The 72089-nt window shown below is 46.2% G+C and overlaps 1 protein-coding gene across 1 annotated transcript; it reads left to right on the top strand.

Moving 5' to 3' along the window:
* The first annotated feature begins 47457 nt into the window (after window positions 1–47457).
* Window positions 47458–51422, top strand: LOC147863187 (serine/threonine-protein kinase STN8, chloroplastic-like). Its single transcript, XM_087321252.1, has 4 exons — window positions 47458–48120; window positions 49240–49413; window positions 49721–50125; window positions 50898–51422. Exons 1-4 carry the CDS (start codon window positions 47470–47472, stop codon window positions 51243–51245), a joined length of 1578 nt encoding a protein of 525 aa, XP_087177378.1. The 5' UTR covers window positions 47458–47469; the 3' UTR covers window positions 51246–51422.
* The last annotated feature ends 20667 nt before the right edge of the window (window positions 51423–72089 follow it).

Below are 72089 nucleotides of genomic sequence, written 5' to 3'. Positions count from 1 at the left end.
CCGGCCGCTGGACTGCTTTTCGTTGCGTCGTTGTTGTCGTTTGCCGGCTCGTGAACCGTTGAACTCACACGTAATCCAGTATGGTTCGGTCCACCGAAACCGTAGCTTTCCCGGCATCTTACCCATCCGAGTCTAGAATACTAGTACCGGCATACCGATTCCAAACATCTTTTCGTTCCCTTTCCGGTGACAATCCATGAACGCCTTCCTTCGTTGTTGCTCTAGTTCTAGGTGCATGATGCTGGCTAGCCGGTGTTCTTCCAATTCGCACAGTGCGGCTAACTGGATGGCTTCTGATTCCTTCTCATTTAGGCATTCCCAAATCTGTATTCGTAAACTCGGTACCTGGAACTCTACCGGCATCACTGCTTCCAATCCGAATGCTAAGCGAAACAATGTTGTGCGGATACTTGTCTTATATGCCGTTCGGTAGGCCCACAGTGCACTGTGTAGCTTTGTATCCCAATCCGTCCGGTTCTCATTGACAATTTTTCGCAGGATGTTCTGTAGTGTTTTATTTGTTGACTCAGCTAATCCGTTGGCTTGCGGATAATAGGGAGTGCTCCGTTTGTGCATCACCGCATAAAATGTCGTCAAACTTTCCACTACTTGCCCTAAGAAGTGCCCACCTAGGTCACTTATGAGCTCTATCGGACATCCATACCGGCACCAGATGCATTCATATAAAAACTTTGTCGTGGATGCCGCGGTGTTGTCGCGTAGTGCTTTGGCTTCCACCCATTTTGTGCAGTAATCCGTAGCGACGATCACGCACCGGTTGCTGGTTCTCATTGCCGGTGGTTTGAATGGACCGACAAAATCCAACCCCCATTTCTGAAATGGTTCTAACGGTAGCACGGGCTGGTGAGGCATCCTGGCTTGTTCGGTTGGTTGGCCTATTCGCTGACATAGGTCACATTCTTTAGCGTACCGGACTGCATCCTTCAATGTTGTCAGCCACCATAATCCACTGTGCCATATTTTCCTTGCCATAGCGTCTCCAGCATAATGTCCTCCAGCCATGCCGCAGTGTGCTTCATGCAATATTATTTCCTTTTCGTCGTTGCGCACTGCACACCCCCATATGCCATCTGCGCCTTTGTGGTACAGTGTGTCTTGTAATAGACAGAAGTGCCGGCTTTGAACCGCTAAGCGTTTCCTTTCGTCTTTGTTCATCTCCTCCGGAGGTAAGCCGATGCTCAGAAATTAGTGCATGTTGGTGAGCCACTTGTCTTCCTCTGCGACCGTACTATCCGTTGTCGTTTCTGCGGTGACTCTAAACAGGTCTGCATCCGGAAAGTTGTCTGGGATGCCTTCACCGGTTTCGCCAGAGTCTAACCGGCTTAAATAGTCTGTATGTCGGGTCGGTGGAATATCTCGAACTCGAATTCTTGTAATAGTAACGTCCACCGGGCCAGCTTACCGGTGAGTGATGCTTTGGACACCAAGTAGAGGAACGTCGAATGATCTACGTGAAAAGAAAATTTCCTTCCCAACAGATAGTGTCTAAACTTGGTGACATTGTAGATCATACCCAAGGCCTCCCTTTCCGTTGTGGAATAATTACGTTCCGCTTGGGACAGCTTCCGGCTGGCATAATACACTGGTCGGTACCATTTTGGTTCTGTAAGTTGCATCAACGCGCTCCCGATTGCGATGTCGGACGCGTCAACGAACACATGGAACTCTTTAGACCAATCCGGAGGTTGCACCACCGGCGCTTGTGACAACAACACTTTTAGTGCCCGGTAAGCCTGGTCTTCTGTGTTCGTCCATCGGAACGGTGTCTGATGTACTATGCGGCACTATCAAGCTTAGTCAGTAAACCCTACATTTCTCCAGACATAGTCGGAGGTGCTGAAGGTGATCCCCTTCCTAGCTATTAACAGCGAAGTCGTCCAAGAACACCTGTATGAATGCCGGAATGAATTCTCCGAAAATCTCCATGATGATCCGTTGGAAGGTTGCCGGCGCCGTTTTCAGTCCGAACATCATCACTACGGCAACAAAGACTCCCCATTCGGTGACAAAAGCGGTTTTCTCCTAGTCGGCGGGGTGCATCCGGATCTAATTATAGCCGTTGAAACCGTCCAGAAAACTGTACACCTCATGACTGGCAACCGCATCTAAGACTCCATCCGTGAATGGAAGTGGGAAGGCGTTTGTTACCATAGCCGCATTCAATTTACTGTAGACGACGCACACTCTTACCTTACCGTTCTTTTTGGGTACTACGACTATCGGGCTGAGCCATGTGGCTTTCTTTACCGGTCGGATGAAGCCCACTCTTGGCAACTTGTCGATTTCTTCTTTGACTTTTGCTACGTAATTTGGGTTCATCCGGTAACGCCGTTGCGCTACCGATTTGGCGTCTTTACTGAGATGTATCTGGTGTTGATACAATTAAGGATCGAGTCGCCACATGTCCTCGTAGGACCAGGCGAACACATCGTGAAATTCTTTCAGGAGTGTGATCATTGTCGTTTTGTTCTCCGGGGTCATTTCCTTGGCGATGTGCACCAGTCTTGTGTCCTCTGTGGTACCTAGGTTTACCTCTTCTAGTTGGGATGCTTTCACGCGCTGCGATACTTCCATTTCTTTTTCCATTGCTTCCTATGCTTGCCGTAATTCCCAGATTTCTTCTTTATCCAGTTCCTCGTTAGTCCCGTCCGGTTGCAGTATGTATGGTGATGATTCTTCAACTACATCAATCTCGAACAGAGGTATGATCTTCGGATTTTCCTGTAAGTATTGATTGACCTCTTGGTCCGCCAATCCTTCCAGCATGTTGACACATTCCGCATATAGCGGCGTTGATTCCTTGCCGGTACCGGATCGTGGTCGAGTCGGCACTCGTACTTTCGCTTTTCCACGCCTGAACGTAATTATATTCTTCCTCCAGATTTGCTTGATGTGTGTTGTTTTTAACCAAGGGCGTCTCAACAATAGTGGGTAAGCTCCCCGAGCCTGTAGCTTGAGAACAACTACGGAAATGTGAAATGTGTGACCCCCGATGTCACTTCCAGATCACGTATTAATCCGGTCGGCCGTACTGAGCTTGTGTCCACCATCTGAAGCCAAAACGGGCACGGTTCCCAGTATGGATTCCTAGAGTGTTACACGTTCGGAGGCTGATCACGTTCACGCCGGATCCTCCATCGATAATCGTGCCTGGTAGCTTATTTCCTTTCACGATGGTTGTGATTGACGAACTGCTCGTGTCCACCACTGTCGGTCCTTCCTCCGGATTTGAAAAGAATGTCGGAGCCGGTGGTGTGTCAACTGTCGTCCTTCCTGTCTTCAATCCTTCCGTGAAGCGTGGTACCGGTTGCAATAGCCGGCCTAATGGCAACGTTATTTGGCATTCTTGTAACGCCTGCCATGTTGGGTTTTCGGGCTGCCCCGGGCCGGTGAGCTCTTCGGCATTCTCCTTTTGTTGTTTGAGCTCTACCGCATTCCGCTCATTTGCCTTCTTCACCCATTCGGTTGCTTGCTTCTAGATAGCTTCTTGAGTTTCCCACTCCGTGTCTTTGCCTTTTGATCTTGTAGTGACTTGTTGTATGTCCGCGACTTCCGCGTCTACCATGTTCACCGTTGGTCGCTTGTCGTAGCTCTTCGCCGGATATTGATTACTATAGTGGCCTTCTTGCCGGCAATAATAGTAGTACGGCTTTTGGGTGTTGTTGGATTCGGCGTGTGTGCTTGGTGGAGGTCCTGTGGTAAGTGCTTGGTTTTGGTCTGGTTGGCTGCTTGGAGCGCCCTGTTCCGATTCCCATGGATGACCCCCCTTTTGTTGAAATGACGTTTCTTGAAATTCTTTTTGTTTCGGTAACCTTGATGGTGTTGGTCGTCATACTTGCCATTGTCGTCTCGTCAGTGGTTGTAACCAGGGGAGTGATCCCGGTTGTATCTCTCGTACCGTCCATTATAGTCCCGGTATCTATCCTGTCTGTCATACCGGTCATAAGCGTCTCTTCGATTGTTGTACCGGACATCTTGTGCTGGTCGGTAGCGCTCCTCTCGCCACCAGCGTTCTTCTTCTTCCTCCTGGTTTCTCCGTGGTTCAATTTGCCGGACTGGTGGTGCTTGCTGATTTAACAAGTTATACTCACACCGTTCCATTGTGTGACTTCTAGAGTTGCAGAGCAAGCATTGGGAACGCATGGTGCATTCCAGCGCTGAATGTCCGGCATTCAGGCATGTCGTACATTGAATTGCCTGCCGGAAACGGAGGTCCTCTTCCATTGGTAGTGCACACTGAAGTGCGCCCATGGTTAGCCATGAACTTGAGGTTTCCATTTCCAGAACTCGGTCGATCACTTGATCTATGTTGCTGGTGTGGAAATCAATAACGGTGCACACTGTACGTAAGGGTTCCCGGAGGGCTGCTAAGAATATGGCCTTTGTTTCTTCCTCCGATGGTGTCTGGCTTAGCTGAATGTGGATCCGCTGGAACCGGATGACAAACTGTTGAATGTTCTCCGTTGGTTCCTACCGGATACTGTAAAATAAGCCTACCACTTCTCGTTGGTCCATCTCCTTGTGAAAGAAATGCAAGAATTTTGTCTTTAATGTTTCAAACGTGGGGATGCTGCTGGGATCTTGTGTTCGGTGCCATCTGGCGGCCGGTCCCTCCAAGGTCATGCCGAACTCTGCCCTTTTTTAGCGTTCCTCTTTGGCTGCATTTAAGCATTGGGACACATGGTTTGCCTCCCAGGTCTGCCGAAACGCATGGACGTGGGCTTCCGCGTCTGAATCATCCCAGTATCTGGGATATGGGAACGGCATATCGTCGTCTGGTGTCGGTACACGGGCTGGTGGTGTCGGTGGTCTTTCCCCTTCCTCTCTCAACGTCGGAGGTCTCTCCTCCACGACTTCCGGTGTCAGAGGTCTCTCGTCCTCGACTTCTGGTTCTGGTTCCGGAGTGTGCTCGACTTCTGGTGCCAGAGGTTCCAGCGTTGTCAATTCTGGTTCCGGTGTCGGCAAGGTATCCGACTCCTCGTCCTCTGGTCCGTCTGGGGTGTCGTTACTGTTGCGGTAGTTCGTCTGGCGTTGTATTCCCCGTCCGAACCCGATTCAAATGCCGAAAATGCTTCGGATTCACCTTCGCCCGCTGCCAATGCCTGGAGAAGGGATTCCGCATCCCGGAGGCTGCTTAGGTTGCTTCCTTCGTCCGGGTAGTCGTTTTGTGGTAGCCAAAGTGACTCCTTGTCCACTCTCCGGATCACCTTGGAAAATGAGCGATCCGCTCTGATTTCTTCTACCGCTTGTTGGAAAGCCTCACGCTTCCTTAGCCGTTTAGCAAGCCTCCTTGCTCGCTCCTCATTGGTCGCGTCATCCATTCCCGCTGCGGTTTGCTGCGATTGTGCAGGAATCGTGGTCGCCAAAAACTGTGTTAATCCTTAGGGCAGGACAATGGCCTAACACAGGGTGTCTCCGGAAGACACTTCACCAAAGGGGTGTTACGGCGAGATAACTTAAGACACAACGATTAATCCGACTTAATTGGCTACTTAGCAATAAGGCATTCACTTAATACACGCATAAGATATAACAATTAATACAGAACGGTAATCAATACGTGAAGATAAAACAAGAAGCTTATATTATTTCTCCGTTAAAGTTTTACATTGTAATCGGGCCTTTATATAGGTCATTGATGCTACGTACAAAACGGTGCCAACCGGCACCTGCTCGGAACCGGTCCGGATCCGGATTGGCATACCGATTCTGGTCAGTCCGTTCACTACATAATTATAATCTATTCTACTTAATTAAAATAGATTCCAAATAACAATCCCTTTCGCATTCTGGTCTTTAACTCCTTTACCGGCCGGGTAACAAGCTTCAAGACCTGCAAACGAAACAAGTTGTTTTCAGTTTGCCGAAGTTCATCGGCCGGAAGGCCCAAGTATGTGAAGCCTGCCAACTCGGGAAGCAACACCGGCTTCCATTCCCTACCGAACGTAACCGGAGCCGTAACAAGCTCGATCTTATCCATTCTGATGTGTGGGGACCGGCACAGAATGTTAGTCTTGGCGGGAGTCGATATTTCGTCTCCTTCATCGACGACTATACCCAGCACACATGGATCTACCTCATTGAGCGGAAGAGTGAAGTCTTCGAGTGTTTCCGGAGTCTCCAAAGCATGGTGGAACGGGAATCAGAGAGGAAGATCAAATGCCTGCGGTCGGATGGCGGAAAAGAATACTTTTCCGGCCAATTCAATAGTTATCTGCAGCAAAAGGGAATTCGGCGAGAGTTCAGCTGCAGATACACACCGCAACAGAACGGTGTTGCCGAAAGGAAGAACCGGTCCCTTATTGATGCAGCAAGGGAAATGCTGGAGGAGAAGAGCGTGCCCAAATTCTACTGGGCGGAGGCAGTCCGAACAGTTGTCTACATCCAGAACCGGATCGGTGACAAGGTGTCAGCTCACGAGCTGTATTTCGGGCACAAGCCGAATTTGAGACACCTTAAGATCATCGGTAGCATTGCATATGTGCATGTACCGGATGAGAAGCGGAGGAAATTGGATGCAAAATCGGAAAAATGCATCCTAGTCGGCTATGCTCAAGAGCAAAAGGGTTATAAGTGTTATAACCCCCGGACAAAGCAAGTCCAAGTTATTCAAGATGTCGAGTTCGATGAATCGGCATCGTGGTACTCCTTACCGACTCCGACTTCCGAATCTAACCCGATGCCGGAGGATGAGGCTAGTGAGCCTGAACCGGCCCAGGTAGATGATGATGAAGCGTGGACTCAGGATGAGAGTCTGGAATCGTTTCGGTTGAGCGGGCCGAACGAGAGACTGAGTCAATCTGACCAGTCCGATGAGAAACCGGCAAGTAGTGGAGACTCTGCCATGCTCTCCCCGCACAAGGAACAGAGGAGACGGTTCACGCGCAAAGAGAAAGGGAAGAAAAAGATGCCAGAATTCGAAACCGGCAACGATGAGTCGGATCGGTGTACATCCGACTCCGGCAAGGAGAAAGGCAGATCTTCAGCAACGAAGACCGAACTGGCCAAGAAGGGCCTCAAACCGGGTAACGGTGAGTTATGCCGGTTCACCCGCCAAACGGATCCCGTCAAGTGGTACGGATACAATGAGTACATGGCGCATCACTGTGCGTACATGACCAAGGTGGCGGAAGTGCGTGAGTCGGAGAGCTACGCAGAAGCTACAAAGGACGCAAATTGGCGTGCCACTATGGAGGAAGAAATGCGGGCACTTGATGTCAACAAGACATGGGACCTAGTTGACCCTCCCCATCACCGTAAACCAATCGGATGCAAGTGGGTGTACAAGGTAAAGTACAACGCCGACAATTCAATTAACCGGTACAAGGCCCGGTTAGTGGCGAAGGGATACGCGCAAACCCATGGAATCGACTACGACGAGACCTTCGCTCCAGTAGCGAAGATGACGACAGTTCGTGTGGTGTTGGCGGTTGCTGCAGCAAGGGGGTGGCATCTTCACCAGATGGATGTGAAGAATGAGTTTATTCAGGGTGATCTTGAAGAAGAAGTCTTTATGACTCAGCCCCCAGGTTTTCAATCCAAGATGAACAAGTCGGCGGTATGCCAGCTGAAGAAGTCGTTGTACGGCCTAAAGTAAGCCCCTCGAGCTTGGAATACGAAGATCACGCACCGGTTGCGTAAGATGGGGTTTGCGGCCTCCAAGTCCAACTCTTCGTTGTTCATCTAGCAAGGCTCAGTCGGTCCGGTATGTATCATACCGTATGTTGATGATTTAGTTATCACCGGAACGGGTCTTCCAGAAGTCAACCACGTCAAATTCTAGTTGTCGGACGCATTTGAGATGAAGGACCTGGGGGACCTTCATTATTTTCTTGGGATCGAGGTGATCCGAACCCCCGACGACATATTGCTCTCACAACGACATTACGTCTTGCATATGTTGTACAAGTTCGGCATGACAGAATGCTGACCTGTCTCCACACCCTTGGACTGGAACCAGAAGCTTCGTCCCAACTCCGGACCGGCCTGCAACGAGAAACGGTTCCGACAAATTGTCTGAAGCCTTATTTACTTAACTATCACGCAACCCGACATCAGCTATCCGGTCGGAATGATAAGTCAGTTCATGCAGAAGCCGACCGTGGAGCACCTTCAGTGCGCGCAACGGATACTGCGATATGTACGCGGCACAAAGGACCGGGGACTGTTATACCGGCGAGGTATAACCGAAGAGCTAGTTGGTTATACGGATGCCAACTGGGCCGGCGATGCATCGGATCGCAGATCCACTTCCGGTTTTATGTTTTCCCTTGGGGGCACAGTTGTTGCGTGGAGCAGCAAAAAGCAGCCAACAGTGGCTCTGTCAAGCACTGAGGTTGAGTACCGGGGCGCGACCATTGCCACCTACGAAGCCATTTGGCTTCGGAGACTACTGCGAGACTTGCGGATCGAGGTACAGACCCCGGTTCCGATTTATTGTGATAACATCAACAGTATGCAGCTCGCCAAGAACCCTGTGTTCCATGCTCGCACGAAGCACATAGAAGTGCATTATCACTTTGTGCGTGAGCGGGTCCTGAGCGGTGAAGTTGAACTACGGTATGTTCACATGGATCGGCAAGTTGCCGACATCTTCACCAAGCCACTTGGATTGGACAAGTTGCAGCACTTTACCGACATGCTTGGTGTTCAGCATCTCAACGTGCCGCACTTGAGGGGGAGAAGAAGGGGCAAGGACACCGCTGGAACGGGCAAAGGCAAAGAAACTATTGCCGACATTGGTAATGGAAGAACTGGAAGAGGGGGAGACAAGGAGGAAAAAGAAGCCGAGTCGATGAAGAAAGTTGGCACGTCTGAACAAGTCGGAATGGGCGGCAGTGGTGGCAAGGTCAAGGAGGACCGAGCCAACCAGAAAGAAGAAGTGTGCACGCAGGAAGAAAAGTGCATACTATGCGGAGTTAATGATCATCATCACGGCGGCACTGACCGAGATATGGAGTCGAATGAAGAATTTGACTTCGGTGAACCGGTTGAAGAAGCCGAGGATGGAAGCAAGGGCCTTAAACCGAAAGACGAGTCGGAGGATACCGACTCGGACAAGAGCCGGAACGAATCGGAGACAGTCGATTCGGATCAACAGACGGATTCAGATGAACCAAATCAACTAGAGGCCAAGTGTCGGAGTCATAGCAGTGAAGGAGCTGAGAGGGGCCTATTGAGCAGACATGCCTACCGAGAAGGTCGAGGCGCGCAGAACCAAAAGGGTCGCGGCAAACGGGACCGGACTGGATGAGGAGCGCGAGCAAGGCAGAGCGACGCTAGGAGAAGTCGATTGGAAGAACCGACTGCCACAGAGGCTGACACTAGGATCCAACCTCAAGTTGAGCTTGAGGGGGAGTGTTGAGTGGCAAGCTCAACTGGAGCCGGATCGGCTGGATAAGCCTAAGCCGGTGAGCGAGACGGATCGGTAAGCCAGTGAGCAACCGAGCCGGCAAGCAACAGAGCCGGTGAGTTGGGTAGCCGGTTAGCCGGATCCAATCCGTAACCGGAAGCCTAGTATTAGTTTAGACTACTAGGCAGTTATAGTCTCGTAGTAAGTGTCAGATGCTCGTGTGAGCATTGAAGTACGCGGTACTTTTTTCAGTCCCACGAGGACTTGTATAAATAGTGAGCACTACTGAGCATAGTTGTAAGTGGAGAGTGTTTATATTGTTTTGAATATAGCTTTTACGTTCTCCTCTCTCTATCTCTCCCGTGTACTCTGTGTATTCTCCACTTTCTCTATTTTCTAACGCTTCCGCAAGTAATCGTTTTCAAAAAGGCTATAGAAATTGAGGAAGTCTAAGAGTTGGGGTTTTGTACCTGTCCAAACCCCGAATGCATCATCTATGTACCTAGTAAAATAGAAGAGATGGGGTATGGTTTGTGAGTTTTCTAAGTGTGATAAGAAAATGCATGCATAGACAACTGAGAAGTTGCTACCCATAGTTGTTCCTTTGATTTGTTGGTATACTTGATTATCGAAGGTCAGGTAGTGATATAGATAAGATTAGTCTTGGCTAATGAAAAATCGGGGGAGATGATATGGAGAAGTGCTTCGAGTTCTAACTTAGGGGGAATGTTAGGATAAAGGGATTCTACATCAAAAGAGACGATGAAGTGCTTCGAGTTCTAGTTTCTGGATGAGGGAGTGTGAGTCTTTTAGGTATTGTTTTTGGAGTACTAGGATGGGTAAAAGTTGAAATTGTAGCCATTTCGAGGTTTGCTCGAATATTGAGTTATTATAAGAACAGATGGGTCTAAAGCTAATGGGTGTTTTATGGAGTTTAGGGAGAAATTAAATATTAGATACTTGATATCCCTTTAGGGGTTTATGGAGTATGTAATTAGCTTTGATAAAGGAAAGTGTTCCTAGATTTTTTTGCACTATACTATTAAGGCAATATAAGATTTCTTCTAATGGAAAATGCGTTACTTTTCTATAGGTGGTGGTATCCAAGAGGTGGTTTATAGTTTTTTCATAATAGGTATCTTTGTCTAGATCACATACTCCCATGTTCTTATTAGCCAGAAGAACGATAATTTGGTTGTTTTTCCTAATGCTCTTAAGGGTTGTGCGAAGGTGAAATGGTGTCCTAACAGGTTTGGGTTTAGGTTGTTGGAGTTTAGACAATAGGAGGGTTTCATGTTTTTTAATAATATTTTCAAGAGGGGGATATTGAGATGGTGGATTCCAATTAGGATTTGGTAGTTTAAATGGATTAAGGGGGGGTGAGTCCATGTCTCTAAAGAAATGTTTTAAACGTAAAGATCTACTTAAACTAGCAAATTCTTTAACGATAGTATTAGTGGAAGGTAGAGAGGATGGTGGAATGTATTTGAGTCCTAAGCTTAGCAATTGTGTTTCATTATTTGTGAGGGGGTGTTTAGATCAATTGTGAATTTTACTTTCTATTCAAAGGGTAGCATTAAGTGGTTTCCAAAACTTTTTTCGTAGTCTATTACTATTGGATTTTTTTTGGCGTGGGCGGAAGGGGAAACATGTATTTGTATTACCTAGCCACATAAAAGTGTCTGGGGTGGAGGTGATCCTATTAAGAAGATAAAATAGGTGTCTACAAGGATGCACAGTGTGTCTAAAGTGCTTGTTAACACGCTTATCACGATGTTCTAGTCGTTTTTTGGTCGGCTAGAAGGTGGGTTCCTATGGTGTGTGGTATGGGGAGGATTAGTGGGGTGTGGTGTACTTCTATAATGTTTATGATTAGGATAGGAGGGAGGGGTGGTGTGGTGGGTGAAGGGGGTTTTTATATTAGAGAGGGGATAGTAAGAAGGGGGTTTATTAAGATACTAGGGAGGGGTAGAGTATGAGTTAGAGGGGGGGATTTCCCCTTATCTCCCCTTACCCCACTTTTTAATTTTTAACTATGTTTTTAATCTCGTTTTTAATTTTAATCTTAGACTTAATTATGTTTTAATCTCTCTCTCTCTCTCTCTCTCTCTCACACACACACACACACACACTACCCTCCCCTTACCTTGTTTTTAGGTTTATGTTTCTAGAATTATGATTACGTTTTAGTTCTTGGATTATGTTATTTTTTTCTTATTATGTTTATGTGTTAATCGTTTCCATTAGTGTTTATGTTTAGCCTTAGTATGTTAATCCTCTCCCCTCCCCTTACCCCTCGTTTTTAAATTTTAATTATATCTTTAATCTTGTTTATTTATTTATTTTTAATCCTAGGCTTAATTATGTGTTAATCCCTCCTTCCCTCCCTCTCTCTCTCTTGCACTTTATTTTTAATTAGTATGTTAATCCCCTCCCCTTACCCCTCTCTTTTATCTAACCCCCTATTCCTAATCATGTCGTCTCCCTCTCCCCTTCCTCTACCTCATATTTGATTCGGGTGCGCTCAAATCAAGCTTGGTGTTCCTCTTCGCCTAACTCTACCCTCCGATGATCCATCATTCCGCACTCCTTGTTACGACTGCAAGGTCATCAACCCTAAACCCTAATCCCTAAACCCCACACCCCTCCTAAACCCCTAAACCCTAAACCTCTCTTACATCTAGGCTCTACCCACCGATGATCTACCATTCTACACTCCTTGTCACGACCGTATGGTCAACATAGAACATGCATTAATACCATCACAATCAACTAACTCTTTTATCGATGGATCATTTAATATTCCAGAAGTACTACCTTCTTGTCTTCATTGTTGATGTGCTTGGTCTGAACATTGAAATGGTCTACAACCTTTCTCTCTATGATAATAGTCTCCTTACTTCCATTCTTAGTGGTATTCAGACTTATATCGCAACCAATGCTATCCTTACCTTTAGTGAATGTGGCTTTGTATCCTTCAATAATTGACGATGTTTCCTTTTCTTTTCTGCCCAATACTTTCGTATCGCTTGTTGTGTACTAATAGCGTCATCCCTATCCTGATGATCCATGAGGGGTATTGGTAAACACCCTCCTTCCCCTTCCATTTGGCTTGAAATATTCATTAGTAAATTTCCACACAAAAAAGGACACGTAGCTATTTACTAAACCACATGCAAACCGGTTATTCACAAGAGTGATCCCACCATTAGTAGTTTTATGTTTGTTGCAGCGGAGTGAAAGCTACTCAACCATTGTCAGGAACGAGCTAAGATGACTATGGGCAACAACAATACACAAAATTATTCCGCAATACACAAGATAATCAACAAATGGAACAATTATTGCAATCTAGGACTGAACAGTGGTGGCAACTGAGTGAGAATGGTGGCAATGGAGGAGTGAACTCCGTTAGATCGAATAGTTATTGCGATCCAGGACCGAACAGTGGCGGTAACTGAGTGTAGAATGGTGGCAATGGAGGAGTGAACTCTGTTAGATCAAACAATGGTAGATCATTCCACGAACGCATAGTGGCGGAAACTGAGTGTAGAATGGCGGCAGTGGAGGAGTGAACTCCGTCGGATCGAACAATGGCAGCAATCCACGACCGAATAGTAGCAGCAACTGAGTGTAGAATGGTGGCAATGGAGAAGTGAACTCAATAGGAGAGAACAATGGCAGATGATGCTTGGACCAAACAATGGCGGCAACTGAGTGTAGAATGGTGGCAATGGAGGAGTCAACTCCATCGGATCAAACTGTGGCAGATGATGTTTGGACCGCACAGTGGCGGAAACTGAGTGTAGAATGGTGGCAATGGAGGAGTCAGCTGAATAGGGTTTAGGAACAGTGGCAGTAACCTAAGCTTGAATAATCACAAAGTGATGGCCAACGTGATGTGGCAATGGATCATGCATAATGGACCTAGGAATTCAGTATATAACTTATGGTGCACATATCCATTTATGTTGCACGTTTATGTTACACATTTATGGTGCTTATTTCTATAATTAAAACATTCTAATGTTTTCATTCATGGTGCAAAAATGACTATTTATCACTGGTAGCTTTTTGCATAGCTAATTAGTTATGTCAAAGACATGGCTAATTGATTCCACTCGCATGCTTTAACCCTCCCATCTACCGGTTATTCGAGCTAGAGTTGGATGTGCGTCGTGCATACATCGACGAAAACTTGGTGAAAGGGTTCATTCGTCATGCAAAATCTCCGGCCAGGGCACCAATCTCGTTCGTCAAGAAAAAAGATGGCTCCTTGCATCTATGTGTCGACTACTGAGGACTTAACAAGGTAACAATCAACAATCGCTACCCACTACCTTTGATTCCAAATCTTTTGGACTGCTTTCAGCATGGACGAGTGTTCTCAAAAATTGATCTACGAGACGAATGGAAGCCAACATTCTGAACCCGATACGGGTTGTTCAAGTATCGTATCATGCCATTTGGGCTAACCAACGTCCCCACCATATTCCAACACTTGATGAATGATATCTTCCGCGAGTATCTCGACCAATTCATCATGGCCTATTAAGATGACATTCTCATCTACTCCTAGAATCTCGATACCCATGAGCAGCATGTCTGCCTGGTGCTGTCAAGACTTCGGGAACACGGTCTTTACGCCAAATATGAGAAGTGCGCATTCGAGCAGTCTTCTGTAGAATTTCTAGGCTACATCATCTCTCCCGATGGTATTTCCATGGATCAACGAAAAGTGGCCACAGTTCAAGAATGGCAACCTCCCACCCAAGTAAGAGATATTCAATCCTTCATTGGCTCTACAAATTTCTATCGTTGATTTATTAAAGGGTTCTCCAAAATTGTGCAACCATTGGTTGCACTCACTCGTAAGGACCGACCCTTCTGTTGGATGTTGGGAGAACAATTTGCATTCATGGCGCTGAAATCTGCCTTTATGACTGCCTGAGTACTTCTTCACCTCGACCCAACAAAGCCATTCATAGTGGAAACAGATGCGTCTGACTTTGCTATCGGCGCTATCCTCTCACAACCCAACAACGATGGGGTATACCATCCGGTAGCTTACTACTCATGTAAATTCATAGCTCCTGAGATCAACTACCCGATCTATAACAAGGAACTTGCCTCCATTATCTCTACGTTCGAGGAATGGAGGCCTAACCAAGCTGGGGCCCAACACTATGTTCAAGTCGTAACCAACCACAAAAACCTTCTCTATTTTTCTTCTACCCGCACCTTGAATCGTCAACAAGCTCGATGGTCAATTTTCCTTGCCGACAATGACTTCGAAATCACATTTCATCCAGCACACCAGCATAGCAAAGTCGATGCTCTTTCTAGGTGGCCAAAGCTAGCACCCTGCCTCGGGGACAAGGCATATGACCAACAATCCCAATGTCTATTGGCACCTAATCAAGTTCAAGTCTTCACAACATATGTCCTCCAAGACAACACCCTCCTTGCTAAAATCACCACGGCCACTACAACCGATAGCTTTGCTCAGGAAATCAAAGCATGTTTCAAGGACCCAACTCATCAATCACATCAAGATGACCTTGAAAATTTCTCCTTTCAAGATGGGGTACTCCTAAGGAACAATCTAGTCTATGTCCCGGAAGGTCCATGTCGAGTTTGCATTCTAACTTAATGCCACGATGGTTCACTTGCAAGCCCTTTTGGGGTCGCCAAAACTTTAGAGCCGATCTCTTGGACCTATTGGTGGCCCAAACAATGGAAGCTAGTGAAAGAATTCATCAAGACTTGTGACATCTGTGCTCGATCCAAAACAGTTCAGCATTGCCCGTATGGACTACTTCGACCTCTCCCACTACCGGATCAGTCGTGGTCATCCATATCTATGGACTTCATCACTGACTTGCCACTCTCTGAGGGACATGACTTCGTCTTGGTAGTCGTGGACTGATTTACCAAAATGGCACATTTTATACCATGTTCCAAAGTCATCTCAGGCTTAGAGATAACAAATCTAATGTTGTTCGCCTCAATGGGTTACCTGAAGACATCGTCTTCGGTCATGGTGCCTCATTTATTTCCCATTTTTTGAAACATCTCTTCCATATTCTTGGCACCACCACCAAGTTATTGATGGCATTCCATCCACAAACAAACAGGCAAGCGAAACGCGTAAATGAGGTATTAGAGCAATATCTTCAATGTGTGGTGAGTTACCAACAAGACGATTGGACTACATTCCTCCTGTTGGCTGAATTCTCTTATAATAACACCCTTCATTCATCCATCAGAACCTCCCCATTCTTTTCCATCTTTGGTTTCCAGCCTCGCGTCAACATATCCCTTCCCTCTGGTTCAGTGAACCCCTCAGCTGAAGAGCAGGCACTTCATCTAAAAGAAATCCACCAAGATCTAACTCTTGAGCTCGTTAATGCGCAAGACAGGCAAAAGGAAATGGCCAACAATCTACGGGATCTGGCCCCCAACTTTCAAGTAAGTGACATGGTTTGGCTACTACGGTGCAATATTACGACCACTCATCCATGTGCCAAACTAGATTACACAAAATTGGGCCCCTTTCGTATCTCCAAGTGTATCAATCCCATGGCCTATCAGCTCAATCTTCCACCACACTATCGCATCCATGACATTTTCCATGTATCCCTCTTGGAGGTTTACCATCCCTCTGTACTTCCTGGATGGCAACCCGCTCAACCACTGCCCGTCGAGTTGGAGTGTGGCAATGACTATGAAGTTGAAGAAATCCTCGGGTCCAAGCTTCTACGTCAAAAACTCTATTATTTGGTATGCTGGAAAGGATACCCAATATCTGAAGCTACTTGGGAACCTCAATACCATATGATGAATGCAGCCAAGGCAGTTCGTCATTTCCATCTTCATTTTCCACACAAGCCTGCGCCACCTTGAAGTCAGCGCTAAACAGGGGGGATAATGTCACAGACATGACAACGGTCATGTTACGATTCAAACTCGTGACCTCTTGTGTTATAATCGAGTGTTATGTGTTAGCCAACATGTCTAATTGTAAAGAAATGAGAGTGTGCAACGGAAGAGATATGTGTGTGTGTGAGATAGAGTGAGAGTGAGAGTGAGAGATCTCGACGTATACAAAAAACAAGTGAAGACTATATTATCAAGGAAAGGATTATAAGAATGACCATTAACTATAAATAAGGTGGGAAGGTGCTTATATAGTCACCTTCTCTCTATATTCTCTTTCTACAACCGCCTCTTAACTAAAGGGAGGTGGAGACTTAACTACAATGAATATGTGTCATAGAACTATAAGATTCTATGACACACTAGTTACTACAATAGTTGGTGGGGTGTTCACACACTAGGGTGTGTCCCACACTAGGGAAGTTGAGTTTGATTCTCAACACATCTGTTGTTCTCTGACCGGACAAGGCCTAACACAAGGTGTCACGGAGACACTTCACCAAAGGGTGATTACGGCATAGGATTATGACTCAACGATTACACCGACTTAAGTAGGTCACACGATTAGAGCGCTTTTGTTAATTACACGTGTAAGATATAACAGTAATTACAGAACGGAAATCAACACAGAAGTATAAACACCATACGCTCTATTAATTATCCGCTGCGATTACAATGGGGTTCGGGCCTTTAAATAGGTTTCCGGCCCATAGTACAAAACGGTGCCTATCGCACCTATTCGGGATCCGTCCGGATCTGGAACGGCATACCGTTTCCAGTCCGTCCGTCCACACTATGCTTATTTACAACCATACTTAATTAATTCCTTCACTCCGTATTTTGGACTCCTTGCCGGCCGGTAACACATGGCACGCCCGTGGGACAGTACCTTGTACGTCGAACCCTGCTCGGCCCCTTCATTGTTCACCCAAATTGTCCAAAATACTTTGTTCCAGAGTTTCCAATTGTTCTTCCGGTTGTGGTTGTTGCGGCTGTGCTTGCTGCTGCTGCTGTGGTTGCGGTTGGGACTGAGACTGCTCCGGCTGCTCTATAGGCGGCTGCTCCGTTTGTTTCTCTGACTCCGGCATCTCCGTCTGACTGTTTCCAGTCCGGTCTCCTTCCAGTAACGGTTCCTCATCACTGAGGTTGACCGTAACCGGTTCTCGTGCCTTCTCTTCCCGGATCTGGGACCTCTCGTAGCTTTCAAACTGGATCTGTGCCTCCAGCCTGTCGTCGTCCAGCTGAGCTACAAGTTGCCGGACTTGCCCTAGTTGGTCCTCTGCCAAGGCTTGAAAGTCTTCGGCCAGCTCATCTCTTATGCCGGTGAAGTCTTCGGAAGTCAGCATATAGCAATCATCCCTCTCCTTCCGCCGGTTCTCTACGTCAGCCCGGAGCAATTGGAGTTCCGCCGCGTTCTGGGCCCACTTGGTCCACCATTTGACGGAACCGTTGTCAATCAAGCTCTTGGTCTGGTTCAACCAGGCCCGCATGATATCCTGGATGCGACTTGCTCCCATTTGCGCTCTACTTTCCACAACTTGTTGTTCCTCCTTCAACTGCTTGATGAGATTAGCCGTATCCTCCGCCTGCTCTTTGTAGTGCGTCAGCTGCCCTTGATATGTTGTTTGCAGCTTCTGCAGTACCGCCGCCGCTCTTTCTCTTTCCGCCTGCTGTTGCCTGAGGAGCTCTGTCCGAACCTTCTCTGCCTCTTCCAACCGTCTTCTGGTTTCCGCTTGTTCATTAGCGTATGCCGTTGCGGTCCGATCAACTGCTTGCCGGAGCTCATCCGTCCGTTCCTTGTGCTCCGTTTGCATCCGTTTATACTCCCGGTGCAAGTGCTCAAATTCTTCCGTTTTTTGTTTGAGCTTGCTGTTGATCTGGCGATGGTTCCGGTCCTCCCGGTCCTTTAGCTGCCGGAGTTCCTCTTTCAGGCGCTCTACTTCTATTTCGGCGTTCCTCCGGAGCCTGTTCTTCTCTTGCCGTCCTTTCCTCGTACCGTGTCGATTGCCGCGCACAAACCGTCTGCAATCAACACCGGCCAATCCACCTTGATCCCTTCATAGGTGGCTATGATCATCCCTGCCCGATTTTTTGGCATGACAGGGGGTCGGGGGTACACGTGGCCGTACTCATGGAGCACTCGAGCTATCTCCCTGAATAGCGGATCTTCGCCGCCCTGCGTTCGATAGCCTTTGCCGGCTAGAGAGTACTCACCGAAATATCGGATGAGTTGCTCCGAGGTTGGGTTATCGATCTGAAAAATACCTCCCTCCGGAAGGCCTGTTAGCGCACGGATCGCTTCCTCGGTGATGACTTCTGTGTCGAGCTGCTTGATGACCCGGTCGGCTTCTTTGTGCGGTGGTGCCTCCATGATGGTCAAGAACCCATCCAGTCCGTGTTGCCTGAGCCATTTCCTGGCAGCTTCCGACAGCGTTTGTGGGTCCATGTCTGCTTCGAGGTCGAGGAAAGATGGCGAGGTAGAGTGGTGATGAGAGTGAGAGCGAGAGAGAGAGAGTTCCGAACGTGGGGGTTCTCTGAGTGCAGGTTCGCGTCTGATAAGCTTCAACCGCCTTGGTGCTTCTGTGCTTCTTGGCTCGCGAAATGAAAAGGTCTCCATGCGTTCTGCTTTTTCTCTGTGCGTCTTGGCGCCTTTTTCAAGCATGCGCACGTCATGTACCAATTTAGTATTAAGTAATGTGGCGGCTCTTAAATGCCCACTACGTACCTTTTCGCTCCTTGCTTTCACGTCCGTTCATACCTCGATTTTTAATGATTTCTCTTTTTATTTATTTATTTATTTATTTATTTATTTATTTTATTTGACGGTATGTGATCTTACACATCCGTAGGTCCCTTCGGACCCTTACCGTTTTCCTTAGGGGTTGCCGTGTCTTCCTTCGCCTCTGCTACGGGTTGCCCGTCGTCTTTTTCTTCCATCCGTACCGTTCCCGGACAGGTTCCCGGTATAGTGCCGGTGGGCTGCATAAACGGGTTACTTGGCATCGGTCCTTTATAGGGCTTTAGTCTAAATCCGTTGACCCACTTGCCTAGCACTTCACCGGCAAGTGTCCCTAACTGATAGGACCCGTTGTATTCCCGTGTCAACCAATACGGGCCTATCCATCTAAACCGGAGTTTACCCGGCATCTTGCCCATCCTCGTTTGGAATACTAGCACCGGCTTTCCGATTTCGAACATCTTTTCATTACCTTTCCGGTGACGGTCAACGAACGCTTTCCGTCGTCGTTGCTCCAGTTCCATGTGTAGGATGCTGGCAAGCCGTTGCTCCTCCAGTTCGCGTAGTGCTGCTAGCCGCATTTCCTCCGACTCCTTTTCATTCAGCCGTTCCCGTAGTTGGATCCGTAAGCTTGGTACCTGAAATTCCACCGGCATGACCGCCTCTAAGCCGAACGCTAACCGGAACAGCGTTGTCCGGATACTTGTTTTGTATGCCGTTCGGAGCTTTGTATCCCAGTCCGTCCGGTTTTCATTGACGATTTTGCGGAGAATGTTCTGGAGCGTTTTGTTGGTTGACTCTGCTAACCCGTTTGCTTGTGGGTAGTACGGTGTGCTCCGTTTATGGACCACGGCATAGAACGTTGTTAAGCTTTCAACTACCTGGCCGAGAAAGTGCCCTCCTTGGTCGCTGATTAATTCAATCGGACATCCATATCGGCACCAAATGTTCTCGTACAGGAATTTTGCTGTGGATGACGCGGTGTTGTCTCTCAAGGCCTTAGCCTCCACCCATTTAGTGCAATAATCTGTTGCCACGATGACATAACGATTACCCGTTCTCATTGCCGGTGGCTTGAACAGTCCGACAAAATCCAACCCCCATTTCTGGAATGGCTCTAGTGGAAGTACCGGTTGGTGTGGCATCCGTGCTTGCTCCGTAGACTGGCCCATTCGTTGGCATAGGTCACATTCCTTAGCATACTTGACGGCGTCTTTTAACGTCGTGGGCCACCATAAGCCGCTCTGCCATACTTTCCTTGCCGTCGCTTCCCCGGCATAGTGTCCTCCGGCAACCCCACAATGTGCTTCCCGTAAGATTACTTGTTTCTCGTCACTACGGACTGCCCGTCTCCATATTCCATCTGCTCCCTTGTGGTAGAGAGTGTCCCGTAACAGACAGAAATTGCGGCTCTGCACCGCCAGTCGTTTCCTCTCGTCCCAGTTCATTTCCTCCGATGGCAAGCCCGTGCTTAGGAACTGGTGCATGTTTGTCAGCCACCTATCTTCTGATACCACCGTGTCGTCCGCTGCCGTTTCCGGGGTGATACGGAATAACTCTGCGTCCGGGAATTCATCCGATACTCCGTCGCCTGATTCTCCGGACTCTAACCGGCTCAGATAGTCTGCTACGGCATGCTGGATACCGGGCCGGTGGAAGATCTCGAATTCGAACTCCTGCAACAGCAAGGTCCAACGGGCCAACTTACCGGTCAGGGACGCTTTGGACACTAAGTACAGGAGCGCCGAGTGATCCACATGAAAGGAGAACTTCCTTCCCAATAGGTAATGACGAAACTTTGTGACATTGTAGATCATGCCCAGGGCCTCCCGTTCCGTAGTCGAATAGTTCTTCTCCGCTTGGGACAGCTTCCGGCTGGCGTAATATACCGGCCGGTACCATTTGGGCTCCGTAAGTTGCATTAAGGCGCTGCCGATAGCGATGTCGGAAGCGTCAACGAACACATGAAATTCCTTGCTCCAATCCGGAGGCTGCACGACGTGTGCTTGCGACAAAAGTACCTTCAGGGCATTGTATGCCTTATCCTCCGTACCGTTCCAATGGACGGATACGGAAGGACTAAAAACGGTCATGACAGACGGTGTAGCCCCACCGGCACCAGTCCTCTTCTCGAATCCGGAGGAGGGACCGACGGTGGTGGACACTAGTAGTCCGGTGATTACAGCTATTGTCAAAGGGCACAAACTTCCCGGCACAGTAATCGATGGAGGTTCCGGGGTGAACGTAATAAGCCTCCGCACGTGTGATGCCTTGGGTATACATGAATGGGAGCCATGTCCGTTCTGGCTACGGATGGCGGATACGAGCTCTGTACGGCCGACGAGCTTAATACGGAAATTGGAAGTCACCATAGGAGGTCACACATTTCACATCTCGGCTGTCGTGCTGCAGCTACAGGCGCAAGGCGCGTACCCACTGTTGCTGGGCAGACCATGGTTGAAAACAGCACACATCAAGCAAAATTGGCGGAAAAATATGATTACCTTCCGGCGCAGAAAAGCCAAGGTCCGGGTACCGACACAACCACGGACGAGCAACGGTAAGGAATGCACACCGTTGTATGCGGAATGCGTGAACATGCTTGAAGGGTTAGCAGACGACGAAGAAGCCCAGTACTTGGAGGAACACCCGAAGATCGTACCACTCTTCGAGATTGACGTGGCTGAAGCCATAGCACCATACTTGCCGCAGCGGGACGACACCGAAGCCGAACCAGACAAAGTTTCGATTCGGGAATTACGGCAAGCACAGGAAGCGTTGGAACGGGAAATAGCCGTTTCCCAACGGGTAAAAACATCCCAGCTCGACGAAGTGAACCTAGGAAGCAAGGACGAATCAAAGCCGGTACACATCGCCAAAGAGATGAAGCCGGAAGATAAAGCGGCGATGATCAAACTTCTCACGGAGTTTCGCGACGTATTCGCCTGGTCATACGAAGACATGCGAGGGCTGGACCCTCAATTATATCAGCATCAGATCCACTTAGGCAAGGACGCGAAACCAGTGGCACAAAGACGTTACCGAATGAACCCCAACTACGCCGCCAAAGTGACCGGACAAGGCCTAACACAAGGTGTCACGGAGACACTTCACCAAAGGGTGATTACGGCATAGGATTATGACTCAACGATTACACCGACTTAAGTAGGTCACACGATTAGAGCGCTTTTGTTAATTACACGCGTAAGATATAACAGTAATTACAGAACGGAAATCAACACAGAAGTATAAACACCATACGCTCTATTAATTATCCGTTGCGATTACAATGGGGTCCGGGCCTTTAAATAGGTTTCCGGCCCGTAGTACAAAACAGTGCCTATCGCACCTATTCGGGATCCGTCCGGATCTGGAACGGCATACCGTTTCCAGTCCGTCCGTCCACACTATGCTTATTTACAACCATACTTAATTAATTCCTTCACTCCGTATTTTGGACTCCTTGCCGGCCGGTAACACATGGCACGCCCGTGGGACAGTACCTTGTACGTCGAACCCTGCTCGGCCCCTTCATTGTTCACCCAAATTGTCCAAAATACTTTGTTCCAGAGTTTCCAATTGTTCTTCCGTAAATCGCGGCACGAGCTGCAAGAGTCTTCCTAATGGCAACGTGATCTGACATTCTTGCAGTGCTTGCCATGTCTCGTTTTCTGCGTAGCTACCGCCGGCACTCCCTATGGTATTCGCCTTTTGCCGTTCCGCGTCCGCGACGTTCCTTTCATTGGCTTCCTTCACCCATTCCATCGCCTGTTTTCGTATGGCCTCTTGTGTTTCCCACTCTTTGGCCATGCCTTTCGACCGTGTGGTTACTTGCTGTAAATCCGCCACTTCCGGAACCACCATATTAACTGCTGGTCGTTTATCGTAGCTCTTTGCCGGGCACTGGTTACTGTAGTGGCCTTCCTGCCTGCAGTAGTAGCAGTACTCTTTACGGGTATTGCTGGATTCAGCATTGCTGGTAGCCGGAGTCGGTCCCGTAGTGAGTGGTGCGTTCTGTGCCGGTTGGCTCCTTGGGGTTCCATGTTCCGGGTCCCTAGGGTGACCACCTTTCTTGAAATTACGTTTCTTATTATTCTTATTTTTATTTCGGTAGTCCTGTCGTGGTGGATCGTAACATCGGCCGTAGTCCTCCTGGTGCCTTCGGTAACCAGGGGAATGGTCTCTGTCGTATTGCTCGTGTCGTCTGTTGGACTCCCGATAACGGTCCGATCGCTCATACCGGTCGTAGTTATCATGCCGATCCCCGTACCGGCCATCATTCTCTTGTCTGTCTCCGTACCGGACATCCTGTGCCGGTCGGTACCGGTTCATTCTTTGCCAACGATCTTCATCTTCGTCTCGGCTGCTTCTTGGCTCGATCCGTCGGACGGGTGGTGCTTGTCGGTTTAGCAGGTTATACTCGCACCGGTCCGTTGTATGACTCTTGGATTGACAAATCACACACCGATTGTAATCTGGCCGGATGCCTATAAAAGGATCCGATGTTTTGTAATGAAGGGGCGAAGAATTAATATAGTTTTGCTTATGCTGATTAATCTTGTCTTCGTCTGTGCTTAAGTGTAATTATCATACGCGTGTATTAACATCCTATCCTTACCACCCCTTTGGAGAAGTGTCGGATAGACACCTGTGTTGCGGCTAGTCCAGCCATACATACAACACTATTTTGGCGACCACGATTCCTGCAGAGTGCAGAGGACAACCGGGGGATGGATGTCTAGACAAAATAACGACCACATCACCGAAAGAGGGAGACGCCACGCCGAACGGCAGCGACGACGGGAAGCCCTGCAGCAAGCCGTCGACGAGATCCGGCGCGATCGGTCATTCTCAAAAACGCTTCGGCAAATCGCAGAAGACGCACTGTAGTTCCAGGTTCTACAAGCTTCCGACGAAGGCAGTAGCATAACCAGCCTCCAAGAAGCGGAGACACTACTACAGACTCTCGCTGGCGGCGACGGGGACGCAGCGGCATTTGCAACATTAGAGGCGGATTCGGATAGCGGGGAAAGCGTGGGATCCCGCTATAAAAGCAGCCACGAGAACAACCCCTTTGAGTCGGATCACTCAGCAACATCGGAGCCAGAGGAGGAAATAACTCTGGAGTTCGGTGACCGGCAATCGCCGAGGAGGGAGGAGCGGATACCAACACCACCCGCGGAGGAACCGCAGGAGCGGTTATCAACACCACCTGCGGAGGAACCGCAGGAGCGGAGACCGACATCGGAGGAACCAGCGCAGGAGAATCAGTGGGACGACACGATGCCGTATCCGTACCCAAAGTATCGGGATGAGCCCGACGGAGAGGCACATGTGTATGCATTCCTGCGAACATGGGAAGCCAACCACGTGTCCCAGAGACTGACGGAGCCCGAGGCCGACCGATCCAAAATCGCCGAATTCGGCATGACATTAGAAGGATCGGCGGCCCGGTGGCACGACAAGCACTTACCAGGCAGCTTCGCCACGTTCGAGGCATTGAAAACCCAGTTTTTACGCTTGTTTCATAGACGAGTGGAACAAAGGGAATTGGTCGGACAATTCTACACCACTCGGCAGGGAGAAAACGAGACGGTCCCACAATTTATCATTCGTTTCCAGACCTTGCACAGTCAATTAGCAAGAGCACCACCCGAAGAGGAGGCCAAGGCAGTCTTTTTGGCTGCGTTAAAAGACCCACTTCGAGCGATGTGTGGAATCCTCGATTTCAGCACCAGCACAATGGACCAAGTCATTGATCGGGTCCTGGAAATGGACAACACGAGCCCCTTCTTGCCGATGGGGGCGTTACACCAGGCGCTTCCGAAGGAGGAGGACCTCCGGTTCCGACAAGCCCTACAATGCACAACATGCCTAAATTCGGGGCACTCGACCGTCGACTGCACCCTGCGTGCACAGTGCATGATATGCAATTCTCGCGCCCACACAACGAACCGATGCGAGTATAACCTGTTAACTCGACAAGCGGCACCGGTCCGACACATAGAACCGCGCAATCGGGACCCGGAAGAGGATCGATTCCGGAGGGACGACCGCTACCGACGAGAACGCGGCGACAGATACCCCAATAGAAGACGCGACAGCTATGACCGAGAGGAGAACCGAAGGGATAGCTACCCCCGGGACCGGTACGACCGTGACGAATCCCCGGAATACGAGCGACGCAGAGAAGAAAGGCGGCCAGGGAACCGGAATTTCCGACGGAACCAAAGGCGTGGATTCTTCCGTAGAGAGGAGCGTCGGGAGGCAACAAGGAATGACAAACCAGTAGCGGCACCGGAGAACCGAAAAACCGAGGACAACCGCCGGGGAACGCCCCTTCCCCAAACATGGGAAAAAGGAGAATCCAGCAACACGCACAGGGTGTACTATTATTACTGCCGAAAAGAAGGGCATTACAGTAATCAATGCCCAAGCAAAACAGCCGACAAGCAGCCAGCAGTCAACATGGTGACAGCCGAAGTACAGCAGGTTACCACGCGGTCGAAGGGGAAGGCCGCCGAATGGGAAGCCCAGGAAGCAATCAGAAAACAAGCGGCACAATGGATCAAAGAAGCCAACGAACAAGGTGCGGCGGAAGTAAGAAACCGAAATATGCCAAGGGAGGAGGAAATCGTACAGCCAGGAGAAAACCCGACATGGCAAGCACTACAAGATTGTCAGATCGTGCTGCCGTTGGCACGGTTACTGCAGTTGGTGCCGCGGTTTACAGCAGACTTACAAGCCGCCGTGAGCAAACCGACGCCGACGCCAGCACCGGCATTTTTCTCCAACCCGGAGGAAGGCCCAGCGGTGGTTGATACCAGTAGCCCAGCAATCACGACAATCGTCAAAGGAAAGGAGATTCCAGGAACAATTATTGACGGAGGCTCCGGGGTGAACGTCATTAGTCGGCAGACATGCGACGACCTAGGCATCCAGGAGTGGGAACCATGCCCCTTCTGGTTACGCATGGCGGATACAAGCTCAGTCCGACCAACTGGTCTTATCCGGGACTTGGAAGTAACAATAGGAGGCCACGTATTCCGAATATCGGCCGTGGTACTAGAGCTGAATGTACAAGGCGCATATCCCCTACTGTTAGGACGACCATGGCTGCGAACGGCGCATATCAAGCAAAATTGGCAAAAGAATATGATCACGTTCCGACGAGGGAAAACAAAGGTACGGGTAGCCACGCAACCACGGGTGCTCACTAGCAAGGAGGCAACCCCTTTATATGCCGAAAGTATCAACATGTTGGAGGGCTTACCGGATGAGGAAGTTGATCGGTACCTCGAGGAACACCCACAGATCGTCCCACTTTTTGAGGTGGATATCACTGCAGCAGTAGAGCCCTACATCACAATGCCGGACGAGCCGGACAAAGTGGCGATCCGGGAACTACGCCAAGCACAGGAAGCCCTAGAAAGAGAAATGACGATATCCCAAAGGGTGAAAGCATCCCAGCTGGAAGAGGTGGACCTCGGCACAACAGAACAACCCCGACCGGTAAAAGTCGCGAAGGAATTGCCGAAGGAGGAAAAACAGGCAATGGTAGCACTGTTAACGGATTTCAAGGACGTGTTCGCATGGTCATACGAAGACATGCGAGGGTTGGACCCCCAGCTCTACCAGCACCAAATTCATCTAAGTACGGACGCGAAACCCATCGCTCAACGTCGGTACCAGATGAATCCAAACTATGCGGCAAAGGTGAAGGAGGAAATTGACAAGCTTCTCCGGGTCGGATTTATCCGACCAGTCAAGCAGGCAACCTGGCTAAGCCCGATAGTGGTGGTCCCGAAAAAGAACGGCAAAATCCGGGTATGTGTGGACTACAGGAAACTAAATGCCGCGACAGTGACCGACGCTTTTCCACTACCATTCACGGACGGAGTGCTAGATGCGGTGGCCGGCCACGAAGTTTACAGCTTCCTGGATGGATTCAGCGGCTACAACCAAATCCGAATGAACCCGGCCGACCAAGAGAAAACAGCGTTCGTGACGGAGTGGGGAGTGTTCGTCGCGGTCGTGATGATGTTCGGATTAAAGACAGCCCCTGCAACATTTCAAAGGATAATTATGGAAATCTTCGGTGATTTTATTCCCGGTTTTATGCAGGTCTTCCTAGACGATTTCGCCGTCTACAGCCGACACGGAGAGCATCTCGATCACCTACGACTATGCTTAGAAAAGTGCCGCGAGTACCGATTAAGTCTGAACCCGGCTAAGTGCGTCTTTGGAGTCGCAAGCGGCAACTTGTTAGGCCACGTGGTGAGTCGGGAAGGAATCGCGGTAGATCCGGATAAGGTAAAAGCAATTCTCGACGCACCGGCACCGAATAGCGCAAAGGCTTTAAGCCGATTCCTTGGTCAAATAAGGTGGCATAGTCGGATGATACGGCACCTTGCCGACTTTGCTACACCATTGCACGCTGCTGTACATAGAGTACCTTTCCAATGGACAGAAACGGAGGAGAAAGCCTACCAAGCGTTGAAGGTAATGCTGTCACAAGCTCCGGTGGTGCAGCCGCCGGACTGGAGTAAAAGCTTTCACGTCTTCGTCGACGCGTCGGACGTAGCAATCGGCAGCGTTTTGATGCAACTCACGGAACCGAACTGGTATCGGCCGGTGTACTACGCAAGCAGGAAACTCTCGAAAGCCGAACGGAACTACTCTACAACGGAACGAGAGGCATTAGGAATGGTGTACAGTGTCACAAAGTACAGGCACTATCTGCTCGGACGAAAGTTCTCCTTCCACGTTGACCACTCGGCACTACTCTACCTGGTCTCAAAGGCAGCCCTGACAGGAAAACTCGCACGGTGGACGCTGCTATTACAGGAATTCGAATTCGACATTTTCCACCGACCCGGGGTGCAGCATGCGGTAGCAGACTACCTGAGCAGACTAGAATCCGGAGAATCAGGGCACGGCGTACAGGACGAATTTCCCGACGCCGAGCTGTTTAAGGTCACGACGGCACCGGCAACGGAGACCACAGTAGCGGACGAAGACAAATGGTTAACCGAAATGCATCAGTTCCTGAGCACCGGAGTTCCCCCGGAAAACCTAGACCGAGACGAACGGAAAAGGATGGCAGTACGGAGCAGACATTTCTGCTTGGTAGGAGACACCCTCTATCACAAGGGGGCAGATGGCGTATGGAGGCGAACAGTGCGGAGCGATGAAAAGGATCTGATCCTGAGGGAAGCCCACTGTGGAATTGCAGGCGGGCATTATGCCGGCGAAACAACAGCCCGGAAGATATGGCAGAGCGGACTATGGTGGCCGACTACCATGAGAGATGCCGTTAAGTATAGCAGGGAATGCGACCTGTGTCAACGACTGGGCCAACCCACGGAGCAGGCCCGGATGCCACATCACCCGGTCTTGCCATTAGAACCATTCCAAAAGTGGGGCTTGGACTTTGTCGGCCCCTTTAAGCCACCGGCAATGCGGACCGGAAATCGGTATATAATAGTGGCTACCGACTACTGCACCAAATGGGTAGAAGCAAAGGCACTACGGGACAACACGGCGGCGTCCACGGCCAAATTTTTATATGAATGCATATGGTGTCGGTACGGATGCCCGATTGAGCTGATCAGTGACCAGGGAGGACATTTCCTCGGGCAGGTGGTGGAAAGTTTGACATCATTCTATGCGGTAGTACACAAACGAAGCACTCCCTACTACCCTCAAGCCAACGGATTAGCGGAATCAACAAACAAAACGCTACAGAACATCCTTAGAAAAATCGTCAATGAGAACCGGACCGACTGGGACACGAAGTTGCAGAGCGTGCTGTGGGCGTACCGAACGGCGTACAAGACCAGCATCCGGACGACCCCGTTCCGACTGGCATTCGGCTTGGAAGCAGTCATGCCAGTAGAATTCCAAATTCCTAGCTTAAGAATACAGGTTAATGAGCGGTTAAGCGAGAAGGAATCCGAACGAATCCGGCTGAAGATGCTGTTAGAACTGGAAGAAAATCGAATAGCCAGCCTGCTACAGCTAGAACTAGAGCAAAGGAGGAGGAAAGCCTTTGTAGACCGACACCGGCGCGGTAACGAAAAGGAATTCGAGGTCGGGAAACCTGTATTACTGTTCCAGACAAGGATGGGGAGCATGCCAGGGAAATTGCGATTTCGGTGGACCGGACCATTCTGGATCACAAAGGAGTACAATGGGTCTTACCAGCTCGGGACGTTGTCAGGAGAAGTTGTGGGCAAATGGGCAAATGGTTTTCGCCTAAAACCGTATAAGGGGCACATGCCAGCTAACCCCTTCAAGCAAGACCCGGACATCCTGAATGGCGAGGAACCGACACAGATACGGAGGACCGAGGAGCCGACACCGACGCGTAACAACGAGGAACCGACAATAGGGCGCACCAACCCGAACACATCGGGGGGAACCGAACAATGATGCGGCACATGTTAAAAAAAAAAAAAAAAAAAAAAAAAAAATGATGACGTGGTGCTACGGTCAAGAAAATTCAAAACAAGAAGATCAAGAAAATCATGGTAATGATGAAGGAGGTAGTTACAACCGTCACACGGGTGCACGAACTATTTAAAGCACAGAACGTGGGGGGCCGATGTACAGGACTTAAAACGCGTGTCAATTAAGGAGTCATAATGACAGACACGTAGGAGATTCGACACACGCGGCAAAGAAGCGCAAGCATGACACGCGGCAGCCAAAAATAGGACATGCTATTCATGACAGAGCATGCGCAGGCGCCAAAAATAGGACATGCTATTCAAGGCAGAACACGTGCAGCCGCCAAAATTAAAGAGTGACATGCTAATTATGGCAGAGGACGCGCGAATAACAGGAAAAGGCGGCTCGAGGGAAACGCCACTATATAAAGGAAGAACCGGAGAAGGGTTCACTTTTTACGAATTTTCCCACAAGCAAACGCAGGCTCAAGATAGCGAGATCCGACGCGCAGAACACCTACACCCCGACCTCAGACCACAGGCAGCAGCAGACGAAGAAGAAGCAATGGCACTATCGGAAGGAGCGCGACAATGGCTGACGGAGAACGGATTAGGAGGGCTGCTGCGGGTCGCTGACGCTCCACCACACAAGGAACCAGAGCAGGCGGCAACAGCAGTGGACCTGGCAGAAGTCACCGAAGGAGCGGTACAAGCGCTCACCGGGATTGCGGAGGGTGGACTTCAGACAATAGAGCTACCCTCGAGCCAAATATTCTTCGAGTATTTCGGCGAATATTCCCTCAGCAGCAAGGCGTATCGCACACAGGGCGGAGCGAACCTGTTGTTCGGAGAGGTGGCCCGCGCCCTGATGGAGTATGGGTTCGTGAACCCTCGTCCGGCAGCCATAGCCAAATACCGAGCAGCGATCGTCATCGCGACATTCGAAGGCCTGCAGGTGGACTGGCTCCACTTCATCACCGAAGGACTGAAAGAGGCGATAAAGCACTTGGTGGAAGGGAAGAAGCCATGGGCCGGAATATCCCAATGGTTAACAGTGTTGGTCCCACCGGTGTCCCCCATCAAGCACAAGCAAAGAAGTCGGCAGGAGACTACCCCGAAGCAAACCATGAAGCGCCGACGAATCTAGAGAAACACACTCCAGGATGGACACAGGAAGAAGAAGCGCCGCCAGAAGAGGGATCATCCCGACAGCCGCGGAAAGAAGGCTCATCTCGACAACCGAGGGAAGAAGACTCCTCCCGACAGCAACGGGAGGAAGGCTCATCACGGCAGCCACAGAAACAGCAACAGCAACCGACAACGAAGAAGAAAAAGGCGGAAAAAGGCAAGGAGAAGGTGGCAAAGAAGACCAGCAAGAGGCAAACCGACACCGAACCAGTAACGCTCGAATCGGAACCGGTACCAGTAAAGGAACCAATAGTGGCACCGACGGAGGACGCTGAAACAGAGGAAGACTCATCCGAACCGATGTTAATACTACCACCCAGGCAAGGAAAGGAGAAACGAGCGACAAGACCGACCCCAACAGCGGACGGAACTCAGCAACGGGCAAAAGAACCGCCGCCAGTAACCGGAACAGAAGCGACACAGGATGAAGGTTCGTCTGCACCAAAGACGGCAGTACCGGAACCGACGGCGGCGGAGTTCGAAGAACAAAGAAAGGAACAAGCGCCGGAACAAGAGAAGAGGCCGGAGAAACAGCTGGAAAAACAGCCGGAGCTAGGCACGCCTGCTGACACCAACGAAGGCAGAACAAAGGCACAATGGCTAAGGTGGTTGTCAGGGCAGTTGTCGGGAGTAGCAGACCAGATGGAGAAAGAGGAGGAGCAAAGAGAAGAAGTGACTAGGACGACGACTAAGGATATGGTCATGCTCCGGGCACAATTACATGAGCTGCAAGAAGAGCTAGCACAGGCAAAAGAAGGCAGCCGACAAGCACAAGATGGCACCGAGCCGGTCGGGACATCAGAAAAGCAAGCCGAACCAGAAACGGAGAAGGCCTTGCAAACCGGCCCTGAGACCGAGAAGTTAATAGCAACTTTGAAAGTAGAACTACAGGCTCAGGAGGCATTGAGAGATAACGAAAGAGAGCAGCGGAAGTTGGTAGAAGACGACAGACGGCGAATGGAGGAAGGCCTTCGCCGAAGCAAAGCCACCAATGACCGACTACAAGAAGAAAACGGGACACTGCAAAAGGAAAAAGATAGGCTGCGCCGACGAATGGAGCAGGAAATTGAGCGGTTGCGAGAGGAACTCCGACAACAAAAGGACCGGGATGATCAGTTGCGAGCTCAGGCGAACCGACGCCTAAAACAGAAGACGGAGGAATTCGACCGACTGTGTAAGGATTATAAACAGGCCACGTCGGACATCAAGAATCAGGCAGCAACGTACGACCGACAGATAGAGAAGCTGAAAGAGCAGCTCAAGGAAAACCGCTTGGAATTGTCCAAAGCAAGGGAGGAAGTATCGGCGGAGAAGACCTTGACGTCGGAACAAAGAAAGGAGATGGAAGTACTTCGGCAGAAAGTAGGGGAACTGACAAAGAGCCGGAACGAGGAAAAAGTGAAGTCGACTTTCGAAATCAACAAATGGCGGAGTACCTGTGACAAGCAAAAAGCCGACTCTGAAACTCAAGCTCAGTTAATGGCCGACATCATCAAACGGATAAGGAAGGAAAAACAAGCAGCTTCGGAACAGGCTAAAGCAGGGGTTGACCGAATTAAGTTCATCATGTCAAGCTGGAGTACCCGAGCTCAGGCCAGCATAAATGAAAGCACGGAGAAACTCTGGAGGGAATGGGCACAACAGGCAGCTGAACTGCAGACACTCCGAGCTGATGCAGAAAATCGGAAGAAAACCGGAGATGGGTTCTATAAAATGGACGAAGAAAGTATCGTCAACATCCGGGAAGAATTGTCGGAGGATTTCTATGCTCTAGCAGAAGAGCATCTCAAGGAAATCCGAGGGTTAGTAGAGAGGTTGGATGACGGGCAGCTCGAAACCCAACTAGAATTGGAAGGGTACGAGAAGGACCGACTGCGACAGGAAGCCGAGGGACACACAACGCCGATCTCCATTAGTGGGGGCGAGCGACCGGCTGAAGAGGACCCAACCAACAATGCACCCCGACAAGAATTACCCGAGGAAGAACTTCCGGAGCAAGAGCAGGTTGATGCCGGGGATGATGCAGAGTGGAGACAGAGAAGTACCGAATCCGGGGAGGAAAGGACACAACCAGTGGAAACCGGAGAGAGCGATACCGGGAACGGAACGGAGGTAGAGCAGGACAGACCCGGACAGGATACAGAAGAAACACCGGTACTACCGGTAGAAGCAGAGTCGGAGCAGCAAGATGCGAAAAGGCAGCCAATCCAATCGGAAGTCGGAGACGGCACAGGCAAAACAACACTTGAAACCTCTGAGCGGAGTTTGCTGGATAATTTGGAGGAAGACTGAAGCCGGCTGTGGGTTCGAAGTGCAATGCACTTTCCCACGGGCGTGCCATGTGTTGGCCGGTCAGAGAAGGCAAATGGGAAAGCAAGGTCGGATCGGATAAATATAGAAATAGGAATAGAATTATTAGGAGGGACGGATCCGGTAGTTGTAACCGATCCGGATCCGAACCGATTCGGTTTCGGTTAACGGTTGCCTATCGAGCACCGATTGTAATCTGGCCGGATGCCTATAAAAGGATCCGATGTTTTGTAATGAAGGGGCGAAGAATTAATATAGTTTTGCTTATGCTGATTAATCTTGTCTTCGTCTGTGCTTAAGTGTAATTATCATACGCGTGTATTAACATCCTATCCTTACCACCCCTTTGGAGAAGTGTCGGATAGACACCTGTGTTGCGGCTAGTCCAGCCATACATACAACACTCCGGTGTCAATCGCTGGGACGCGTGATTTGCTTCCCATGTCTACTCGAAGGCATGAACATGCGCTTCCGCGTCCGGATCATCGCGATACTTTGAGTATTGGAACGGCATGTCGTCGTCCAGTATTAGGCCGCGGTTTAGTGGCGTTTGTCGATATCTTTCCGGTTTTCTCTCCTGTTCCACTTCCGGTTCTTTTTCCGGTTCTTTTTCCGGTTCTTTTTTCGGTTCCTTCACCGGCTCTTCTTTCGGTACCTTCGCCGGCTCTTTCGTTGGTGTCGGTGGCTTTGCTTCTTCCACTTCCGGTGTTGGTGGGTTGACGGCTTCCGTTTGCGGTTCCGGATAGCCCTGGTCGAACGGTTCCGGTTCTGGAGTCGGCACGGTATCCGACCCGTCGTCCTCCGGGCCGTCGGGGGTATCGTTGCTGCTCCGGTAGTTCGTGTGCACGCTGTATCCCCCTTCGGAATCCGATTCGTAGGCTGAAAAGGCTTCTGCCTCGTTTTCTCCGCTTGCCAGCGCCTCGAGGAGGCGTTCGGTTTCCCGGAGACCACTTAGACTGCTTCCATCGTCCTGGTCGCGAGTTTGCTGTAACCGAAGAGATTCCTCCGCGACTCTCCGGATCACGTTGGAGAACGAACGATCCGAGCGAATTTCGTGCGCTGCTTGCTGGAAAGTCTCACGCCGTCTTTGCCGTTCGGCGAGGCGTCGAGCTCGGTCTGTAACCAGGTCGTGCGTTGGTCTAGTCATCCATTAAGCCGTCGTTCGCTGCGAGAAAGCAGGAATCGTGGTCGCCAAAACTGTGTTGTTCTCTGACCGGACAAGGCCTAACACAAGGTGTCACGGAGACACTTCACCAAAGGGTGATTACGGCATAGGATTATGACTCAATGATTACACCGACTTAAGTAGGTCACACGATTAGAGCGCTTTTGTTAATTACAGGCGTAAGATATAACAGTAATTACAGAACGGAAATCAACACAGAAGTATAAACACCATACGCTCTATTAATTATCCGTTGCGATTACAATGGGGTCCGGGCCTTTAAATAGGTTTCCGGCCCGTAGTACAAAACGGTGCCTATCGCACCTATTCGGGATCCGTCCGGATCTGGAACGGCATACCGTTTCCAGTCCGTCCGTCCACACTATGCTTATTTACAACCATACTTAATTAATTCCTTCACTCCGTATTTTGGACTCCTTGCCGGCCGGTAACAACATCCCTTCAAACGCAATTTTCAAACGCGAAAAAGTTGGTTTGGTTTAACCTTCAATTCAGTCAAGTCGACTTCGGCTTTTTGTTTTCGGATTATATCGGCTCGGCTGAAATCGGCTTCGGCTTCAGCTGGCTGGTATCTTTTTAATTATTATCGTAATTAGCTTAGCTTAGTGGTAAGTATCTCTACTCTATCGTACTCCCCCTCAAGTGCGGTTGGTCGATGATCGATAGACCGAGGATTGTCTCAAACTGCTGTAACTTGTCAATTCCCGGGGCTTTCGTGAAGACATCGGTCGTCTGCAGATTCGTGCTAATATACCGCAGGTCGATATCTCCAACCAAGACACGTTCTTGGATGAAGTGGTAGTGCACCTCAATGTTCTTGGTCCGAGCGTGGAAGACTGGGTTGGGGGCCATGTGGATGTTGCTCATGTTGTCGCAATACAGGAGAATTGGATCCTTCATAGGAATGCCCAGATCCTTCATGATTCGTTTGAGCCAAACAACTTCACATGTAGCGAAGGTTACACCCTTGTATTCAGCCTTTGCACTCGACAATGCGACTATCGGCTGCTTCTTATTGCTCCACGCAATAGCGTCATTGTCGAGTGTGAATACGAACCCAAACGTCGATCGTCTGTCTACTTTATAACCGGCTCAATCGGCATGAGTATATCCTTCGAGCTGAATCAAAGTGCTCGATTTGTAAAGAATGTTGAAATCCATCGTCCCACTCACATAGCCTAACACTCGCTTAGCACAATCCAGATGAATGTTTCGAGGTGTCTACATAAACTGGCTAAGAAGACCAACCAGGTAACTTAGATCAGGTCGAGTGATGGTGAGGTAGATTAAACTGCCGACTAGTTGATGGTACTGAGTCAGCTTGCATTCTTCGGTTCCAGAGTTGGCATCGAGCTTAAGGTTACAATCAAGAGGGGTAGCCAGAAGCTTACACTCTATCATCTCAAATTTGAATAGAAGATTGAGACTGTAATGTCTTTGGGAGATCAAGATAACGTCGGGGGTCCGACTTACTTTTATTCCTAGAAAGTAATGAAGTTCCTTCATATCGGTCATTTTGAATTAGCTGGAGAGTAGTCGTTTAGTATTTTCAATGTCCTCTAGATGCTCTCCTCCAATGACCAAGTCGTCTACATAAATTATAACGATCAGTTGTCCTTTGAAATCATTTTGGACGAATAGCGAATTATCTGACTTGGATATTTTAAAGCCGATTTGGTGAAGATATTGTTTTATCTTCGAGTGCCATGCTCTCGGTGCTTGCTTGAGACCGTAGAGAGGCTTTTTAAGCCAGGAGACAGCAGTCGGATGCATACTCGACTCGAAACCAGGTGGTTGTACCATGTACACCCCCTCATCTAATTAACCTTGGAAAAAGGCGTTCTTCACATCCATTTGGTGGAGGTGCCACCCTTTTGTTGTTGCAAGTGCGATCACAGTTCGAATGGTAGTCATCTTCGCCACTGGGGCAAAGGTCTCTTCGTAATCGATCCGGTATGTCTATGCATATCCTTTTGCCACAACCCGAGCTTTAAATCGATTGATGGTGCCATCGGCATTGTGCTTCACTTTGAATATCCACCGACAACCAATCTCCTTTTGGTGGGGTGAAGAAGGAATGAGATCCCAGGTCTCATTTTTGGAGAGCACTTGCATCTCCACATTCATCACTTCGACCCATTGTGGGTCCTTGATGGCTTTGGAAAACGTTTATGGCTGTCGAACTATCGCCACTTTCATCATAAAGGCATAATGATATGCCATGTAGTCATTGTAGCCGAATCGGCTGACTACATTCTTTTCTCGGGTGGAACAACACAGTGATTCATTGGTCTTTGTGTTCACTTTCTCGGCTCCTAGTGTGACCAACAAATCTAAACCACTAAACTCACTATCAGGTGAGTGTTCCGATTCGATTCCTTCCGAGTCTTCGTAGTTAGGCATTTTGGCCTTCCCTTTGTCCATCACGGACTCAGCCGCGACGTGCTTTGGTTGCTCGGGGGCTCCTTTGGTCCACTCAACTTGGTTGAGATTGGACTCTCTTCAGATGTGATTCTTAATCGGTTGCCCTCCAATTCTATATTGAAATCGGTTTCAATTGGATGATCGGATGGAGCCAAGCCGACCGAATACCAGGATGGATGTTGATTCGTCGAATACGTCATCCCTACTCACTCTTACATTTTTGGTGGATGGTTTGAAGCACTTGTACCCTTTCTGTTCGAGTGAGTACCCCACAAGGATACACTTCTCCAATTTCGGATCAAGGTTTTGCCACTTTCCATCAGGAATGTGTATGAATTGAGCTGAATATCGGGACGTGGGGGGTGATATCATGCACTCCAGATGTCGTGCATCGGTTCATTAGATAGATGGCTATGTTTGCCGCTTCAGCCCAATATGATTTCGGCTGGTTCTTTTCATTCATCATTGCTCTCGCCACCTCCAATATATGCCAATTTTTACGTTCGGCTACTCCACTTTGTTGAGGTGTGTGTCAGCATAAGTTTTCCTTGAAGTTTCCCAATGCCTTCTTTGGCATTTTGTGTCAGGGATATTACTAGAGGCAAGGAGAAATAGTACTAAAGATAGAGGAGAAGAATGAGGATTAGTACTAAGAAGAGAAAGAGTGTGTGAGAACCACGTGAAAGGAGAGAGAGATAATGATGACAACAAGAAGTATATTATATTATATAAAGAAAGATACAAGAACAACTTAAGACTAGCATTGAACTGAATTGGTTTGGAATAATGCCGTATGTCTCTATTTATAGTGTTGTCAAGATTACTCTTGAAGTTTCTAGAATGTTCCAGAGTAATCTAGAATATACATGAATTTCCAATAGAAATAATAAATGAAACTAATATTTTTGTATTACAATTCATGGTTTAATGGCAAGGGTTCAGCCCATGTAACACAAAGTCATGGGTTTGAAGCCACACCATGTCATATCATGACACTACCCCCCCCCCCCCCCCTCTAAGACGATGAGTGTTAGATGGAGGACCCGGTTTGTCAAGATATTGTCGATGGAAATCTTGAATAAGAGCCCGAGAGATTGGTTCGCAAGTACAGTAGCTTGGACTATAGCCTAGCCAATTGACCAAATAGTAGAGTTCTTGCGAACAATCTTGGAATCAAGGATGGCAGCAACGTTGTACTCCGGTCCTACTACAAGCTCGATCAGGGGTGGAGGCGGTGTAATATGATTCAGAATAGTGTTATCTTCATAGGGTTCGAGAAGAGAACTATGAAAAACCGGATGTAACAATAATTGCAGAGGTAGATCATTAATTTTTCCGATAATACGGAAATGACCTAATCGTCGATCATTGTTACGCGTATAGGTATACGGGAGGGTTAAGGTGTAATGTGTATGGTGTGTAAAGTCTAAGGTGTGTAATGTAAATGAGTGTGTGAGGATGAGTATGTGTATGGACACATGCACAATTATGTGCATGTGTACAAGAATGTGCAACGGTCATGTAACCGTTACATTTGATGTATTATATAAACCCCCTATGGGGTATGTAATGGATAACTTTTTCCCCTCTCATTTTGGTGTCGTTTCTTATTTGTTCTTCTCTCTCTCTCTCTCTCTCTCTCTCTCTCTCTCTCTCTATCATAACCCCCTTGGGAGGGGGGTGGAGCCATTCTAGGCTTCACCCCCTACCCATTAACAATAATCCAATTTATCGCATGGTCAAATAGTCTTGATGTGTCATCATCATAGCCATACCCGATTGCCAATGTCAAAACAGGACGGAAACCGATGGCGATCCGCATAAGCCTTCTGTGTTTGTTGAGCTTGATGTAAATGGGTAGATAAGTCTGCCTGTATCTTGCATAGCTGCTCCAAATGATCCTTTGCACGAGGATTTGTGGGTAACTCTGGAGTTTCGAACACACACCATCGAGGATGATAGCCTGTATAAGCATAAAATGGTGTAACCCTAGTCGATGAGTGGATAGAGTTATTATAAGCAAATTCGGCAAGTGGAGAATGTCCACCCAATCATCTTGTTGATAGCTTAGAAAACACCGAAGATATTGTTCCAACGTTTGATTTGTTCGTTCTGCTTGGCCATCTGTTTGAGGGTGATAGTCGGAGGAGAGGTTACAAGTGACCTTGAGCATTTTGAAGAGATGCTTCCAGAATTTTGAGACGAATTGAGGTCCACGATCATTGATGATACTATCCAGGAGGCCATGAGATATGCATTGGTCCTCCACAGTAAAGACATAATAGATTTACTCAGCATCGTTGCTTTTCTTCTTCCGACAATGGTCCACGACGACGTGTGGTGTCAATTTCCATCAATGTTGGATACATTATATGACTCCCTTGAAAATGGTTTTGCTATGACTGAGGTGTATGTGGGCTCCGACCTGGTCTTTGGCATTTGTAACTGGCGTTCAGAATGTCGTTCGAAAAGCCGGTTATCGCATCGTATCGCTCAACTGATTGCCTCTATGAGCGATTTTGGTTCTTTGGAGAAATTCAGGAGTAAGTCTTTGACATCATTTCGTAGGCCATATCAAAATTGCTCCATCAATGCTTGATCATCCCAGGGGATATCAGAGGCGAGTAGACGGAAATCTGCAGCGTAAGCGGAGGCTGGATGATCACCTTGAGGTAATCGTTGGATTTTGTGTATTGTCGTCCTTATGCTATTAGAATCTCTAAAACAGGCTTTAAACTCGCTTATAAACTCTTCAAAGTTGTTTAGTAATGGAGAACTTTTTTCCAACAACGGAGCGAACCATGCCAAAGCTGAGCCACTCAATAACGTGCCTACTAGACCCACTCGTGATGCATCGGTGGGATATCGGGAAGGATGCATTTGACTGACTAATTGTACCTGATTAAGGAATCCTCTGAACTGTGATCGCGTTCCATCAAATTTTATAGGAAGGCCGATCTTGGGCTCTTCATGAATCCCTTGAGTACTTGATCCTTGTTGTTGCAATGCTACAATGGTTGCTTCAAGTTGTTGCACACATAACGCTAACTCCCCATGTTGTTGTTACAACTTCCCATGTTGTTGTTGTGCTTGCTGCTTTTCTAAAGAGATTTGCTAAACATCCCCCAATAGTCGTTGATTTTCTTGTTCCAATGCGACAAACCTTTCTTTCAAGCATTGCAACTCCGAGAAAACATATTGGTATTCTTGAGCGCTAATAATTTTCATAGTATTGGAGGAAATAAGGATAAGAAGATTAGTATGAAGGGAGGGAGGAATACAAAGCAAAAGACAATTCGGTTCAAACTATTAGGGATAGTACTAGAGGCAAGGAGAATTAGTACTAGAGATAGAGGAGAAGAATGAGGATTAGTACTAAGAAGGGAAAGAGTGTGTGAGAATCATGTGAGAGGAGAGAGAGAGAGAGAGAGAGAGAGAGAGAGAGAGATAGAGAGAGAGAGAGAAAGAGAGAGTAGAGAGAGATAATGATGACAACAAGAAGTATATTATATTATATGAAGAAAGATACAAGAACAACTAGCAGGCTTAACACTAGCATTGAACCGAATTGGTTCGGAATAATGCCTTATGTCTCTATTTATAGTGTTGTCACGATTACTCTTGAAGTTTCTCGAATGTTCCAAAGTAATCTAGAATATACATGAATTTCCTGTAGAAATAATAAATGAAACTAATATTTTTTGTATTATATTCATGGTTTAATGGCAAGGGTTCAGCCCATGTAACACAAGGTCATGGGTTTGAATCCCTTTGGAGTTGTACCATGACATTCTGCCTCTCGAATGTAGCCAAGCATGTGGTCATGTACACACGATGCAAGGCAGTCCAACACACGGCTTGCAGATTGCTCCCAGGCTGGGTAGTCGGTATGTGTCGGGTTGGGTTGCATTTATTGCGCTCCTTCAATGTATAGCCCCAATAGCCTTGGCCGACAAGGTATTGCTACATCTTGTACTCCCAAGATGCAAATTTGTTTTTGTCGAGCTTTTCCGTAGGAAGAGTGCTTCCCGTCTAGGTGTTCGTGTTGACTCTTCTCTGTGATATGGATTGTGCAGAGGCTGCTACAACAATCGGCCGGTTCTTCGTGAACGTAGGCTTTAACACAACATACATGAATAAGCTTGGATCAGACTACCAATCTCTCTAATACCATGTAAAGAAATGAGAGTGATTATGTGCAGCAAAAGAGATGTGTGTGTGTGTGTGTGAGAGAGAGAGAGAGAGAGAGAGAGAAAGAGAGAGAGAGTGAGTGAGTGAGAGATCTCGACGTATACAGAAAACAAGTCTAGCCTATATTATCAAGGAAAGGACTACAAGAATGACCAACAACAAATAAAGTGGGAAGGTTCTTATATAGTCACCTTCTCTCTATATTCTCTTTCTACAACCACCTCTTAACTAAAGGGAGGTGGAGACTTAACTACATTGAATATGTGTCATAGAACTATAAGACTCTATGACACACTAGTTACTACAATAGGTGGTGGGGTGTTCACACACGAGGGTGTGTTCCCACACTAGGGAAGTTGAGTTTGATTCTCAACACCAATATACAGTCATACGCATAATTGTTCCTTGTAGCTTTTAAGCTAGCATCATGAGCATAATTGCTCCCTTGTATTATTCACACTTGGCACATGCACGCAACAGGCATGCATGCCGCTTAGTATAAATATTTGAGTTCACCTTGAATGAATTCAAGGTGAACAACACTAGTTAATGATATTTGCTATTTTACATTTGTCAATCATGTCCTTGTAGTTCTATTCTTCTTCTGTCCGTAACACATGCTTCCCTACACATGCACGTTGTCGCTATTTCCTACACACTCGCACACATAATGTCACCATTACTCGCACATCGTGGATTTGATTTACCACTCTCTTGTATACTTCCACCACGTCTCTTCATTGGATTCTTCTAAAGGAGGGTTCTCCATTACGGTCGCCAAAAAGAAATGGTATTGGTTTAGGGTTTAGGCTTGATGATGATGATGATGATGATGATTAAAAGAGCATTGGGGGGTGATGGTGTGATGGCAGAGATGTTGTAGATATTGTGGGGTGTGGGGTGGGGCCTAGAATGGCTCCACTCCCAGTCCCAAAGGGGTTCAACATGAGGGAGGAAGAGAGAGAGAAAGAGAGATGAGAGAGAACACTTTTTTTCCATTCATTCCCCATATGGGGGTTAAATAGTACAATGAGGAGTTAGATACATAGGGGTTCATGCCCCTTTAGCCATCCACACATATCACTTGCTCACAACCTTTCTTATCTGTCCACACACATGTGCGTGTTCCCACACTTACACATCTATTCATACTTACACTCACACTCATAATCATACACATTACACATACACAACAACATTATTATGACATCTCCATACATCTCGTACGATAACAACTACATCTCTAAGAAGGACGGAGTATTCTCTCTCATGTAGACCGTCGTTCGAAATGATCCGAACTTCTACGCCAAACCTCCTAGGTAGACCTGCACCATTTCATCTTCTTCAACTATTACATTGATTGAGGTGGGGGAATAGTAGATCTTCTGGACTCTCAAGGTGTAATTGGCCACCTACAGGTCTCTTTGTCCAACATGGCTCAACTCCTGTCTGAGCTACAGTTTTCTAGCCGTCATGTTTGTGCCGAAGATCCTCTTCGGGTTCACCCAAGCTTCCTTTGGCGACTTGGCATCCTGGATATAGCTCAATCGATGGTCACTCACATAGGATGCAAAGTAGTATAACACTCCGTTGACCGCATGTTCCAAGGCCGGGAAATTCTATGTGTCGAATCTAGTGTTGCATCATTAGCTCCTACAACATAACTCCAATGCCCCTGTCCAAGCAGGTACTGGTGCATCTTGTATGAACAAGATGCATAGTTGCTCTTGTTGAGCTTTTCTATTGAAAGGGAGTTGCCCATTCCTTTGTCCATCTTCATGGTAGTTCTTATCTGGAAAATGAAGGCTGTCTTTGTGTTGGGTCACTTTGTTAGTTGTAGAGGATCTTCAAACCTTGCACTCTGATACCATGAAACAATTTGCCAGATACAAATACATGTCTGGTTTGGACAAGTCCAAGTACAAAGCTCGGCTCATTGCCAAGGGATTCAAACAAGAACATGGCATCGACTATGATGAGATATTCTCTCCCGTAGTCAAGATGACAACCCTTCAGCTCCTATTAGGGTTCATCGCGACAAAATACCTTGCGATGGAGCAATTAGACGTAAAGATGGTGTTTCTCTGTGGAGATCTAGCAGAGGACATATATATGTCTCAATTGGCCGGCTTCACGGCAACAAGGGAGGAAGGTCAACTTGTATGCCGATTGAAGAAAAACCTTTATGGGTTAAAGAAAATGCCGAGGATATGGTACCAAAAGTTTGACTCCTACATCCGGACACTGCCGGACACTAGAGGAATGTTAGGTATACACAAAGAGGGAGAGAGTGAGAGTGAGAGACAAAGACAGAGATAACCAAACAACAAAACTATATTCAAATAACAATACTCTATATATACAATTGTGCTCAATGAGCACTTTTATACAAGCCCTCCAACATAGTGCTAATTGATGTACTAACAAGTACTTCAATGCTCACACATGAACATCTAACACTCACTGCCTAAAATATTCCTATTACTAAACATAGGAATATAGGCCCTAACGGTCTGTCGGTTCTCCTAGCCGATTAAGTATTCGGCCTCCAACCGATCCAGCTATCAATTTCTCCAATCGGTCCAGCTTCATGTTGAGCTTTTCTCTCAACAATTATGAGGTAGGTAAGTTTTCCCCTCTTTCCCAAGAGGTAGTTTTAGTAAGAGAGTATAGAGAGAAGGTGACTATATAAGCTCCTTCTCCTCTCCTTTGTAAGTTAGTCGGTTATCATTCCTATGAATATAGTTTTCTAATTTTTCTATGATACTCTCTCTCTCACACACACACACAAATATACACACATTTCTAATTTATTACCGTTGCACAGAATCACATACTTGATTCTTCACATGGTATCAGAGTTGTTTCATAGCCTGATCTAAGCCCATCCGTGTGTATTGTGCTTGTGTTGACGTTCAAGAAGAACTGCCTGATCGTTATCGTAGAACCCCTACATAGTTCGTATCCAAGAAAGAAGAAGAAGAAGAAGAAGGAAACTTATTTCAACTAGTTGGCCATCATGAATACTCAGATGGGCAACTCTCTTCCCAATGAAAAGCTAGATAGAAAAAACTTTGCATCTTGGGAATACAAGATGCACCAAATACCTTATCGACCAAAGCTATTAGAGTTACATTGAAGGAGCGCAAGAAATGAAATCTAACCCAACACATGCCGACTACCCGACATGGGAGCAAGCGGCAAGTCGTGTGTTGTATTGTCTAGCATCATGTGCTCATGATCACATGCTCAACTATATCCGAGAGGCCAAGAAGCCGAAGGAAGCTTGGGAGAATCTCAAGAAGATTTTTGCAACAAATTGATGAATATTGAAGACTATGAGGATCTGTTGATGAGTTAGGCAAATAGCAAGAACCAATAGAATAAGGTTAGTTCATTGTGCAACAAGATGAAGACTGAGAACGTTACACAAAGAGAGAGAGAGAGAGAGAGAGAGAGAGAGAGAGAGCACAAAGAGACTCAATGTTTGTATTACCACCGAACACACTTTACAAGAACAATTACCTACTTAAATAGTTAATAAGTAAATTGTATTGACACTAGAGATACAAGTTTGGGCTGAGTCGGCCTATTATGCCAACAAAATCCTTTGTAAAAGGACTAATCTATTTTACATACAATGTAATGGGGTTATCTCCTCTATAAGGTTAAATTACATTTCAAGTTTAAACTACACTATGTATGTTATAAGCTAGCCGGTTTGTAGCTAAATTGACAGAGGTGAAGTCGCCTTTAACTGAGTTGGCTCGTGTCTGAATCGACTGGTGTCCTATTCGGTTTTCAAGTTCTAGGTTATCGGCTCCTTACGTATGCTAGACCTTGTGCTCCTCGAGGGTTCTGCGATTGGTTTTTAGCTTCATTTGTCCTTCGATCATCTTTCGTCATTTCGATCTCCTCGCACTTAGCCACGTCTACAACTTTTCGGTTGTTCGGCTCCTTCAACTTAGTCGTTTTGGCTTGTCTGGCTGCGTCGATCTTTGACTTACCTTCTAAGTTTCTCCTTGTTCAGCTCCTTTTTGCTCACTCGTTTGTTGTAGTCCCATCGGTCCTCTTACTATGCCGAAGTGTTGATCTAGGAGTAGCTCCGTCCGGTTATCAGCAATGTTCACCTCGGTATCCACTTTCTGAACTTCAAGCTTCTTCTCAGTGATGAGCTCCCGGATATGGTGGTACCTCACCTCAATATCTTTTGTCTTAGCATGATATACTGGATTCCAGATGAGGTGTATTGCGCTTTGAGAGTTGCAATGCAGGGTCAACACTGGATGATTGTTTCGACCCTTGGCCAAAAAGTCAACTGACAGTTGGTGCAACCCAATGAATTCTTTGGTTGCTTTCGATGCAACTATGTACTTGACCTCTGTTGTCGAGAGTGTTGTGCATCTTGCAATTTCGACCTCCACGATATGGCACTACCTCCATAGGTGAAGACGTATCCTTACATAGACTTTTGATTATCCGGATTTCCGGCATAGTCGGAATCCGTGTAGCCTTCGACTTCGGTCAACTTGACTCATCTGAATGTCAGTTGCAGATCTTCAATGTCGTGCAGGTACCAGAATATATTCTTCACAAATCCCAAACTTGGCTCCGTTCGGGTTTAGACATGTAGCGGTTGGTGACTTCTACAACATAGGCAAGGTTTAGTTGGGTCATCACCATCACATACATAATACTTCCTATGGCCGATGCGTAGGGTATTCTACTCATGAGCTTTCACTCCTCTTTTGTGGATGGAGAGTCTCTAGCCGATAGTCGATGCGACGTCAGAAGGGTGACAATATGTAAGGGTCACCACGTAATATTCATTTGGATTGCGCTAAGCGAGTGTTACAATATATGTAAGTGGCACAATGAATTACGACATCCTCTACAAATCGGCAATGCCAATTTGACTTGAAGGGTTTATTGGGCCGGCTACAGAGCAGACAAACGATCAACCTCTGGATTCATCTTCTCCCTCTGCAACGGAGCCATATCCTATAGCAGCAAGAAGCAGCCGATAGTCGCATTGTCGAGCATAGAGGCCGAATACAGGGGCGCAGCCGTTGCCACATGTGAAGTCGTATGGCTCAAAAGGATTCTCAAGGATCTGAACGTCTCCATCAAAGATCCAATCCTACTTTACTGCGGCAACCTAAACAACATACATCTCGCTCAGAACCTTGTCTTCTACGTTCAGACTAAGCACATTGAGGTGCACTATAACTTCATTCGAAACGTGTCCTGGCAGGGGATGTCGACCTTCAACACATCAGTAGTACCCTTCAGACGGCCGACATCTTCACAAAGGCACTTGGGTTCGACAAGCTTCGGCAATTCACTACAGACCTAGGACTCTCAACCCCCGATCTACCGAGCTTGAGGGGGAGTGAGCCGAAAGCAAAATGAGTGAGGCAAAGCCAAAACCAGACATCATCAAGCCAAACCTGGACAACATCTAGACAAAAGCCGATTGTTCAGCAACTGGAAGTTGAGCTTGAATGGGCATGTTGAGAATCAAAGTCAAGTATGTGGACACACACCTTAAGTACTACAAGTATGTGGACACTCCACCACTACTATGTAACAATAACTAATGTGTAATAGATGTAACTCCTATGACACATAGTTATGAGGTAGTTAAGTTTTTCCCTCTTTCTCAAGAGGTAGTTTTAGTTAAAGAGTATAGAGAGAAGGTGACTATATAAGCACTCTTCTCCTCTCCTTTGTAAGTTAGTCAGTTATCATTCCTGTGAATATAGTTTTCTATTTTTTCGTTGTGTGTCTCTCTCACACGCACACATACACACACATTTCTAATTCATTACTGCTAGACAAAATCACATACTTGATTATTCACAAATATGATTTATTTACAGTATAAAAAAATTGCCGAAAAAGTAGAAACAAATAAAATACCAACTTTTGAAGTAAGCAGGTGGCGATGAAGATGGTATGGCGAATGCACGTCAACAAATGGTTAGTTGAAACCCTTTTTCCCTCCACAAAACCCTAAGAATCTCATTTAAAAATGTGACAAAATGATAGGTTTCGGGGTTTTATACAACTTGATTGTGCGACCACACCACACTTGGGTGGGAGACCACGCTCGATTGAGCGACCACAATTGCTTGGTTGGGTGACCAAGTTGGTGATAGTTGGGCGACTAACCTTTGATAGTTGGGTGACCACATTTGGTTGGGTGACGGAGTTGCTGAGAGTTGGGTGATTGATTTGGGATAGTTGGGCGACTCAAATGTGGTTGGGTGACCGAGTTGTTAGAGTAAGGCGACTACTGTTAGCTCTCTTTTTTTCGTGCGTTTATTTTTTTTATCCTAATTGAATAGTGCGTGCAGATCGCACCCGCCCTCAGCTGAGCGACTTGCATCGTCGGTGGCCGTGATTCCCTTGCGAGGCGTGTTTATTTATGATTTTGGTGGCAATAGACACCTGAGGTACATAATGAATAATGGATGGATGGATGGAGTGAGAAAGAAGAACCGTCCATCCATCATCTATGAACCCTCCTTCCCTCCCTCCTTATCCAATTCCTCTGTTTCTGTTTCTGTTTCTGTTTCTCTTCTGATTCTTTTCATTTCCACAGTCCACTCACCGCTTCTATGTGGTTTGAATGGGGGGGTGGGGGTGTGGCTTCTTCTTCTTCTAAATGATGAATCTCTCCTCCTCCTCCTCTTCTGTTCTCTCTTCTTCCGCATCCTTCCTCCACCGCGTCTCCATCGCTTCTCCTTCTCATCATCTTCATCCACGTCGTCACATCCTCACAGCCCCAAGGAAACATCGTCTCCATGGCCGCCATTTCGGGCTCCTAATGATCTGCATTAATTGCTTCCCAGCAGATAATACCATCCTTTCTCATGTCGAACCGTTACTAAACCAGGTCTTCGTTGGATCCTTACAACAAGCAGAAGGAGAAACCAATGCACTTTCTATAGCCCTGAACATTGGTTCCGAAGCAATCCAGAAGCTTCCAGAAGCTCAGCGATGGCAGAGCTTAGCCATAGCTTCTATTTCTCTCCTTTACTTAACAGCAAGACCTGGCGTCCTCATCGGAGCCATAGATGCTTATATACTTGCCCCTCTTCAGTACTTCGCTGACAATTTACAAGGACGAAGGCTCTACAAACGTTCAAGTTTTCTTGTTGAGCAGAGGATTGGTGAAGGATCATTTGGTATTGTGTTTTCTGGTTCGATGCTTCCTTCCAACCTCAAATCTGATGATGATGATATTGGTAAAAGATCTAGGCGACTTGAAGAGTTCTCTGGTTATGAATCCTTCCAGAAGGTCATCCTCAAAAAGGTTGGTTTAATTTATGTTTCATGCTATCGATATGTTAGGAAAAGGACGTTTCTAGCTAAAGGTTTATCTAAATTTCTTACATTATGCATAGAGATAGAAACAAGGTTCATCTAAGTTTCAGTTTTGAGATCTGAAACTTTTTGAAATGGACAGAACACACAAGGATACCTTTATTATACTCTTAGACATAGATTTGAAATATTTAGTAATGAGTCTCATCAAGAAGAATTGCGTGATTATACTCTTCAATATAGATTAAGAGAATTATTACAAGAACTTAATGCCTAATTACAAAAAACAACTGTATCTGAAACTGAATTGCAAGATCTCATACATGATTGGATTACAAGACAACATCTAGAATTAGAATGGGAGTGGCTCAACTCATTTGCATTTCTTAACCGGCATCACAATTGACTTTGGAAAGACTGAACATTTTGTGAGGAGGTTAAAATCGTCTACAACAGTCCATGGTTAACAGAGATTAGAACCTTCTAGAAATTCAAGTCATTTTAGAAGCTTCTAGAGGAGACAAAGGAGGCTATCTTATTCTAGAAGCTACACATGCTATCATTGTTGTAGAACAGTTTTACCAACTTCTGAAGAAAACCAACCAAAATGAAACGAGATCATCGTTTGAACATATTACTCTTAAGTATATACCCTGTATACAGATATTGTCGCACAATTTATCAATAGTCATATCAAGTTTCCTAGTTATCTCAACTAGAAGTGTTGCTTCCATGTGGCAATTTAAAAGAACTTCTGCTAGACACTCCATTTTGGTAGTTGAGATAGCTAGGAAACTTGATATGACAATTCATCAATTGTCATATCAAGTTTCCTAGCTATCTCAACTAGATGTGCCACCTCCATGTGGCAATTTTTAAGAACTACTGCTAGACGCTCCATTTTGGTAGTTCAAAATCTGAATTATCTTTTGGGACCATTTTCTACTAGTTTTACTAATACAAAATTGATGATGTCCAAAATGTTGGAAACCATTTGAGAGTTGTATTTTTCTAAAGCTCAGATGTCTTACAAATTTTTCAGATTTTGTAGGTTTTTTGAGCTTTCTATAGTTTTCTCATCTCCATGATAGGATTTATATTTATGTAGATCAAAACTGGAGTTGAAGGGGCCGTAGAATGTGGGGAAATGGAAGAGTGGTTCAACTATCGGATGTCACGTGCTGCACCAGATGTATGTGCTGATTTTCTTGGGAGTTTTGTTGCTGACACTACTCGTGGCCAATTTACAAAGGGAGGCAAATGGCTGGTTTGGAAATTTGAGGTAATTACATTTTCAGCATTATTATTGTGTCCTCAACAAGTGATAATATTGAGATAACAAATATCATTTGTAAGAATAGGTGTAATAAAGTTTTACGAAATGAATACCTCATACATAAGGTTAACCCTGTGGGTGGTGAAACTTACTTAATTTCGTTAAAACTTATCTCAATATCCACATCTCGTCTCCTTGACGTGGTTGTATCTAACAAGGTGTATATTTCAGCAGATGTCATGCGATTATGTCATTAAATTGGAACTAAACATAACCATACTCTGATAGCTGTAGTGTCCTAATATCGTTTTAGGGTGACTCGACACTTCAAGATTGTTTGAAGGACCGCAATTTCCCAGAAAATTTAACTGAGGCCATGTTTGGAACCAGCTTGAAAAATCGCAATCCTTTGGAGCGAAAAGTGTTGATCATAACAAAGATAACAAGGCAAATCATTACATCTTTGAAGAAAGTTCATGATACAGGAATTGTCCATCGAGATGTGAAGCCTTCCAACCTTGTTATTACAAACAAAGGGAAGGTTAAGCTGATTGATTTTGGTGCAGCAACAGACTTGCGTGTAGGAAAAAACTATGTTCCCAATCGTACAATTCTGGACCCTGATTTTTGTCCTCCTGAACTTTATGTGATGCCAGAAGAGACACCAAAGCCTCCGCCAGCACCTGTAGCAGCTGCATTGTCTCCATTTATTTGGCAGGTATGTAGGACAGGTTCTGATAAAAATGAAGTGTCTTATTTCTGTATGGTTTATTGCAGTACAGTATGGACTCAATCATCTTACAGCACATATAAAAATTCGAGACATATCATATGAATTGATGCTAGATATCAGTTTCTTGATGATGGCCATTCTAGCACTTGGAAATTCTGTTTAGACAAACTTTTGTAAGCACTATATCTTGCAATTAGAAAATAAGAAGTGCTGCTATTGTGGTGGCAAATTTCAGATATTGCCATGATTTTACTTAGACATTGGATGTATGTAGTAATACATGTATTTTGGGTTCTCATTCCTAAGAAAATAAATTGAAATGAAATTAGGATGATATGTAACAACCATAAGAATAGATAGTGCTATGTAGAGAGCAAGAATTAGCCATCTTTGTATTTGTCTATCGTGTCGTACATCTTTTTCCTGTGTCTCCTTCATTCCTTGGGTCAAAGACTACCTAGATTAATTTTAAGACAAACATTCTAGGGACAGGGAAATTGTGTAATTTTTTAATATAGATTCTGGATGATTGAACATTGTTTGTTTTCTAGTGTAGTTAGAACATATCAGTATAATCAAGAGGTTTTGTATGATCCTTAGAGTTTGATTGATTTTGGTTATGTAAGGATTGACTCCTGCATAGGTAGATTTAGAAAACCAATGAGTTTGCTTAAGTTTTTTAAATTTATATGATCCTATTTATTTTTTCAGCGTTCTTCATAATGCTTTGCTAATGCTACTTACATTCATCTTACAGTTCAACAGTCCCGATTTGTTTGACATGTATTCAGTGGGAATAATATTGATGCTGATGGCATGTCCTACCTTGCGGACTCCAGGAGGTTTGCAAACATTTAAGAGTGAGATCCAAAAATCTGGCTATAACTTGAAGAAATGGAGAGAGAATACCAGATTGAGACCGAATCTAGAGATTCTGGATTATGATGGTGGAAAAGGTTGGGATTTAGCTACGAAATTAATATGTGAAAGAGGTTATTTCCGTCGTGGTCGTTTGTCCGCAGCATCTGCATTGAGGCACCCATATCTCCTACTAGGAGGTGACCAGGCAGCTGATGTTCTCGCCAAACTGTCAGTAACAAAATAGATATGTCCCATATATATACAATACTGTACATTCAAGCTTGGGCTTGAAGGTTTGATATGGTGTCTTGTAAATTAAAAGGAAAAGTGTTTTGGCTTATCTAAGGCTACAATTGTGTGGCTCTAGTACTGAGTTCCATAATGTAAAATTCTGAAATGTAAAAGTGAAAGTTATGTGATTGTCAATTTTCCAAATGAAGCCAGCTTTGTGCAGTTTTATAACAATGTATTTCCGCATTAAGACAATGTCTAATTAGATCTTCACTTCACCACAAAGATCTATATTGAATCAAATAACCAAGGCTAAGATATTGCCTCAATTCCATTGCAATGTTGAACATTGGGAGGTGCATTCATTGCACACCATGTTCCATGGGAATCTGCAGACCATGACCCAGCCCCAATACCATGACAACATCGAATATTGCGTAGTGCATTCATTGAACACCACGTTGTGAGCCCATGAGAATCTATTCCTCACTGATGAAAACTCAGAATGTGGAAACATATTCACAAGTACTTTTCAATCGGATCGTGTTGGGTGTGGAAACAGAACAAATGATAGCTCCCACATTCAACCAACGCTTTTGAGGGTTCCATATGAACCAGGGAATATTTCTACCTTATGAATTTGACTTGTTAACTCAATTTCATGACACCTAAGCTCTGTCTAGTGCGATCAATTTATAGTTTTGAGTAACAGTCAGCAACGGTCGGTTTGAACCGAACCGAACCATGAAACCACGGCTTAACGGTTTGAATGGTTCAGTTCACGGTTCGGTTTCAACCGTTAGAAACCGTGCTTAAAACAGTTTAATGGTTTTTTATTTATTTTGATTTTGATTTTAAAAAAAAATGGTTTCTAAGCAATCTTTTCATTTTCAAGCCTTATTCTCACATTTTAGGAAAATCTTTAAAAATTCGAAAATTTAAAATTCAAATTTTGACCTAAGTTTGAAACCAAAACCAAACCACAAAACCACACCGTTTGAATTTTTTTTAACAAATATTGGGTATCCTTTCTAGCGTACCAGATAATAGAGTTTTCGATGCAGAAGCTTGGAGTCGAGGTAGTTCGTGCTTTCCACCTCCACTACCCACCTCCATGAAACCAAGTAGCTTCAGATATCGTGTTAGAGCTTAGCTACTAATGTAAGCATATGATAAGGATAAAAGATAGATAAATAAGAAACAAGAGAGAGAAAGAAGGGTGCCGATCCACCTGACCACCCCGAGCGAAGGGATCGAGACGAACTCGAGCCTCGATTGGTGTCCCATACCACCGTTGTGGTGTCGAGTCGTACCTAGTGCTAGCGAACTCGCTACAAGAGTTGACCTACCACAATGTTAGAGTCTTGACGTAGTCAATAATGTGTCAAATGAGGGTAGCTAGGCCTCATATTTATAGCCAGACCTAAGGCCCCCAGGCAAGTTCACACTTGGCCTAATGGGTTGTCTCAATCCCGAGGATTAAAAGTAAACCTCCCCTTCTTTACACTCTCGTTTAACCCTCACACTTTATCCACGTGTATAGAATACTACGGTAAATTTTGACCACAGGATATTATATGGTCATGCCCGTAACATACTCCCCCTCTTTAAAACATTGCTCTCTTGCAATGGAAAGTTAGGGAAGTTAGTTCTAAGAGTATTTTCACGTTCCCATGTGGCATCTTTTATAGACTTATCCATCCATTTAATTTTAAATTCTCTGATTATTTTAGAACACAATTTTATTTTTTTTAACATCGAGAATTCTTTTTGGTACATGTGGTTTAGAAGATAATTCGTCTGAAGTAACTAGAGTTTCAGTTGTCACTGTATTGTCACTAGAACCCAGTATTTGGCAAAATAACTATCATCAGGATACTTTCCTCGAAGGTGATCATAAAGATCTGATGTTATTTTAGTGAAGCTAAGCATGTAAACTTCACGGATGCAACTTATGCATCAACGACAGTGTTCATGGAACATTTACGATATTGTATTGAAAAATCAAAGTCTTGGATGAGATCTACCCATCGTGCCTTACGACCTTTAAGGTCTTGTTGGTCACAAAAATATTTCAAGGACTCCTGGTCCGTAGTTACCACAAAACTATTTCCACAAAGATAATGGCGCCATGTCGTGAGCGCATGAATAACTGCAAATAATTCCTTTTCTTGCACGGGATACCGACACTGAGCAGAATCAAGTTTCTTACTCTCAAATGCTATTGGTTTACCATCTTGATAAAACAAAGCGGACATGTTTAACATGTTCTTCTAATGTACGACTATAAACTAGAATATCATCCAAGAAAATAACGACAAATTTTCCAAATTGTTCTTGGAAAATGTCATTTATTTCTTGTTGAAATGTGATCGGAGCATTGGTCAAACCAAAGGCATGACCAAAGACTCATAATGGCCATAGTGCGTATGAAATGCCGTTTTAGGAACATCTTCCTCACTTATACAAATTTGATGGTAGCCCGTACGGAGATCAAGTTTCGTAAAATACTGAGCTCCCTGAAGACGGTCAATTAGATCGTCAGCCCGGGGCAATGGATATGAATACTTGATCGTCACTTTATTCGAGTGTCGACAATTAATACACATATGCCATGTGCTCTCTTTCTTTTTTACCAAGAGAACAGGTGCACCCCATGGAGATTTACTATAAAGTATATAACCCATTCGTAAATAGTCCTTGAGTTGCTTAAGTACCTCATCCTCTTCGGATCGACTTAAGCAATAAGGAGTTATACTTATTGGTGCAACACCAGGTACAATATCTATACGATTGTCTATATTATGTTTAGGAGGTAACCCATGTGGTAGTTCACTCGGAAAAACATCATGAAAAACATTTAAGATTTCATTGAGTTGTTGTTCAAAATATGATAATTGACTCGAGACATTATCGATATTATAAACATGAATGTTCGGATCAAGTACACAATAAAATAAAGAACAAGACAACTCTGATATTGATGGAGAGGAAGCAATCTCTTTCAATTGTTTATTTACACATTGAATAAAATGAGCACAATCGTTCAATACAAAGGAAATGGAATAGCGAACCCAATCAATAGAAAATGAAGAGTTTTTATTATAAAACCTGGGATAACCCAGTATTACATTAGTGATACAAAGATTCATTACATGGAAGTCTACTTCCTCTATATAAGTATCAATAGAAATTCCTAATGAATGAATCACCCCGTTGATGTATTGTACTCTTCCATTAGCCAAGTGCACCCTATAGGTGTGATCACTTACGGTGGGTTGAACCAAACGATCATTCACAAAATTGTGTGAGCTTCCTGAATCAAATAAAAATTGTATGGGAGATCCATTGATATACCTGTTTGCGTGTAGTAAATCATTGGGTCCCAATACATAGTGAGGGAAAGAACATTTACAATTACTTAAATGATGTGTATAGACCTCAAGGACATAAGGAATCTGACCTTTATGGTCTGCAGCTTTTGTTTTGTTGTCGTGCTCCTTCCATTGGAGCTTTCAACATTGCTCTTTTGTATGACCCTTCTTTTTGCAAAATACGCAAAAAGGATTTTGTCACTTACAATCGCGATCCATGAATTCGTTGGGTGTCTTGCATTTCCCAGTGATTTGTGACTGCTTAGTACCAGGTGCTTTGTTGGGTTTGTTATGGTCCTTCTTCGAAGTGTGTTGATAGCAAAGAACTATTTCAACGGCCTCTTGGAAGGATTTGGGATCCTTATCATGCACTATCCAGTGATAGTTTGAATTGGGGATGCCGTTGAGAAAACAATCTATGAACCAATTGTCGCCTTCTAGACCCGATTTTTGGATTTGGGTTCTAGCATGGTGAACATAGTCTTCTACCGAGGAAAACTTCTTGCTAGATAGGTGTTGGGAAATCGGTCCCTCTGGATGGGATCCGGTTATGAATGAAGAGGACTCGGTGAGAACTGGAAGAGATTCGAAAACCGAAGGAGTCCCGATGAGAACCGGAAGAGAAGACATATTTGTAAGCCTATTGAGGCTATATTTGTAAATAGCCCTAAGTTCATATAACTATAAATATGACTTAGGGCAATCACTTTGTATATGACATGTGTAGAGAGGGTTGTCATATTGTGGTAGAGATAATTGTTGTATAGAGATAGATAGATAGAGAGAGAGAGAGAGAGAGAGAGAGAGAGAGAGAGAGCAAGATGGTAGCTACGAGCACTTTCTGTTGTAACCACTGTCTGGCGAAGATCGCGAGCACGAGGTTGTTGCCTCTATGTCTCCACTTTGTATTTCCTCTCATATAGTGATAGTTGGAGCAATATTCCCCGCTATTCTTCACAATCTGGTATTAGAGCGAACAACACAGGAAATGGAAGAATCATTCGGTGGCATGTTCAAGCTCACCGGCTCCAACTACTCAGTGTGGAAGTAGAAGATGAGGGATATGGTGGTGGTTAGAGATCTTTGGTTTCCAGTTCAGTTCGGGGACAAGAAACCGGACAAGATCGACGCCATAGTGTGGGAGGTGATGCACATGAAGACTACGACATATATCTGGTGCTTCATCGACATGAGCATGTACAACAACTTCAATTAAGAGAGCAAGGCTCATGAACTCTGGGAGAAGATCGACATCATGTTCCAGAACAAGAACGTCGTTAATCGCATTTCGGTATTTCAGAAGCTAGTGAGGCTCCAGTGCCAGGATGGATCCAATATGGCGGAGCACATGAATGCCTTCTAGGGGCTGATACATCAAGCAACCTCGTTGGAAGTACCTCTCGCCGATAAGGTACTCGCATTGCTCCTACTCGGTTCCCTCCCGGATAGCTGGGAGACGTTAGTTGTCACGTTGGGCAACGTCGGGCCGGAAGGAAAACCGTTATCCCTAGCAAGGGTAAAATCAAGCTTGCTAGATGAAGAAGCTCGCTGGAAGGACCGGGAATCCGGAACCGATCCGAAGGCCTTGGTCACGGAAGATGACCACAACCGGGGAAGATAAGTGTCGGAGTCCCCAAAACCGGGACAAATCGGGGACGAGGTCGAAGTCAAGGGGGAGACCCACGTGCTTCTTTTGCGGGAAGCCGAGACACTTCCAAAAGAATTGTCGGCATTTCCGGAAAGAGAAAGAAACCGGCACTACCGATTCGAAGAAGAGTTCAGACTGAAATGGTTTGGACTGGAGAGGCCTGGATCGGAAAGGAATGTCGGCAATCGCAACAAGTGAAGAGGAATTGATGCTCATTACCGAGGAGAATGAGCTAAACCTTGTCAGCGACGAGACAACGTGGGTTGTCGATTCCGAAGTGTTGTTCCACTTGACACCGGATCGGAAATGCTTCTCATCCTACACAGCCAGTGATCAAGGTTGTGTCCGGATGGGGAATGAAGGTACATGCTGAATTATCGGCATAGGAGATGTGTTGTTGACGATATCAACCAGATGCAAGTTGCTGCTATAGGATGTCCGACATGTTCTAAAGGTTCGACTGAACCTGATATCAACCAGTCGGCTAGATGATGAAGGCTACACGGGTAGTATCCGGAACAGAGTTAGGAAGTTTAGCAAAGGGAGCCTAATAGCGACTCGTGCCTGGAAGGTCAACACACTGTACTTGATGAATGCCCGGATATGCTAGGAAGAAGTGAACGTAGCACAAGAGACCGTGTCATATGAGCCAGAAGGGGATGAAGAGACTTGCCGAAGACAACCTCATTCTGGAGGCGAAAGATGTGCATCTTGGGAAGTGCACCGATGGCTTGGCCAACAAGCAAAACCGTACCTCCTTCCAGTCAAGACCAGCGATGAGACAGAGTGCACCACTGGAGCTGGTGCATACCGATGTGTGTCAAGTGGACACGAAGTCACATGCCGGATCGTAGTACTTCGTGACGTTCATAGATGACCACAGCCGGAAGCTATGGGTCTCACCGTTGAAGATGAAGGATCATGTGCTATCCATCTTCAAGGAGCTCCACACAAGAGTGGAAAGGGAAACTGGTTGGAAGCTAAAGGGTTCGAGCGGACAATGGAGGAGAATACCGCGGGCAGTTCGAGGAGTACTGCTGGTCTAAGGGAATCCGACTTGAATTCACCGTGCCGAAGACGCCGAAATTGAACGGGCTGGCCGAACGGATGAACCGGACCGTGATGGAGAGAGTCCGGAGCATGCTGGCCTATGCAAAGTTACCCAAGATGTTTTGGGCTAAGGCGCTAACAACAATGACCTATGTGATAAACATATCACCCTTAGTACCCTTGGACGGAGACACACTGTAAAGAGTATGGACTGGTAAGGACGTGTCTTACTGGCATTTGAAGGTGTTCGGGTGTGTCGCATATGTGCATGTTGCAAAGGATAAGAAAGAAAAACTGGATCTGAAGTCCAGGCCACGCATATTCCTTGGATACGGCGATGATGAGTTCAATTACCGGGTGTGGGATCTAGTCGACAAGAAAGTGTTCCGTAGTCGGGACATAGTCTTCATGGAAGACAAGACCATTGCCGACTGGGAGTCGGAGAAGAAGAAGATGAACTCCGGATCATCTAATGAAAACCGGCTTGAGGACACAAGGACCTACCCGATTGAAAACCGGATGTTAGCCGGTTACCGAATGACACTCGACGAACCAGCTGGATATGCACAAGAAACCGAACCGACCGAAGATGAAGACGAAGAAGAAGACACTGGAACTAGACAAGATCCCGAATCAGATGAGGATGAGGAACAAATAGAGGAACCGGTGGTCAGAAACCAGGGACTAAGATATCCTGTCCAAGAGAGAAGAACGCTCAAAGATTTCCGGATGCAGAGCATGTGTTGCTAACCGATGAGGGGGAGCCGGAAAGCTTCGATTAAGCAAAGAGAGACACCCACACCCGCAAGTGGTTGAGTGCCATGCAGGACGAGATGATTCCCTGCATGAGAACCACACATAAGAACTGACAGAGTTGCCGAAAGGGAAGAGAGCACTCCGGAACAAGTGGGTGTACAAGCTGAAACCGGGAGTTTCCGAAAACCCGCTGAGATACAAAGCCCGAATTGTAGTGAAGGGTTTCTAGCAGAAGAAGGGATTGGACTTCGGTGAGATTTTTGCCCCGGTAGTTAAGATGACATCCACCCGGACGGTATTGAGCATAGCGGCAAGCATGGACCTTGAGGTAGAGCAATTGGATGTAAAGATGACATTCCTACATGGCGACCTCGAAGAAGAGATCTACATGCATCAACTGGAAGGATTTGAGAAGAAAGGGAAGGAGCACCTTGTGTGCCAGTTGAAGAAGAGCTTATACGGACTAAAGCAACCTACCCAGAAATGGTACCGGAAGTTCGACTCCTTCATGACCGACCAAGGGTACCACAAGACGCAGGCTTATCATTGCGTGTTTGTGAATAAATTTGACAGAGGAGACTTCCTGATACTTCTCCTATATGTGGATGATGTGTTGATCGTCGGACGAGAACAAGGCAAGATTCGGATGCTGAAGAAGGGTTTGAACTGGACCTTCTCAATGAAAGACTTGGGTCCGCCAAGATAGATATTGGGAATGCACATCATTCAGGACCAGTCGAAGAAGTTGTTGTGGTTGTCACAGGAGAAGTACATGACAAAGCTACTTCAACAGTTCAACATGTCGAAGGCGAAACCAGTCAGATCGACACTTTCGGCAAACTGCAAGCTATCCGGAAAACAAATTCCGAGGACAAAGGCGGAGAAGACAGAAATGATGAAGATTCCATATGCCTTTGCCGTCGGAAGCTTGATGTACGCGATGGTATGTACCCGGCCGGATATCGGATATGTAGTCGGAGTGGTGAGCCGGTTCATGAGCAATCCTGGAAGAGAGCACTGGAACGTGGTCAAGTGGATACTCCGGTATCTGAAAGGCATCTTGAGTATGTGCCTCCGGTTTGGCTCCGGAAAACCCCAACTCGATGGTTTCACGGATTCAGATATGTCGGCTGATGCAGATACCAGTCGGTGTACATCCAGATATGTCATGACTTATGCAGGGGGAGTTGTTTCGTGGCAGTCGAGGCTGTAGAAGACGATTGCGTTGTCAACCACGGAGGCGGAGTACATGGCAGTTGTGGAAGCCGGCAAGGAGATAATCTGGATGAAGGACTTCATCAGAGAGTTAGGGATCCAACAGGAGGAATACCGGCGATAGTCAAAGTGCCATTCACCTTGCAAAGAATGTGGCCTACCATTCTCGGACGTAACATATCCAACGGAGGTACCACTGGATCCGAGAGAGTGTAGAAGATCAAGAGTTCGTGCTGACGAAGATCCACACGGAGGAGAACGGGTCGAAGATGCCGACCAAGGTGTTGACAACCGACAAGTTGGACGCGTGCCGAAAGCGGATCGGGCTGACGAGACATCCCATGCCGGAGTGAAGGGGGAGATTGTTGGGAAATCGGTCCCTCCAGATGGGATCTGGTTATGAATGAAGAGGAACCGGTGAGAACCGGAAGAGATCCGAAAATCGGAGGAGACCCGGTGAGAACTGGAAGAGAAGACATATTTGTAAGTATGTCTTTTGAGTAAGCCTATTGAGGCTATATTTGTAAATAGCCCTAAGTTCATATAAGTATAAATATGACTTAGGTCAATCACTTTGTATATGACATGTGCAGAGAGGGTTGTCATATTGTGGTAGAGATAACTGTTGTATAGAGAGAGAGAGAGAGAGAGAGAGAGAGAGAGAGAGAGAGAGAGAGAGAGAGAGAGAGAGAGAGAGAGCAAGATAGTAGCTACGAGCACTTTCTGTTGTAACCCCCATCTAGCGAAGATCGCAAGCACGAGGTCGTTGCCTCTATGTCTCCACTTTGTATTTCCTCTCATATAGTGATAGTTGGAGTCCGTGGGCTCCCGTGGTTTTTCCCTATTAGGGTTTTCCACGTAAATATTCTATGTATTCTCTACTTCCTATTTCTGTGATTCAAGACTCGGTTGTGGCCGAGCAATATTCCGCACTATTCTTGTAGACATTGGCCCTTGAAAACTGTGACAAATTCTGTCTAGGTATTGGGTAATTTCCCACGCCACCATGCGGCAGCCTTACCCCCTAGTTCTCGGCCGACATATGCAATCTTCGTACTATCTGGCTTGGGATAGGGCTCAAAATGAGACTCCCATCGGCCAAACCACGTGTAGATTGCTTCTTCGGTTCTTGTCAAGAGTTCGAATACAAGGTAATGCCTTTTGGTCTTACTAACGCTCCCGTAGTTTTTCAGCATATGATGAACGATATTTTCCGGGAATATCTTGATCTTTTTGTTGTCATTTACCTCGATGATATTCTCATTTTCTCGCCAAACATAGAGGAGCACACTCGCCAAGTCCGATTAGTTCTTGCCAAACTTCGCGAGCATGGCCTTTATGCCAAAGGCAAGAAATGCGAGTTCGACCGTACCTCGATCGAATTTCTGGGCTACATCATCTCGCCCACTGGCATCACCATGGATATGAAGAAGGTCTCTGTCATTCAGGCGTGGGCGACTCCAAGGCGACTTAAAGATGTGCAATCCTTCCTGGGCTTCGCGAATTTTTACCGTCGCTTCATCAAGGGGTTTTCCACCCTAACACAACCTGTTATCGTTCTCACCCATAAAGGCACTCCATTTTTATGGACCTCGGAGGCACAAAAATGCGTTTGAATCACTCAAACACGAATTCATCACTGCCCCGGTGCTGCTACATGCCGACCCCACAAAACCCTTCCAAGTCGAAACCGATGCCTCTGACTTTGCCATTGACGCCATCTTATCCCAGGCAGACGACAACAACCTAATGCACCCAGTGGCTTACTATTCCCGAAAATTTACGGCATCCGAAATCAATTATCCCATTTACGACAAGGAGCTTGTTGCTATCATTGCTGCCTTTGAAGAATGGCGACCCTACTTGGCCGGCGCACAACATCGTGTCCAGGTAGTGACTAATCATAAAAATTTAGTTTATTTTTCCACCACTCGTACTTTGAATCAAAGGCAGGCCCGTTGGTCGACATTTCTCGCCGACTACGATTTTGAGATCGTATTTCGACCTGGTGGCCAACATGGGAAGGCTGATGCCCTTTCTCGCCGAGCTAACCTTGCACTCTGCCCTGGGGATGCTGCTTATGCTCAATAATCTAGACGTTTATTGAAACCCGACCAATTGCATCTTTTTGCCACTTGTATGTTGCAGGATGATTCTTTACTCCAACAAATCACTGATGCATCCAAGACCGATGCGTTTGCCAACGAGATTCGAGATAGTCTGCAAAACCCCTCCAAGGCGACCAAAAGGAAGGATCTTGACACCTTCACCATACAAGAGGGTTTGTTGTTCCGAGATCATCTCTTATACGTCCCAGAGGGCCCATGTCGCACTCGGGTGTTGCGGGAATGCCACGATGACCCACTTGCAGGTCATTTTGGGGTCGCGAAAACCCTCGAGCTAATCTCTCGGGGGTATTGGTGGCCACAACCATGGAAGCTGGTCAAAGAATACATAAAGAGTTGTGAGGTTTGTGCTCGCTCCAAAGCCATTCATCATCGGCCATACGGCTTACTACAGCCGCTTCCCTATCCTCGTCGTCCTTGGGCCTCTATCTCTATGGACCTGATAACTGATCTACCCTTGGTCAATAGCTATGACTCGATGTTGGTCGTTGTCTATTGGTTTACGAAGATGGCTCACTTCACTCCATGCTCCAAAACCATTTCTGGAGAAGGAATGGTGCATCTCCTACTCAACAATGTGGTACGCTTGCATGGACTCCCCGATGATGTCATCTCGGATCGTGGACCCCAGTTTGTCTCTCACTTCTGGCAGCGCCTGCTACAAACTTTAGGCATCTCTATCAAGTTGTCCTCCGCTTATCACCCCCAAACTGACGGGCAAACGGAGCATGTCAACCAAATCCTTGAGCAGTATCTTCGGTGCTCGGTTAGTTACCAACAAGATGATTGGGTCAACTTACTTTCGCTCGCGGAATTCGCCTACAATAATTCTCTCCATGCATCTACTGGCGTCACTCCCTTCTTTGCCAACTACGGTTTACATCCTCGCTTCAACATTTCCCTTCCTACCACTTCCGTGAACCCTTCGGCGGAGGATCGCGCCCGCATTTTGGAAGAACTACATCATGATTTATCCTTGGAGCTTAGTCTTGCTAGTGAACGATACAAGAAGCAGGCTGATCGCCATCGATCTTCCACTCCACACTTTGTCGTTGGAGACATGGTCTGGTTGTTACGTCGACACATCTCTACTACTCGTCCATGTGCGAAACTTGATTACAAGAAGTTGGGACCATTCCGTATCATCGAGTGCATCAATCCCATCGCCTTCCGGCTCGCCCTTCCATCCCACTTCCGGATTCACGATGTTTTTCATGTCTCCCTCCTCGAACCCCATTATGCTTCACAACTCCCAGGACGTCAAGCCCCACCACCACCACCTGTGCAATTGACGACAGGGCAGGAATACGAGGTCGACCAAATCCTTGAGTTGTGTTGGCACCGTCGACACTTGCAATACCTCGTCCTATGGAGGGGTTACCCCATGTCTGAGGCCACATGGGAACCATCGGCAAATTTACAAAATGCCACAGAGGTCGTCCAAGATTTTCATCACCGATATCCCCACAAACCAGCGGCCGATTTGGGAAGGCGGCGTAAGGGGGGGATAATGTCAAGATTCGAACTCTTGACACGACCATGTTATAATCTAGTATTATGAGTTAACCAAGATATCTAGTACTAGTTATGTATGTAATTGGTCCTTATTATTTTGCTAGCATCATGTGCATAGTTGCTCCCTTGTAGTATTTACACTTGGCACATGCATGCATACCTACATGCTCTATTGTAGATTCACATGCGTGCAACAAGTATGCATGCCATGTAGTATAAATAGAGGAGTTCACCTTGAAGGAATTCAAGGTGAACAACACCAGTTATGGAGTCTTTCCTTTAATACTATCTTCTTTCTTGTCCATTTGGTTATCTTCTTGCTTGTCTCTTGAGTTTATGATCCGTGACAGTTCTTTCCTTTTTTTCTCCCGTAAATGGCTTTACGACAAATGATGGTTCACCCTAACGCTCATCGGGTCTATTAGTATCACGTTGTAAACTAATGACACGTGTCTCAAGAGCACTATGAGATTGCTGAAGTTTGGATATCTGATGTGCGGTTGAATTTAGGAAATTTTGTATTTGTATCGAATACAAATCAATGGGGATTGGCCCAGGAGGATTTCTTTGAATTCCTTCCACTTGAGCGGATGACATTGGGTCATTATTATGAACCATTGAATGATAATTTTTGGCAAAGAAATAGGATAAGGTCAGACAAATAGTCATAACATCATGTCGTGATGTAAACATATCATGGGCAAACATTAATCGATATCATGATCTCACGTCAATACCCCTCTAGACGTATGAGATGAGGTTCAAGATCAGGTTACTATGGTAACACAAAGGTGTTTTAAAAACCATGGGGGTGACAAATGAATGTCTTTCCCTTATCTCTATATCGATTTTTTCGTGGCGGCTCCCCGACGCTCAACCATGTATGTTTGCGTCATGAATAGTTTAAACACGAAAAAATATTAACAATAAACTATGTCTCTATGCCCACCCATGTGGTTTTGGCTCTTTAAGTCCTATTACAAGGACCCTGAAGTGCACTTAGACCTAAAGTCTAAACATCTGTTATAATCATATGTATCAACAATGTTGTATGGTCTTGGTTATATTTGAACTCGAGACCTAGAGAACAAATACATTAAACACTTGAGCTTACCAAATAAACAAATGGTTTGCTTCTTTTGAATGTTCAATGTTTATGCATATGAGAGATATGCGAAGGCATTTTCCCATATATATATTTAAATGAAAACATATATGTCGAGAGTCCTTCTTTCCCCCTGATTTACTACAAAACTATGTTGATACGTTACCCAACCTCAAGGCTCATGATTACGACGACATACCCCAAAGTGTAACCTAATGGTCAAACCACACGAGCCCTCTTTTCGTAGTAGGCCCATGTGGTCCAGCACATGGTTACATCATTACGAATGCCTTTCGTAATGATGATCTCATGTTGGGATCGTAACCATGTAACGAGGGAGGGATGCTGGATGTGTTGGGAATATGTCCCTCCAGTGGGAGGATGATCCGACTATTTGGAAAGCCAACAATCAAAGAGTCGGAAAACAAGAGCCAGCCAACAATCAAAGAGTGATAGGCCGAGGCCGAAACCGGAATCGTGTAAATAGCCAACTCGGGAGACTATATTTGTAAATAGTCTTAGTGTGTGCCCCATGAGGGCTATGTATGTAAATAACCAGAATGTTGTGTAAGTATATATGCAACTAGGGCAAACATGTTGAATGTGAGATCTAGGAACAGAACGTGAGAGAAAGAAAGAAAGAAAGAAAGATATATTAACGTCTTCTAAGGCCAAATTTGGCCCATGAGACAAATGGTTTACAAAAAATGGGATATTTACCCATTCATCGAAAGTAAAAAAATCAAAATAAGATAAAAAATAGTTCTAAAAAAAACATGTTCTACAATGAAAAGATGTTATACTAGGCCTAATTTCATTTCCATCCAAGTCTCTCGAAGAGAAGCGGGAGGTCAAAGGGTTACGATGTGGATGTGGCCCGTGGTCCCAATTTAAAAGGTACCCCAACCATAGCTTCTAGTCGATGTAGCTCACATTCCCTTATCTTCTTAATCTTTTCTACTCCACGTCGACTTGTTTGGAAGCCCAACATCCGAGGGCGTTTGGTTGTTCTTTGTATTTCTGCTTCCTCAAGGGAGAGGCCGAGCGGCATAAGTGTATCCACATTCATCGTCTCCCCTTCTTCTTGAAAAATTACAGTAGTTACATGTTGATGAATAGTAAAAGGGTTGTGATTAACACTTTGTAATTTATTCTCCCTATGTTATTTTAGCTCTAAGATATACCTACCTATTCTTTTTACACTCGGGGTATCTAATAGTTTGGAGAGGGTGGGAGAGGGTCCTAATATGTCTTGGTATTCCGCCCGTATCTCAACATAAATTGGGCACTTGCATGTGAAGTGATACTCATCCTCTATCTCTATATGGCATAACCTACATAGCCTTTCCTCTCTAGGGACTCTATTAGCGCGACCATTCTCAATCTCAAGGTGGTGAGAGGATATCCTATGTTGTCTAACAGCCACCCTTAGTGCATTTGATAAGAATGTATCTAGATATCTTGGTCGTGTAATAAAACCTAACTTAGAGAAGTGCAAGAAGTGTTCCTTATAGTACAACATTTTAGATGGGAGTGGCTCTCGTGGGGTGATCCATTTATATCGGGTGTAAATTTGTCATATTTCTTAGCGTATCACTTTATTACGGTCTTCATGAGAGATTAGAGTTTGATCCATCCCATGGTTGTACTTCAGGGGAGGTAGCTTATTAATGTCTATGCCGTTTGCAAGTAACCAACTCACCACAATGCTATACCAAGAGCTAGTGTCTCCAGATGCATGTAGGGATCGGGATGCCTCAAAGGCTCGATGGGATATCCTATCTTGTGGTTGGCTATGTATCCGATGAATAAAAACTACCATTTGAAAGAGTGCTTCTACTAACATCGGGGGTAGACTAAACTCTGCTCTAATAATGTCATGAGGTACTGTTGATTTGCTTCGGAGTTGACGTGATAACATCGTCACCAAAGGTCTGTCTAATTGCGTCCACATGAAGGATGGTAGACCTAGAGCCCATACTACTGATGCATACATGAGGGAAGGGGTCACTAATGAGTCGAAGAGGCATCCCTTAGTCCGTGGCTCTTGAAAGTATGCATGGGGGCATTGTCTCTCTAAGAGTGAGAGGGATGCATACCCTCTCGTTAGTCTATCTTTGGATGCCTGGGTCATCGAGAATTTACCTGAGCGAGCACTAAAACTAACTCCCAAGTATACATATGATCCCACTACCTCAACTAGTTTATGAGAGAGGGTTAGGCTACATTTACTCCTAACTCGGGACGATGTATGAAAGATAAGGACTTTAGTTTTCGTTAGATTCACTACCAGTCCTCGTTGCGTACAAAAGTCATCTAGGGCATTAAGATGCTTTTGTAGGTCGTGTTCCGACTCCGAGAGCAAGGACAGTCTGCGTAGAGTAAGAGACTAACTTGTGTATCCCCAATAACTATTCCCTTGCCTCCCTTTCGAGCAATAAAATTAGTGATCTCATCAATGTAGATCCCAAAAAGAGTCGGTGACAAGGGGCAACCCTGTTTTACACCAATGGTGCTAGTGAAACAATCGGATAGGCCACTTGGGCATCGTACGCACCGAGAGACTTACTCATATAAGGCATAAATGGCCCAGATCATGTCATTTGGTATCTCCAAGCTCTTAAGTCTATCAAACATATAGTTTAGCAAGCATATGACCTATCATAATGGTCCTATATGTATTTGGGTCCATTGGGTCCCCTCCTTTATGTATAGGGGCCACTGTGTTCATGGCCCATTGTGGTGGAAAACCCTCGGCGAGGGTACGGTTGAAGATTAGAGTGAGAAGGGGGGCTAGGCACTCTCGAGCATATATGATGTTCTCGGCTCGCAATCCTGTGTGGTCCATGGATTTCCTATGTTGTAACTTTTTTATGACCTTCGTGACCCTAGAGGTCGTGAAAAGTGTCCCCATGGTAGGTCGAGGTGTGGAAGGCATTGGAATGGGTGGTTGGTTCGGGACATGGTAGAGTCTCTCGATGTATGTGTGCCAAATATTGGGATTCTGGATGGGTGTTTGTGGTCTTGGTTCCCGTAGTCTCTTCCATGCAAGGGCTCAATCCCTACTCATGAACATATGGTAGAGTTCCCAATATTGAGATGTTTCCCAAGCTCGTCTTTTACGCCGTGTCATCTTGCGCATCTTTTTGCGAACCTGTACTGAGGAAATAGTACCACTACGTCGTGACACCTTAAGTTGTCTATACAACTCTCTACAATCCTCATCATACCACTTGTTCTGTGGCATAGACCCTATTCTACTATGAATGGAACCTTTTGTGCATGGGAAGCTACTAGTTGTTGTTGAGTGAAGGATGTGTGAGTTCTGTAGTGAGGTTCTCTAAAGGCAAGGAAGAATAAAAAAAGGAGAGATGGGCTTGTACATGTCGAGAGTAGATGTCAGTGAGCTCATGCGTGAAATGTATTATGGTGTGATGGGTTGGTTGACTAGAGTTGGTGGTGTGGGAGATGTCACATTTTAGCTCAAAGTATAGGAAGCTATGGTCTGCACCAATGGGGCATGGGGCCACTCGGAAGGACTTAACCATGTGGGTAGCTTCAGGGCGTCCTATTAGGTAATCAACTGTGCTTTCCCCTCCTCCACGTGGGAAACATGTGAGCTCTTCCGAGCCCGGCCACTTGGCTAAGCCATTATATATGATCATCTGGTGTCGGCTTCCAAGTTCAAGCAAATGATGGCCAAAGCTTGTGGCGTCCACACCTTGATCTTTTGATGTACGTGTTATGCCTAAGGCTAAAGGGTCGACATTCACCATTTCTAAGTTTTTATCCATTTGAAATATTGTGCATTGTCGTGATTGGGTTCTCGCATTAAAATCCCCTACAAGGAAGACTTCCCCTTGAGAAGAATATTGAATTATGTCATCCGATAAAGGTCCGTATGGAGAAGGCCCATGTGGCGTTCCTTCATCAACTATACTCGCCTCTCCAGCCGTATTATACTGGGATCCTTTCGGGGGGAAGTAACAAACGACGATAAATATCACCCAATCCTTGCTAGTGAGGATTTTCACCCACATAAAATGGGCTTCTGGTCTTTCTTTAGTATTTCTATCCTATTATGTATCTCACTCCTAAATAATATTGCAACCCCTCTAGACCCTCTAGTAGTGTGTCGACGTGATGTTTGTCTAAAGACAGATTCCCAATGAAAACCGTCAACTCGTGGCAGTCCCCGATTTGGACTCTGATGTGTTTCTACTAAAAAAAGTACATCAGATACCTTCAAAATGTCCTGTAAACGGCCAACGTGTGTCCAAAGTGCACCATTACAATTCCATAAGGTCATCCTAAGTTTACTGTCTGTCACATGGGCCACACGCCATCAATTGGTGGCGCGATCATTAATTATCACACGTCCGTCTCGGTAAAAAGCACGGTGCCCCTCTTTACGAGCTTGTATGACTCGCGATATACAAGTTTTACAATGCTCAATTTGCATCTTGGTCAAGTCTTCATCGAGGTAGATAGGGTCCCCGCCCAAACCTCAAAGAATTGGTCTCTTTTCAAAAAAGGTGATCCTAGACTCTGAGTCCTTAAATTGAGGGACTAAACCTCTTTTCCTAGTGGTGTCACGTCCTACTCTCCAAGTTTTAGTGATTGGTAGGGCTTCGTACTCCAACATCTTCCCTAATGTTTGTGCATCTTTGTCGGGAGATGCCCCTTCTTTGAGCCCAGTAACTCTTACGTTTAAGCGTCGAGCTTGACGCATTTTTTCCTCCTCAAGGGTGGTGTTTATAATATTTTCATCCTTTAGTTCCTTTTTAATATTACGTTTTACTACAGCAACCCACCCAGTTTTTGCTAGTTCCATATCGCTTTTAACCTCTTCCTTAACCTTTTTTATCTCATCCTTAATATCCTCGAGGGAGGATATTTCACCATCTTCCCTAGATGTCTCAGGGTCCTTAACTTGTTTTTGAAGGTTCACGTTGTCTTGCTTATCTTTTTGTTTTTGAGCTTCAATATCTTTTGCCCATTTTTCCATTTTAACTAACCAGTTAAGGACATCCTAAAATTCTTCCTTACTTATAATTTTGTCGTGTGTTTCCTTATGGTTTCGTCGAGAACTCATGTTTTAATTCAAAAGATAGAAGAAAGACAAAGTCAAAAAGGGACAGAAAAACTTAGTCGAGCATTGATGCCTTGCGCGCGCTAGGTACAAGTTTTGAAGCACATTTGTACTCTCTCGTCTACGCAACCACGGTAGGTGACGGCCACGGTCGGCAATGGCAACGGCGAAAAACAACAACGACAAATGACGACAACGACGATGTCAGGCTACGACGGCAGCTGCGACGATGATAGACGACGGTTCAAACGGCGACAGACGGCGGCGACTGCAGCGAAGGTCAACGGCAACAGACGGCGGCGGCTGTAGCGATAGTTGACGATAACAGACGGCGGCAGCTGCAGCGACAATTGACGGCGACAACGACAGACAATGACGACAGACGGACAGCGGCGATGGCAACAGCGACGGCTACGACGACGACGGCAGACGGTAGAAAGAGTCGTTGAGAGAGAGAGAGAGAGAGAAGAAGAAGAGAGAACAGGGGAAGAGAGAGAGAGAGAGAGAGAGAGAGAGAGAGAGAGAGAGAGAGAGAGAGAGAGAGAGAGAGAGAGAGAGAGAGAGAGAAGAGAGAGGAAGAAGCAGAACTTCGCATATACTGCACAGAGTGAGAGAGAAGAAGCGTGAGCCGCGCCATAGTTGTGTTGTAATAGTAGACGCGAAGAGCCCTGCGTGGCTATTACACTCGATAGAGTGTTGTAACCTTCTCGTTGGTGTATATCCACTATTTGTATAGCGAAGCTTTGTTCCCGTGGTTTTCCCTGTTTTAGGGTTTCCACGTAAATCTCTGTGTATAGTCGTCTATCTTGTCTTTCTCGCATTTTGAGTGTGATTCGTATTTCAGTGCGTAATTCGATTATTGTGATCAATTCCGCAACGATTTCTCTACAGGATGCGCGTGTCATAGGGGTGACCTCACTTAAAGTGGGTCAAGCCCTACGCTCTCAACATCATTGTGGCTATGATCGTTTCGTTATAACGCATAGTAAGATTGAAGTGACCAACGGGGATGACAACAACAAAAAAAATTGTTAAAAAAGAGGATGGTGACTACGCCATTCTCACAAAAATGTGAGGACAACCACCAAGATCCTTTCCCCAAAAAGGACAACATTCGACATACACAATCACGTAATAAAAACAAATATATATTTATGTTTATCACATGTATACGATTAAATATGTATACACGTTGTCGCAGAATTTTGCGCAGATGCGTAGAAATGGGGTAGGACCACGGGGGTCTTGAACTAAGGAATCGAGCAAAGAGGAGGAATATCCCTCGCGTACACACAGACCGCAAAAAGAATAGAGAGGGACTGGAGGGAGATGGTCGTAGGTCATCGTTACAACTCGATATGATGGAATTGCAACACAAGACGACATAATCGAATAACAGTATTAGTTAGAACGTGCGCGTGATACGCAGGGAGTACAACCGGTCTGACCCGGGAACAGAGCTTCGAGCTCTATAGTAATCACACATAGAGTGATGATCCTTGGGAGCACGTGGGCGTTTGACACGAGTAGAGGATGCACCTTCCGAAAGTTCAGTCGTCGGTCGTAATCAGAGAGAGATAGAGAGATCGAGAGAGCTTCGGTACTCTGAATGGCAGAGTTTTCTTCCCTTCAAAACATCCCCCCTAAAACAGTCTGGGGCCGCCCCTTTTATAGCGTAAGGGACGACCGTTACATCATGTTTAATGAACTTTCGTTGTCCCTCTAGATTCTCTTCTTGATTTTCTCCCATTATCCCCCATTTATTCTCCTCCACCTATGTGATATTAAAGCACCTATTAAAGTATAATAATTCCCTAGTAATCACCAAAACCCTATCATTACTTAGTATTTACACATGTTAGCACAAAAGGGGGTGCACTTGTGAACATCTGCGTTCACACACATTTGGCTATGTTTTCCCTTATGGCCTGAAATCTTCACGACATCCACCCCCACCAAACCGCACATCCTTCGGTATGTGCCAGGTATTGAGTTTAGTGGACGATTTCCGGGCCAACCTTTACTCGTCCTCCTTGTCTGAAACGTCATATTCGGTCCTCAACGTCAGGTTTGGTTCTGCTTTGTGCCTCTTTTTGAAGGCCTTTATCCGCTTCCTTGCTACCGGTGTCGCTAATCTAGTCCCGTCGAGCTCCGTGAGGTGGTATGTCGCGTTTTCGTTTGCGTTGGTCACGACGTATGGCCTGAACCACTACTTTGTGAACTTACGCGTGGACCGATGCTGGTTGTCGAGACTGCTGTCATAGACCAGCACCCAATCTCCTTCCTCGATCTTCCTCGGTCAGAGTTGTTGCGTCTTGTTGAACCGGGTTTTGTTCCTAGTCCGCGCTTCTTTCGTTCTCGCCGTCGCCCACTCCATGTCTTCTGGCCTCCACTCAAGTTGTCGGATGCGAGGCGCAAGCAAATCCTCCCGACTGCCATCCAGGAGGTAATTGTTCGCTCCACCAACATGATGGGTTTTTGCGCAAACATGAGCTCCGTAGGCATGTATCCAGTCACCGAACTGTGTGTAGTTCCGTTCGCCCACAATGCATAAGGTAGGAGCCTTGGCCAGTTGCTGACTCACCCTTCGCATGCGCGTACTATGGCATTTACGATCGGCCCGTGACCCCACTCAACCTTCCCGTTGGCCTCCGGGTTGTATGCCATTGTAAGGGACCACTTGACCCCTAGCCAGTCAAACAACTCTTCGGCCTCCTCTGCATCTAGCTCTCCGTGGTCGGCCACAATTTTCCCCACGCACCCGTATCGGCAGACGACATCTTCCATACGGCCACGGTGGTCTTGTTCGTCAATGCCCGACCTTTCACCTGGTTCATCAGATCTACCCTCGCTAGCACTAGGTACCGCATTTTTCCTACTCCCATCGGCCTCGTCACCAAGTCGACCATCCACTTGAACTGTATGGTTGGTCGTTAGGTCGGGTGCAGTTCGTCGCAGTGTCGAACCACCGAATGG

Source organism: Azolla caroliniana, unplaced genomic scaffold (genome assembly GCF_043228905.1).
Source record: "Azolla caroliniana isolate FFs.n. ecotype wild unplaced genomic scaffold, voAzoCaro1.0.p SCAF_6, whole genome shotgun sequence".
NCBI lineage: Eukaryota > Viridiplantae > Streptophyta > Polypodiopsida > Salviniales > Salviniaceae > Azolla > Azolla caroliniana.
The sequence above is the reverse complement of the archived record's forward strand: the minus strand, read 5'-3'. Positions and strand labels throughout refer to the sequence as shown.

Bases quoted from the DNA above. Each gene is read 5' to 3' on its own strand.
- LOC147863187 (XM_087321252.1), top strand. From the start codon at position 47,470: ATGATGAATCTCTCCTCCTCCTCCTCTTCTGTTCTCTCTTCTTCCGCA. The intron at 49,414-49,720 runs GTAATTACATTT...ATATCGTTTTAG, and splicing joins GGCTGGTTTGGAAATTTGAG to GGTGACTCGACACTTCAAGA. The intron at 50,126-50,897 runs GTATGTAGGACA...TTCATCTTACAG, and splicing joins TGTCTCCATTTATTTGGCAG to TTCAACAGTCCCGATTTGTT.